The sequence below is a fragment of the Pinus tabuliformis genome, chromosome 8 (assembly GCF_031772625.1).
Source record: "Pinus tabuliformis cultivar Carrire ecotype Pingquan chromosome 8, CPIR1, whole genome shotgun sequence".
NCBI lineage: Eukaryota > Viridiplantae > Streptophyta > Pinopsida > Pinales > Pinaceae > Pinus > Pinus tabuliformis.
Genome location: NC_142294.1, coordinates 1367543982 through 1367616070, shown reverse-complemented (window position 1 = coordinate 1367616070; position 72089 = coordinate 1367543982). Strand labels below are relative to the sequence as shown.

Sequence of the window (72089 nt, the reverse complement as noted above, 5' to 3'; positions counted from 1 at the left end):
CAAATTTCATATTTTGGGGCCGAAATTTCAGAAATAAAATAGTTTCAATATCAAGCTTCAAAAAGCAAGAAAAAGAGAGTTCAGAGGAGAACTTAATGAGATCAAACTCCGAAGATGGCGGCTCTGAGGAAACTGGCGATCACCTACGCGCGGCTCTAAACCCTGACCGCTCCTGCGCCCCTGCGCCTGGCAGCGTCGCTGCTAGGCTCGCGCCCTCCCTCTGCTGACTTCCCCTCCTTCGTTCCTGGGCCTCCTGCCCTCCCCCAGCACCGGGGCCTTCCCCGGTTGTCCTCTTGCGTTTTAAGATCTCCCCCAATGCCTGAAATGGACCCCCCGTCTCAGGACCCTGAAGACCTTGAAAAATCGTTCGCCTCTCTCATTCCTGAGAACGCTGCGGGAAAAATCCGCCCTACAGCGTCCAAGTTCATTAAGAAGCTAGATGAAATACCGGAAGTATCGCTACCTCCTTCCCTCCCGAGGAGAGCAGCAGTCTCCTTAGCAGAAAGAGGCCTGGTCGGCCAGTTCACGGGACTGTGGCCCTCTCCCCGATCAGTTCAGAGATGGGTCGAGAGAAACTGGAACTCGATGGTGCAATGGAAAATAGCAATCAAGTTCTGTGGCAGAGGATTTTACACCTTTCTTTTTGAATCAATGGAGGACAGGAACCTCATCTTCAGGAACGGCCCTTATTTCATGGACTCTCGGGGACTTTACCTAAACAGATGGACTCCAGACTTCGACCCAGAAATGGACGTTCCCAACGCTGTCCCCGTCTGGGTTCGCCTGCCCCATTTGCCGCTTCATTGCTGGGGGGATGAGTCAGTCAAAGCCATAGGGAACGCAGTTGGTAAATATATTGACAGATCTGAACCGAAGGAGAACATGCATGCATGCGCGCGGATCTGTGTTGAAGTAGATCTGGGGAAAGGACTGCCGGAAGCAATTAAACTCAAAGTCGATCAGTGGACGCACATCCAGCAAGTGGACTACGAGCAGCTACCCTTCAAGTGCAAGGTATGTCACGAATATGGGCATTTCGCCAATAGATGTAGCAAATCTAAAACAAATGTATCTGAAGGCAATGTTGAAACCCCCAAGGAAGCTTGGGAGCATGTCAAAAAGAAAAAATCAAACCCCCCTCCAGGCCCAATCTCAAAGGCTCTCCATGAAAACCCCCCCCCCCTTCCCCTCGAGGTCCCATTGTAACACCCTCCCCTATCTCCCACCCCCAGCCCTCACCTCCTCCAACAGTGGAGAGAATCTTAACCAGGAATAAATCAAAGGAAAACAACCTCTCCACCGACCCTCCCAGAAAAGTTGGAAGGAAGTCTAACAAAGAGATTAGGGACGAAAACGCTACAAAAGAAATGGCTACCGGAATGCAACAACCAATGGACACATTTCTAGACAAATCCAAAGGAAGCGGAGAAAAAATGAAAGAGAAAAGCGGGGAAAACAACAAACAAGGTAAATGATGATTTTGGTCTCCTGGAACTGTAGGGGGATGGGCTCCTCCCTAAAAGCAAATGCAGTCCGAGACCTCCTCAAATCTGAACATCCAGACCTTCTCCTTCTCCTAGAGACCAGAATTACGGAACAAGAATTTCAAAACCACATTAAAAAAAGCAAAAGCTACGCAGGTATAGCAATAAGTGCAGCTGACGCCTCAGGAGGCATAGGGACAATATGGGACAAAAGCAAATGGGAACTTAAAGATCAAAAGTCTTACAGATGGTGGGTAAGAACAGACATGCAGAACATAGCCTCGAAAGAGGATTACTCTATATACAACATCTACGCTCCTATTCATTACAGGGACAAAGCTTCATGTTGGGAATCAATAACATCAGATCTCATGACAGTACAGGGAAGGAACATTTTCCTTGGAGGGGACCTAAACCTTATAAGGAATGCTGATGAGAAGTTGGGAGTAAACTTCTACGCTGACCGTTCAAGAGACTCATTAGAAGAAATAATTCAAACCCATAATCTAGTGGACATACCTCCGCAAAATGGGCGATTTACATGGAGCAATAAAAGAACGGGAAACAACAACATAAAAGAGAGATTAGACCGAATCCTCACTCAAGAAAGAACAGTGGCAAGATTTTCAAATATCCAAAGCAAAATCATACAAGGATACATCTCAGAGCATAAACCAGTGGCTCTGACATTAGATAAAGGGAAAAACATGGGACCTCTTCCCTTTAAATATAACAAGGCTTGGGACAACAAAGAAGAATTCAGAAACATGATCAAGGAGCAATGGGCAAAAGAAATAATTGGCTCATCTCACTACATTTGGGAAGCCAAGCTCAAATCTCTCAGGACTGTTATAAAGCAATGGGCAAGAAACCACGCTGCAGAGGAAAGCAAAAAAAGAATTGACCTCCAAGCTCAGCTGGAACAATGGAGTCAGGAAAAAGAGAGAACACAGTACACAGAGGAAGACCAGGCCAAAGAGAACGAAATGTACAAAGAATTGTACAAGCAGAACAGAAGGGAGGAAGAAGAGCAGAGACAAAAGTCTCGCTGCCTTTGGCTCAAAGCCGGAGACAAAAACACTTCCTTTTTTCACAACAACCTAAAGCTCAGGTGGGCAGGGAATCATATAGAGAGAATAATGATGGACGGAAGCGAGCTCAGAGACCAAGAGGAAATAAAGGAGGCAGCGTCCAGACACTTCTACGCTCTCCTATCTGCAGACCCTCAACCCATCGATAATGCGGATTTTCTTAGCCTAATTGAAAACAAAATATCAGCAACTCAAAACATCGAGCTGGACCAAGAGGTCACGTCAGAGGAAATTGAGTGGTCAATCTTCAGCATGGCTCAGGATAAGGCACCGGGCCCAGATGGGTTCACTGTGGCATTTTATAGAAACCATTGGGAAATCATCAAAAAGGACTTCATAAGAATGGTTAAGAATTTCTTTTCAAAATGCAAAATGGGAAACAGCATCAGATCTTCTCACTTAGCCCTCATCCCCAAGGATCCCAATCCCCAATCCTTTGATAGATTTCGCCCAATCTCCCTATGCAATGTCTCCTATAAAATTATCACCAAAATCTTAGCTAACGGGTTGAAAAAGCTCCTCCCCTCCCTCATCTCTGAGAATCAAGGAAGCTTCGTGCCTAGAAGACAAATGACGGACAACGTTATTCTTATTCAGGAGGCAATACACAGCAGTATAAATAGAAAGGAAAAGGGCATGATTATCAAACTAGACATGGCGAACGCCTTTGATAGAGTCAATCATCAATTCCTTAAGGCAGTCCTCGGGAAATTTGGGATATCCGACACCTTCATCAGCAGGATCATGGAGTGTATCTCATTCCCCTGGACAGCCCCTCTGATTAATGGCAGGCCAAGTAACTTCTTCATAAGCTCAAGGGGATTGAGACAAGGCTGCCCGCTCTCCCCATTCCTCTACATCATCATGGCCGAAACGCTAAGTGTTCACCTGGAAAATCTTCGCAGGCAAAAAGAAATCACAGGTATCAGCATAGTGCGTGGAACGAAGGGGATAAACCACTCTCTCTTCGCTGATGACACCCTCCTAATCGGAGGAGCTTCCAGTCTCATGGCAAGAAGGTTCAAGAAAACGTTAGAGCTCTTCCTTCAAGTGTCGGGAGGTAAGCTCAATAATAATAAGTGCATGATATACACCTGGAACGTCCCAGGCAGATTATCCAGAGAATCTCCACAATCTTGGACATCCCTGCTCAAAGGAACTGGAGCCATTTCATGTATCTGGGATTACCATTAGCTAAGGAGTCGGTCAAAACCAAAATCTGGGTAAAATTAATAGAGAAACTGAGAGGGAAGCTTCAGAGCTGGGGGGTGTCCTGGCTCAACCTGGCTGGAAGAACAATTCTCATTAAAGCCATTCTCTCAGCCCTCCCAATCTATCAGTTTGCAACCACTCTCGCCCCGACCAGTATACATAAGCATATGGAATTAATCATTAGGAGCTTCTTGTGGCAGGGAGGAAGACAGGACTCCAAAAAGTTCAGTCTTGTAAAGTGGGATCAGGTCATCTTACCTTTCGAAAAAGGAGGGCTTGGAATACGAATTCCAAGATTAGCCAACATGGCCATGGGCTTCAAGTTGATATGGAGAATTCTCAACGGCAAAGGAGCCTGGTGGACAGAGGTAATCAAAAGAGAATATTTGAATGGGGCCAACTCCAATATCCTATCAGAACCCATTGTCGACAGGCAGTGCACCCCAGTCTGGAAACTTATAAAAAAAACTCTCCCTCATTTCAAAGTCTGTATCTCAAGAGCCCCGGGCTGTGGAAGAGACATCAACATCTGGACTGATCGTATAATGGGCTCAGAAGCAAGGGAAGCTCTCCCAAACCTCAGCCCCCTGCAATTGTGGATGGAAGGGAAAAATCTTAAGACCCTTTATGACATCTCCTCTTGGGACCAAAACAGATGGCTAGGCTGGAAGCACCTTCCCCTCCCAAACAACCTAAGGGATCTGTGGTCTGACCTCAAGATATCTCTCTCAGGCTCAGCTCCCCTAAACAGTTTGTTCGAGGATAAGTATGTTTGGGACCCCAATGGTGGCAACTACACAGTCAAAGAAGGATACAAAATCCTCCAAAATGCCTCAGCCACAAACAACTGGCCTCTTCACAAAGCGGCTTGGAATCCGGAATGCCTCCCAAAGGTCAAATTCTTCAATTGGACCCTCCTCAAAAGTAAAATCCTCACTACGGAAAATCTAAGGAAGAAAGGCATCCTCGGCCCTTCAATCTACTGCCTGTGTAGAGCAGTGGAGGAAAGCAGCAATCATCTCTTCCTAGAGTGCTCCTTCGCTCGAAATTGCTGGAAGCTCATCACCAGTCCGCTAACGATTGGTGACCTACCCAATCAGATTACCCTCCTCCAAAAAAATTGGGGGAACAGCTATCCTCATCCAAAAAAAAACAAGACCCTGGCCAAAAGACTGTGGAACAGCATCCCTCCAAACCTTTGTTGGCAAATTTGGAACACCAGAAATAAAAGCATTTTTAACAACAAAAGACCCAACATCTCCAGCACCCTTGCAAAAACAATTGCCCTCATCTTCGAGACCATTGGAGCGAACGGAATAGCCCAATCAGATCTAGAATCTGGGGACCCAAGAGAAATTGAATGGATGGGTAAATTCTGCCACGATGCAAGGATCCACAAAACAGCAAGAACAGGTAAAAAAACACTGATTGGAAGCTGAGAGGCTCTAAGGAGGAAGTCAGAGAATGGATTCAAAATCAAAACAGGCCCTCCCTCTAGTTCGACGGGGCCTCAAAAAATAACCCGGGTCAGGCAGGCGCAGGAGTCATCAAAGACCTTCAAGGGAAAACTATCGTGACATACGAGTGGGGATTGGGTACAATGTCCAATAACAGGGCTGAGGCATATAGCCTTCTCCTGGGAACCTCCATAGTGAGAAAACTCGGCCTTCAGAATCCGCTAATAATGGGTGATTCAGCTATCATTATAGCTGCTATGGTCTCGGGGAGGGATTTCAATCAAATTGCTCTGAACAACATCAAATCCAGGATTATGGACAACATCAGAGAGATAAACGGGGTCACCTTCAAACACGTCCTAAGGAGCAGCAACACAGAGGCTGACAAACAAGCCAACAAGGCAACCAACAGACAGGTAGGCCAAGTCAGAGAAAATGACTCTTTTATGACAAAGCAATCCCCTAAAGAATCCCATCCCACCCTCTCTTCTCAGAATCTGAGTCACCTCAGTCATCAGTCTCCTCGAAATCTGTCCGCCCCCGAATCCCCTCACTCTCTGCCAAATCTCCTCGACTGCGCAACCTTGTCCCTCTCATATCAAATCCTCCCCCCTGCAATTGAATATAACACCTCTACCAGCCTCGACATGGTGTTTCACTCGTCCTCAGCCGTCATTTCCAGGCTCTGTGCAAATGGTCATCATTCCTTTATCTTCATCGCTCGCAGCAAGATCTCTCCCTGGGCTCACAGTCACCTCAGGAATCGATTCATTCAGCAATGGTTCACGCACCTGAGATGCCCCCTTCCCCCTATTTATAGCAGCTTGGGCCTCTCTGCCTTCTCATCCTTCAGAGCTGCAAAGGTTTTGGACTGCGCCCCCTCTCAGCACAGGCACTCTTATGAAGCTGGGTTCAGTCAACGGGAGCTCGGATCTTGCACTTCGACAGCGGTAATCTCAGGCCTTTTAATTTCTGATTTAAATTTCTTTCTAACTGGTGGTTTTATTGGCCGTGGCAGCGCCTCCCCTCACATCTTTTTGCTCCCCCGTCATATTGTCCCTTCCCCCCCTCCCTGCGCAGCTCCGCTCCCCTCCTCACTGATTATTCTTTTCCCTTATATCGCCCTCATCCCCGGAATTCGTCCCTCTCCACATCTTCAGCTCGTCGACCTCCTTCCCCAGCTTGGTGAAATGGCGGACCAGCAGGATCAGCAAGGAGCTCAGGTGCCTGTCAACAATCCTCTTGAAAATATCATCACCAACAGTGAATGCACACTCTGCAAAGCGCATACTTTCATGATCAACAGATTCATCAAACATTTCAACGACCTCAAAGATGATTACCAGGCAGACAGCAGATCAAAACGGAAGAAGCTTGAGAAACAAAAAGCAGAAATCGAGGCCTTGAAGGACAGGTGCACTCATCTTGAGGAAGCTATAGCGCATATCAGAACTCTCGCCCAAAGTATGCAAGCGGAAGCTTCAACTAGAGCCAGTGCAAGGAAGGAATCCCTCCCTAATGACTCAGTCAATCAGAAACTCCCCTAGGAATTATGAACTGTAAATTTTGTTGGCTTGCAGGCTCTTTTATCCGGCAATATAGCCGTTACCTCTTTAATTTCAGTTACCGTTTATGTAGCAATGAGGAACAAGGGTCTGCGAACCCGTTTTTGATCCTCAATACCTTGATCTATCATATCTATGTACTAAGACTCAGTCCCTGAAGTTTTTATAATATACAAGTAACCGATTTTGTCAAAAAAAAAAAGCAAGAAGAAGAAAAAATGTTATCACAAGACCAAATTTCATATCTTGGGAGGCCGAAATTTCAGAGATAGAATAGTTTCATTATCAAGCTCCAAAAAGAAAGAAAAAAAAAGTTTGTATTTTTTAAATTTTCATAAGTTTTATTTGAAAACTCAGTCTGAAGTAATTCAAAGGGCATAGTAAAGCATAGATATCATTATTTGGTTCCAATATGCCTAGAAACAAAAAAAATGGATACTCCCAGTAAACAACCAAAAATCTCTACTATGACACACGAAGAAGAGAAAGAAATGCAACATGATGTATCAGAATTACAAGACCAACTGAAACAAATTTCGCTCTCACAGAGAGTAACCAAAAATGAATTAGAAACAATAATTAATGTTAATATAGATGGTTTAGAAGTAAAAATAAAAAGGGACATGGAAGGTTTGAAGAATAGTTTAGAAGCAAAGGTGGAAGCAATGATGAATGTCAAAATGGAAGGGTTGAAGGAAGAGTTGATAAAGTTGTTGCAAGAAAGGATTTCTAGTAGTATCAAGGTAATTCATGAAAATAATGATGAGGGAAAAAAGAATATGAAATATGATTTTAGAGACTTCAATGTTGGGTTTAAGACCCACCACATTCCAAATATCGATATGAGGAAGTTTGATGGCAAGGATCTGGTAACATGGATACTACAAATGGAGCAATATTTTGATCTTCGTGATGTGCAACACACACAAAAAGTATGCATTACATCTTTATATTTAGAACTCAATCAGTTTGTAAGATATCAATGGTTTTGTTCTCGTAAACCACTTGTCACTTGGTTAATTTTTACGAAGAAAATGATAGCACATTATGAGGATACAAAGAGCAACACCTTCTTTAGCCAATTGATAAATCTCAAACAAAAGGGTTCAATCACAGAGCACATTGAGGACTTCCAATTGATGTCTTCATAGGGACTTTAAAAATTAGTATCCAACATGAGGTTCACCTTGGGGAACCTGATTCATTGGAAAATGCATTCGGGGTGGAAAAAAAAAAGTTGAAAGCAAAATTATGGCAACAAGTAAGTCTATCACTCACACCTATAAAGATGGAAGTGATGTTTCTCTTAGCCTTCCACAACCTACAAGGTTGACACCACAAAAATTGGAGGAAAAAATAGCAGAAGGGCTTTGTTGCAGTTGTGATAACAAATACACTAAAGGTCATAAATGTCGTGAGAAGAATTATTTTACATAGATTGTGAAAAGGGGGAAGAAAAAGAACAACATCAAAAAAGAGGATATACACTAAGAACCGACCCCAAAGAAATAAGAAATGAATCTGACCATAACTTGTAATGCATTGGCGGGAATTACCATTCTTGAAACTCTCAAGATAGAAGGATATATCAAGAAGAAAAAGGTAATAGTGTTGATTGATTCGGGTAATACCTATAATTTTATTCATTGTAAGATAGCCAAGGAATTGAAATGCTTTCTATATCCAGCACGATAGTGTCAAGTGATGGTTGCAAATGAAGAAACTATAAATTGCTCTAGAAAGTGCCATAATATCAAGCTAACTATCGGGGAATATGTATTGAATAGTCTAATGTTTTCCATTCCAATGGGTGGTGTTGATGTTGTACTAGGAGTCCAATGGTTACAATCTTTGGGGACGATAGTTTTTAATTTTCAAAAATTTCTTGAAATTTTTTTGGGAAGGAAAAGAAATTGAATTAAAGGGTATCGCAAAGAAATCAGGGAAAATAATCAACTCTAATGGCATGACAAAGCTTCTGAAGAAATAACAATGAAGTGTAATTGCACAATTATGCTCACTAGATGTTCAAACATCAAAATCATCTATTTCTCCATATCTCCAAAAAGTCTTGAACAATCATTCCAAGGTTTTTGAAACTCCCAAAGTCCTCCCACCTATTCGTGATTATGATCATGCTATTCATTTGATTCTAGAAGTGTTCCTCCAAACATCAAGCCTTACAGATATCTCTATGCCCACAAAAGTTAAATTGAATGTATCGCTGGCAAAATGCAAGAGGTCAGTGTAATTCAACCTAGTCAAAGTTCTTTCTATGTTCCAGTAATATTGGTGCACAAGAAGGATGAATCATGGTGTATGTCTCCAAATTATAGAGAGCTCAACAAGCTCACTATTAAAGATAAATTTCTCATTCCTGTCAATAATGAATTGATGAATGAATTACATGGAGCAATTTACTTCACCAAGATGCATCTTCATTCAAGATATCTTCAAATTAGAATGAAAAGTGAAGACATTCTGAAAACAACATTCAGAACTCGTGAAGGTCATCATGAATTTTTGGTCATGCCTTTTGGCCTTACTAATGCACCGTCCACATTTCAAAATTTGATGAATTCCATTTTCAAACCCACCCTTAGAAAATTTGTGTAAGTATTTTTTATGATATACTAATCTACAACAAGTCTTGGAAGAATCATGTTCAACATGTTGACCAGGTGCTCAAACTATTGGAAGATAAACAATTATATGCAAAAACATCCAAATGTTTCCTTGGAGTACAAAAGTTGGATTATTTGGGTCATATTGTATCTCATGAGGATGTTAAGGTAAACCCTAACAAAATTAAAGCCATTAAAGAATGGAAAATCCCCACAACCAGAAAGCATCTTCAAGAATTTCTCGGGTTGACATGGTATTATTGCAAGTTTGTTAAGAAATATGGGAAAATAGCAACACCCCTAACAACATTACCAAAGAAGATGCATTTTCTTGGACTCCATAAGAAACTAAGGTCTTTGAACATCTTAAAAAGGCAATGTGCCAAGCACTAGTCTTAGTTACACCAAACTTCACAAAAACCTTTATTGTGGAATGTGATGCCTCCGAAAATGGAATTGATGTTGTTTTGATGCAAAAAGAAAGACTCGTTGCTTTTAAAAGTTGTTCTATCAAGGGAAAGTATTTACACAAACATATTTATGAGAAAGAAATGTATTTGCTTGGAAAGATATTTGCAAGGTTGTTTTGAGGAGACTCTTGGGTAGATTTGGAGAGTTAATTGAAGGATTGAGTTGGAAAGCTTTTGGGTTGAATTTGTTAGGAAAATTTGGAGTTGCATCAAGGGTTTCTTTCCCAAAGATCTAAACTGTGAAGCCAAAGCTTCACCTGTTGCTCCTCTTAAGGTCTTGTTTCTTTCCTTGTTGTGTCGACACTTCATGGCACAGTGCCCAAATTCATGGAAATGGAAGCATTTAATTTTTGACAAATCTTTCTTCTTTTCCCCTTCATTGGATTCTGGTTTCGATTGGGATTTCTTCCCTTTTCCCTTCTTTTCCTTTCCATCCAATTCAAAGTTTTCTTCATCCTCACCCTTGGATGAAGTCCCATCTCTGGTTTTTGCCTTATTTCCTCTTGTACCAAATCAAACCATAAGCGCTCCCAACTCGGTAGTTTTAAGCTATCTTTGGAAGCGATTTAAGGGGTCATTTTGGATTCTTGAGGATTGTTAGAAATTTGTTGAGTTACTTTTCTTTTCAACAATTTGAAAGCTTCTTAAGGCATGTCATGACATCTAATTTTCTTGTATTTTGTCTTAAAATTTGTTGGTGTTTTTCCTACAAATTTAGAATTGCTAAGGTTTTTTACGCAGACTTTTATTTGTTGTTGTAAACGTTGTCATGGCACCTAAAAGCAAGAATAATCCAACATGATTACATTGTCATTTGGGGGGAAAGTGGGTAATAAAAGTATGCAACCGTTGTGGGAAGAAGTTAAAGCGCTAGGGGATAATCCATATGATTAAAGAACACTTAACACATTGGAAGAAGCAAGTAAAATCTTGTGATAGTATCTCTAATGACCTAAAAGTGTTGAGTCTAATTAAATCCATCCTAATAGAAAAGCAATACCAAGAAAGTTTAAAAAGATATAGGCAAAAATAAAAAGGATGATGTTGTTTTCATGGACCTTGAACATGAAGGGCATAGCCCTAGTTTTGAATAATCATCCAATTTCCTATCAAAATTGGAGATGAATATGTTTCTACTTCTACTTCTAGTTCATCCAATTTGAAGAGCACACATAAAGGGTTGGAGATGAATATGTTTCTACTTCTACCTCTAGTTCATCCAATTTGAAGAGCACATATAAAGGGATTGACTCATTCTTTGTACCTCACACCACTTGTAGCACTCAACCTGCCATTAATGATAAATGAAAAATATAGACGACATTATTTGGGAATGCATTGTTAAATGGTGATACAATGCAAACATACCTTTCAACACTACTAACTCTACATATTAACTTACGATCGATGTTATGGTTGCATGGGGTCCAAGTTTCAAAGGTCCTAGCTTTCACAATATCAATGGGTCAATTCTACAAAATGAAGTCCAAATATTAGATGAGTACCTCACAAAGTTCAAGCAGTCATAGACCAAAACAAAACAAAATGCACAAATATGTTTGATGGAAGGACTAATGGAAGATCTCGCATTATTTTAAATTTCGTAATTGCCTACCCAAAAGATACCATGTTTCTCAAATTTGTGAATGTTCTTTATTAGGTGAAGCATGCACAATCGTTATTTCATCTCTTGGATGAACTTGTGGAAGTAAGGGTAGAAAATGTGGTGCAAGTGATAACAGAGAATGCTTCCAACTATGTTGCAACTCAAAGGATTTTGGAAGAAAAACACCCCACCATTTCATGAACTCCATGTGTAGCTCATTGTTTGGACTGCATGCTTGAGAATATTGGCAAAATTGAGTGGATAAAGGTGTCTGTGGAAATACACGATCCATAACTAAGTACATCTAGGACCACTCATGGATTTTGAACTTCATGAAGAAACACATTGAAAATAGAGAGCTTGTTTGATCAACCATCACACAATTTGCAACAAACTTTCTTTCATTGCAATCAGTTGTTCAACAAAAACCCAACTTGCAGAAGAAGTTTTTTTACGACGAATGGAGTGCACCTCAATGGAGTGAAACAACTAAAGGATGAGGTTGTTGACTATTTGAAAATTATTTTTGAAGAAAGGCAAAAATATTGTCATTTAGGGAGCCTCTTGTAAGACTGCAGATAATGTATGGTGATAATCCCACCATAGGTTTTGTTTATGAGGCCATGAATCCATCCAGAAAGACAATAAAAATGGCATATGGGAATAAAAGACAAGTATCTTCCTATATGGAGAATAAACTCCATATGCCTTTACATGTAGTTGGTTATTACTTAAACCCAATGCATGTGATTTTACTTTTCAAAGTTTATAATTTCTAATATTCATTAAAAAAAACTTTGTCAAACATTGAAAATCAATCGATTCATATTTTGTCTTTGAAAAGTATCATTACAACAAAAAAAAATGAAGTAGATGGAGAGGTGAAAGAGGAATTGTACAAATGCATTAAGCGCATAGTCTCAGATCCCAAGATTCAAAGGAAGCCCTTCAATTTCAAGGAGTATTGTTACCTTTGCATGTCTATAACTATAAAAAAACATAACAAAGAATACACCAAATGAGAAATGTCTTTTCAAATTATATCACTCATTGCAAGAGTTGAATCCAAGTTTCAAAGTCATTCACTATTACTTATTTTCCTTCAACCTTTATTGCAATCTATTGGGGGCAACAATTTGGTAGCCAATGCTTTAATTTGAAATCTTTGTAATTTAGATATTAAACCAAACATGCAATGTCTCAAGATGTGAATGGAATTGGAATGTATTTTAGCATATGTACCAAAAAGAGAAACTATTTGGAGCAAGAAAACTTGAACACGTTTTACGTTCAATTCAACCTTAGGTTGAGATGTAACCCATTGAACATATGCCTAAATCAAGCAACCATTTTAAGTGACTTTGATCCATCATCGGAGTGGATTGTGGAGAGTTAGACACCAACATTTAACAAAAAAGACCTTCGTTGGATGAACTTGGACCCACTAATACGAGGAAATTTAGTACCATAATTATTTTTGGACTCTAAAGACCATTTAGAGTTTGTTTCTTGATGTATTTTAGTTCGGACATATGTTGCACTAAATGTTATTTTGATTAAAAGTATTCTTTCCATATAAATGAGAACTTTTGCATATTTGTATATAAATAGTTTGAATTCATACGATGCACCTGAATAATATCTTTTTCTTTAAAATTAAAATATTTTATTTTATTTTTTGGTCAACCGGTTTGTTTGTCCAATTTCTTTTTCTGATTCACATTTTTGGGCTCTATTGGTTTGATAAACAATCCACTTTTGATAGCATTGCTCCTCTCAAGGTAGCTGTCAATTGTCAGGGTTGACCAATATCAAGCTAAGTATTTGATGTTCTGAAAGTGGAGGTTTAATTGAAAAAGGTATGTTGTATTAGAAACTTAAATTGTTAGTTTGCATGTTACTCAAGGGGATGACTCCCCAAATGGAAGTAATGGTGAGCATTATTCACCCCTCATAAACTCCCATGATTGGGGTGTATGGAGTGCCGCAACAGTGAGATGGTTGACATGAAATCCTAGAATCATGATGAGCAAGCATTCCATATATAGTCCGTTTCATGGTTCCGAGCAGTTCATATAACACCATCTTGGCATAAGGCATTATGGCATTTTTGACGGGTGGTGGATAATGCTCACGTAGAAGTGATCCTCTATGCACATATGCATCTGCAATGCTCGGAGATTTTGACACTGATGATTATGGAATTTTTGAGTGGTGGATAATGCTCACGTAGAAGTGATCCTCTATGCACATATGCATCTGCAATGCCTGAGATGTTGACACTGGAATACTTTATTTTCGGCCCAAAACATTGGCCATAAATGTTGTCATATGCACATTTTCCTGCACTCAAATACGTAATTCTTGAAATTTCTTACAAAATATTAACGGGCTATTATTACATCGAGTAACTTTTAATCACTAAACATTTTCAAATAAAAAAGAAAGCATCTCTTACATGTTCTGTACCTGGTATTGATAATTTAAATTTAATGAAATCGTGTATAGCTACTGCATTGAACCTGTATAACACATTGCAGATTGAAGAAGTTAATTTTGTGATGTTTGATGATTTTATCTTCAAATACAGTGTGGTCCATTCCTCCGTAGCATTCTCTAATTTGCACTGTAGTGAGATCAACAGAAGTACGTTGACTGTTACCTGAACTCCATGTCTTGCCAGCCCTCCTGTATCTGCCACTGCCACTGCCACTGCCACTTATTGGTGGCTTTTGGGATTTTTTTTATTTTTAAAGAAAGAAATATATGCTTCCAGCAGGTGCCTGGTTCAAATCCTTTTGAGACACACTAGTCTACACTGACAGGTTTACTGGGATGATATACCAATGTTACCAGACTCGGAATCGGCAATAAATCGGCGAGGCAAAAGAGCGAAGAGTTTTAATCGGATCGGGAAAAAATCGGCAAAAAATCGAGAATACTTATGAAAAATAGTTCCAGCAATTTCTCTGAGATCTTATGAAAAATACTTATGATAGTATTGGCCTATAGTATTCTAACAAAATATATTTACACATTAAAAATCTCTATAATAAAGTAAAACTGAAACTCCATGATTAAAAATTTTGTTGTAATTTTTTAATTTTAATCCATATAGATATATAATAAAATAAGTTAGAGTTATCCTAGATTAATGGTTCAACGTAAGTCGGAATCTGTGTGGTCGAGGTTCAAAGGGCGTTTAAAACAGAAAAACGAAAACCAGTCTTCCAAGCCAGTCGCTTTTTCAAATTACGCGGTCCAGATTTCTCCTGTTTGCCTTATCAGCGGGAAATCGAATGCTTTGGTGACTATTGTGTCGATTTTTCGAGACGGAGAATTCGTTCCTGTAATTCTGTCACCAGTTGGGAAAGCAATGTCCAATGAGAGGCAGCCCACCAAGCAGAAGACTCAATTGAGATTCGATGTAGCAGAGATTGAGGCCAAGTCACGGGATCCCAATATTTCAGTGAAATCAAGCAATGGACCGAAGGTTTCACAAGACCCTCTCCAAAGAAGTCATACAAAAGATACCAAAATGCCGGTAATCGAGCAGACGAAAGCACAAGATCGGATCCTGCAGAAAAAGGAAGTAGCAGACTCGATTCCGGAATCTCGCGGCTTCTACGATGGGTTTCCAATTTCGTTACAGTTATACAGATGATGAGCAATGGTAAAGAGCAGCCGCTACCTCAATCTGCTCCTGCTGCTTTCCACGACCATTGCAACCTGGAGAAAAAAGAAAACGCGGAATCGGCAAAATCAAAATAATCGCCGTACTCGCGAGTACGCGGATTTGACTCGCCGAGATTCGACTCGGATCTTTTCACCGCCGACCCGAGTATGACTCGCGATTAATCGCCAAAATCGGCGATCCCTGTTTCACTGTGATATACACTAATGTGGGGAAGCATCCCTTAGGTTTCCCTGGGAGGTTATATATATAATTTAAGAATAAAATTCATCATAAAACACCCATTATGCTTCACTTGCAATTTCAATGTCAACACTTTAGCACTTTCTGGAATTCCGTTGGCATAATCTTCTGAACTGATCTCCGAAAATGTGAAATCAACAAGGGGGCACAAAGAATTTCTGTTTTTCTAGTTTTGTTATCTTGAAGCATAAATCATACAAAGATATGCTTAGGGCTGAAAAACTTGAATCGAAGCATTCCAAAGAAAACAAGTACACATTAATTGATCACAGAGGATCAAACAAACTGCTAACAATTAAAACCACTCACAACGCCTCCTAAATGAAAGAAGCGTGGTCTCTATAATGAGTTTTTACATTCCTGCTTAAGCCACCACTGCCTCTTGTACAAATGATATTGAGAGCAGTAATATGAAGTATTCACAACAATCATGAAGTTACTCGCATTCTGGATTTTGATATATCTAGCAACTTGCAGTCCAACTGAAATATTTCACCCCTTCATAAAAGCCACTTCCTACCAGAAGGCCTAGAAGAAACAGGAGCTGAACCTTTTCTACTAGACTCCAATCCTTTAGCCTCCTGAGCTTCTTGCCTGGCAACCTTTGGGTCTGTTACCAATGTTTTTTGAAAAGTTTGAGAAAATCCTGTAGCAATGATAGTTACATGTATTTCTCCTGCATACCTATCATCAATGACAGCTCCAAATATGATATTGGCTGATGGATCTGCTAAGCTAGTAACAACCTGCAAATAAGTTCACGAGAGAAAACAGTGTCACAAACCAAACTGACCACTTCATAAACACATTTAGTGGTGATAACCTTTTAGATCAAGAACTTTCTTGAGGGCAAACTTTGCACTTATAAGATGAGATAATTCTATCGATGTCCAACAAATAAGCACAATAAGTTGGGTCAATGGAACTCAATCGTACATGAAGATACAGAGGGAAAGCAAAAGGAGCTCTTATTGCTACTCTTATCAACAGCAGAAAAGAATAAAATACATAGCTAAAAGAACTACAATTTAAGTGCAGAAACAAAAACAATCACAAGTTTAAGGGATCACTGTAAATAGCACTCCAGATATCAATGATCTCAGGTAAATATTAAGGCAACATAAAGTTTGAACTTGCCAATCATAAAATGCACCAGTGTTGATAATATCGGTATCGGGAAAATATCGGCGAGGGTCCAGAAAATATCTTATCGGCGAAAATATCGGCAAAATATCGGCAAATATCGGCAAGCATAAAAAATGCATAATATATTCATTTTTTCAGATTTTTAAACATATAAAGCAATAACAACATGAAATAACATTGGCACATAAATATGAAGAAAACACTGATATATATGATGTCAAATAGAAATGATACATCAAAGGCGATACCAAATCCTGCTGATCCCTGATAATTGTCCATTCAAGGACTCAAATGTGCAGAACCAATACAAAATAACATCACATATATAAAAGTATCTCATCATCATAAGTTATATGTAGCACAACAAGTAAAACTAGCAGCTATCTATCTGAAATCACTGCCCTCTCCGCCTTTTACAGGAAAACATGATGGCCTGTTTGCCAGGCCTGCCCCTAGTAGTAGGAGGCCCTAACCCTGCCTCTGCACCTAATGTCAAATAATGAGAGCTAGGTATGGGGCTATGCTCTCCTATATCTATAGCAGATGGTGTTGACGCTGATGCTCCCGCAGTGTCCTCCTCCTCTGAGTGTTGCTGCTCCTCTGACTCCGAGTCCTCCTCTTGCTGCCCCTGCTCTAATGGATCATCTGCCACTGGCTCTAACCATGAAGGTGACTCCTCCAAGAGGGGCTCCTCAGACTCCACCCTCCACGGAGACAATACATCAATATTGTCTAAGCTAAGTCACATGACACGAGGACACGAGACACGGAGGATACGTAAATACGAGTATTCAATATGAAACGAGACACGGAGGATACGTAAATACGAGTATTCAATATGAAACACAATGACCTGGAAACAAGACACGAGGGACACGTTTTATATATATATATATATACCAAAATATAGTTTTTTATCCATATTAAATTGCAGGTTGCAGCTTATCTAATCAAATTAAAATATAATTACTTCTCAAAGTTCATAGTTCACTTTAAAAAGATAAATAGAATCAAAATTTACTATTTAAAAATTAGAATGTGATATGCTTGGTCTTGATTCTTGAATATTCAATGTTCATTGTTCATGTACAACTTACAAGCACATAAGAAAATAACTAAAGTCTAATCCTATTGATTTCCTCTGCCCCTCTTGCCAGAAAATGCCACAGCTTTCCCTTTCCCTCTAGATGTAGATGCTGGTGCTGGTGGAGTTGGCAGTGGAGTTTGCTATGCTCTAGAAGCTGAAGAACTAGAAGTAGGAGCTATAGGAGGTAGACCACGTCCTCTACTGGTGGCAGGGGTAGCCCGGGCAGGTGGTTTCACCTGGAAACATTACAATCTCCCAATCCTGAAATCCTAAAAAACTAATAAGTCTGCTGCATTTTGAATGAAATCTAAAATTCTACTTTATCCATATGAAATCCAATGAGGCCGGAACCACTCTCAAACATCCTGAGTCATTTCATGGCAATGTTAAAAATTTAAGTAAAAGGATGAAAATGAAGATTAAGGAGAATGTCACTTTTACTTTAAGAATTTAACATTACCATATCAATACTAGGGCCTAGAACGCTCAAACCATCCTTGGCAGCAACCACATAGCTCTCCCCTTCCTTCTCCAGCAATCAAAAATGAAAATGATATGAAAAAAAACCAAAATCGGATTTTTATAGGCTGTGCAGAAATTTTTTACAGTCACCGGGCGATATTTTCAATTGTCGCGCGATATTTTCCAAAATATCGGCGATATTTCGGAAATCGCGCGATATTTTCAAAAGCCGAAAATATCACGATATTTTGTCGGCGATATATCGGCTCGCCGAAAATATCGCGATATTTCCGAACACTGAAATGCACCATGTATGAAGAGGATAAGCAACTAAGTTATAGGACACGTCCTTAGGGGTCTTGTGTCCCGTATTTCGCATGTCAGACAAAACACGACCCATAAAACGTGTCTGACACATATTTCGATGTATCCTAAAATCAAAACACGTGTTTGGGCTGTGTTGGACACGTGCCCTAACAGGTCCTGATTTTAGGACACGAGTCCCACTAAAATCCCAAAGTAAAAAGCATCGCGTCATTATTTTTTTTCCATTTTTTCTGCCAATTTCATGTTTGTTCGTGAGGCATTATCCAGTGTGGATCTTAATGACCCAATGATAGAGCCAGTCACTTTTGATGATGAGCCTCCTGAGGGGTCATCTTCCACAACAAATGCAGCAGGAGATCTTGGTATGGGCATAGAGGAGGATGGTGCAGAGTCAGACGAAAGTGATAGTGATGGTGATTATGACATGGAGGAATCCTGGACTATTGATAGAGTCATGACCAGTACCACTGACGAGCTATGATATTCCTACCTATTTTGTATCTACTCTAATTTGTATTTTCCATTGCACCCTCAGCATCTATGTAATACATTTTGATTTTTTATGACCAAATGAAAAATCTGCAATTTATGGTTTTAATATCTAAGTTCTACTTCTAAATTTTTAGTTTCCTATATGCTTGAACAATTGTTAATAACATGAACAATGAACATTGAACTGTGAACATCATTGATGTAGTAAATTAATAAACTAACTACTTCTAAAATTGTAAATACTAAATTAGTAAATTACTAAATAGATATCATCACGATTCATATTTGTAGATGTTCTAATTTCTAAAAAATATGGATCAGGCACTATGTATTTTTTAAATATATATATCTATATAACATGTCCCCCCTGTCCTGTTTCCAAGGGCATTGTGTCTCGTGCCGAATACTTGTATTTACGTGTCCTCTGTGTTCCGTGTCCTCATGTCATGTGACTTAGAATTACTGTAATATGCAAGAAAACAAATCAAATGATGAGAATAACCAATTGCAGATGCATGTACAATGGAAATATTAAACTATACCAACAATCTAACACAACAGAAGATGGATCCAAAATGCACGCAATTCTTGGGTCTTAATTGTGAGGGAAGAATCAAGGGCATGATATAAAGACATCTAAAAACAAGAACCAATTACGGCAACAAAGATGAGATTAGCAAAGATTTCTATTTTATTTTACAGCTTAGGTCAATAATTTATTGTGAAAAGGATGCCAAAATGTGCATACCAGATACAGAAAATCTGAAGAAAATAAAAATAAGGGGGCTATGTGTTAGTACAGAGTTAACATCACACTGAAAAAGTAGATTTCAACAAACTGCCTACAATCTAATCCAATCTCAATATTTTTTGCCACATACAACAGGTTGTTGAGTTTCTAGGGTGTACCTGCTAAAATTAAGTTTTTCTTCACCTGGTAACTACTTCAATGATCAATGCATTAAATTCAATATCATTTAGGCAGTTATACACAAGTAAAAACATCAACTAATAAACATGAAAGAGCAATAGAGTAACCATGAAACAAAGAGACGAGAGACACAAAAAATTAGGCACACAGCCAAGGCAAAACCCACAAGGGAGACCCAGTAAAGGTTTTTCCTTATGAGAGAGAAAGAGTTTCCAGATTTATCAATACATCATAAATAAAATAACAAATAGCAAAATAATAGCCAAACCAGTAACCAAAATCATGATCATGTGCCTTGTCAAAATCAAAGTCCTTGAAAGTTTGGCCCTCCCTAGAATTTCAGCCTCATCCTGAAATTTCGGCCTCCTAAACTTTCGGCCCTCCTATAATTTCGTTGGATAGGAGATGCATAAGACCAAGTTGATGTGTCCAAATGAGAAGAAATGATCTCCTTTATATAGCCTTCAAGTGGGGGTTGAATGGGTGCCTCTTAAGGGCCTAGTCGACCTAATAAATTTGGAGGCAGATTTAAAAATTCAAATTTCCATTTCTTTTTCAAGATGAAAATACTAACCATGGCTGCTATATTTTCCAACACTCCCTCTTAGCCAAGAAGGTACTTTCATTCTTTCTCTCAAGATCAATCTTCCTGACCAATCATAGGTCACACAGCCCATGGTCCAAGGAAGAGATCACAAATACAAATCTCTCTCTCTATCACGATCAATCTCCCCGACCAATCATAGGTCTCACAGCCCACATCCTAAGGGAAAGATCACCAATCTCATCATAAGGAAAGATACATGGCATCCATCTCAAATCATCTCACCGACCATGAGGTCTCACAACACACAGCGTAAGGGAGGAACCAACAATACCTCTCTCGGACCATAAGGTATCATAGCACACAGCCTATAGGAGGAATCAATAATACATCTCTCGGACTACAAGTCTTACGGCACAGCCTACAAGAGGAATCAACAATACATCTCCCGGACCACAAGGCCCCACAGCACACAGCGTACAAGAGGAATCAACAACACATCTCCCAGACCACAAGGTCTCACGGCACACAACCTATAGGAAATGGTCCATAATATGATGTTATGTAATTAGTGCTCCCTATTCAAGGGGATTCTCATTCATTCCAATTTCGTCACATAAACATCAGCAACCAGTTCATCTTCATAAATGTAGTCATGGTGGACCTCAAATATTTCAGTAAACAACAACATTCAGTGGTTCGTCCAACATCAGTTGTGGCTTCTCTTAGAAGCAAACATCAGCAGCTATCAACAAACAATAATAGATTTCAGTAGTGACTTCTCACATAAGCAATCATCGACAACCATTGAAGTGAATATCAATATCCATAGTCGAATCCAGCAGATAATAAATGGCTTCTCCCAAGAGCAAGCATCAACAACCATAGTAGAATCTAGCAGACCACAATTGAATCAAACAGATAACAAGCATCTTCTCACAGAAGCAAGCATCAACAACTAGAGTAGAATTCAGCAAACCATAATTGAATCTAGCAGATAACAATAGACTTCATCGGAAATAAACATCATCAGATAGATCAACGAACCAATCAGAGAATCAACCAAGTCATTATCAGAGTCTTGCAGCATCTTCAGATCGTTTATTGGGGAGATGTCGATGGGCCTGCAGTCCATTGTGCCAAAGATATCACCAGGCTCGTGCCTTTACAAAAGCAACTCCCTCTTACACAGAAGTCCTCTACATAGCAGAGAAATCGTGGGCTCATGTTTAGCATATCTAGATCAACATCAGTCTTCGAAATTTCTAGTCATCTTCATAGAAACGTGCTTCAATCAAGTTAATCTTATCTACTCCCTTCGAGTACAAGGCCTATCACGAGTCTTTTTGTCACATTGTTTTTCCATCATTTCCAATTATTTGCCACACTTTGGCAGTCTTCATTATGTACCTGCAATCCTCATGGGGACATAATGGAAGAACAAGAACAACCAAGAAAGCCAAGAGACTCATAATGAAACAATCAATAGAAATAATCAAGATAATACTTATCTTTTGAGAGTGTGTCAGCTTTCTCAGATCGAGTCAATTTCATCACATCATCAAGGAGTTCATACCATCATCAAAGAGTTCACATCATTAAAAAGTTTGCATCATCAAGGAGTCCATGTCAGCAAGGAATCCACATCATCATCAAAGGGTTCACATCATCATTAAGGAGATTTTCATCATCAACAAAGAGTTCATGGAGTCCAATTCATCAAGGAGTCTACTTTATCGATGAGTCCTCATCATCATCATCATCATCAAGGAATCTACATTATCAACGAGTCCACATCATCATCATCATCATCATCATCAAAGAGTCTACATTATCAATGAGTCCTCATCATCATCAACATCATCAAGGAGTCTACATTATCAATGAGTCCAAATCATCATCATCATCAAAGAGTATACATTATCAACAAGCCCACATCATCATCATCAATGAGTCTACATTATCAATGAGTCCTCATCATCATCATCATCATCAAGGAGTCTGCATTATCAACGAGTCCACATCATCATCATCATCAAGAGTCTACATTATCAACGATTCCACAACATCATCATCATCAAAGAGTCTACATTATCAACGAGTCCACATCATCAAAGAGTCTACATTATCAACAATCCACATCATCATCATCGTCAAAGAGTCTACATTATCAATGAGTCGTCGTCATCATTAAGGAGTCTACATTATCAAAGAGTCCACATCATCATCATCATCATCATCATCAAGGAGTTTACATTATCAACAAGTCCACATCATCATCATCATCATCAAGGAGTTTACATTATCAACAAGTCCACATCATCATCATCATCATCAAGGAGTTTACATTATCAACAAGTCCACATCATCATCATCATCAAGGAGTCTACATTATCAACTAGTCCACATCATCATCAACATCAAAGAGTATACATTATTAATGAGTCTCATCATCATCATCATCATCAAGGAGTCTACATTATCAACTAGTCCACATCATCATCAACATCAAAGAGTATACATTATTAATGAATCCATATCTTCATTATCATCAAGTAGTCCACATCATTAAGGAATCATCATAATCATCATATCATCAGAGAGTCCATGTCATCATCAAGAAGTTGATCTCGTCCATATCATCATTGATAAATTCATTCAAGGAGTTCAATCCTCATCATCATCAAGGAGTCCACTTCATCATCATCATCAAGGAGTTCAAATCACCATCAAGGAGTCCAATCACCATCCACGTCATCAATCACTGTCAGCAAGGAGTATCTATCATCAACAACAAGGAGTACACATTGTGAACATCATAGAGTACGCATCATTCATCATTAAGGAGTCCACATCAACATCCTCAAGGAGTCCATATTATCATCCGCATCATCGAAAAGTCCATATCAGCATCAAAGAGTTCACATCATCAAGGAGTTCATCATCCACATCTTCAAGGAGTTTACATCAACATCAATAAAGAGTTCACATCCACATCATTAAGAAGTCTATATCATTAACGAGTCCACATCATCAACAAAACCACATCATTATCAATGAGTCCATATTATCAACAAGGAATTAGGGTTAGGTTCATTAGACTTAGATTTTCTTCTCCAAACCCAACCTAGGGTTTTACAAATCATAGATAGTCCAATGTCAGTATTAATTGAAACAACAAGAGAAACACAAGATACTTATCTTTTGAGATCAAGACAACTCCCTCTTGGTCTTGAGTCCTTTTAGAATCCAACCTGCAAATCAACCTCAACATCAAAATGTCAGATCTTTTAGCAATCAATTCATAAGCCCAACATTTTCTCAACCTTTTATATCGAGGTAGGGTTAACAGTTATTGGCAAGGGTTTTGGAATTTTCTTTCAAGAGCTTCTACGCAAAATTTATGCTATATACTCAAATCAATTGTGGTTACTTTCTCACTGTTACATGGATCATTGATTTATTGTCAGCCAAGATCACTATTTTCCTACCAACAATGTCATAGTTTCACGATGTCAACAAAGTCATTGTTATCACAGTTATGTAAATCTCCAACATTCCACCAAATCCAGATCAAATAGATGCAAGTTACATGAGCGAGCCATACAACGAGTCATTGAACCTCAGAGAAATGTCGACACAAGCTCTGTAGAAAGCTAACATAGCAATTCTTATTGCTTCGTCAAATATCATTGGTAGCTCGGCTTCATTTCATGGTTGCTACACATACTGTCATATATTTATAATTTTAAGAGTCCTTTAGACTGTTACTTTGTCTCAATGGTCACACCATCCAAATGCCATAATTCAGTATCTCACTGTTATGTAAATCACGATTTTGCTCTAACTATGTTCTCAACACCAATGTCACATGGTTCAAGTTCGAGTTCGGGTTCGGCAATGATTAGATTCGGTTAGGTTCGAATTTTTTTATGAGGTTCACCATTAGGTTCGTCTATATATATAATGAATTATAGGATAAAATAGTAATAAATCAACATCAGTAAACATCAAAAATGCTCACAGACATGGAAGCTGCAAGGATAAATTACAAGCTTGAGTTGTGACATGAGGTTATGAGTTTTGATCTATGGACTTGGTCAATGGCTATGAGGTTTGATGAGGTTCACCAAACCTCAAAAAAAAATTAAGGTTCGCCAAAATTCGAACCTCAAGGTTAAAGTTCGATAAACCTTGTGACATAGCTCAACACTATAATACCACTCATATCCATATCATAAAAGTCTTTGTCATACGTTACTTTCTAGTCAAAGGTCAGTGATGAAATCCAATGCAGTCAACACCATATCTTATACGTCACAGTCAATGTCCGTCAAACGCGAAGGTATGTTGCCCACAGTGAGTCGCAGAGATGATCAATAGAGACAAGCCATAGAGGATTATAGAGAAAAGGGTGTGAGTGAGTCATAGTGTGTAAAGCGCATGAATTATTGTTTATAGGTACGAGCGTACTGATGATCCAAGCCTCAAGATAAGAGTGCAAGCTACAAGTCATTGCGAGCCACCTTACTGTAGATTCGAACTTCAAAACCACAAGATTTATGTGAGTTTCATTTACCGCACATTGATAAGCGATGCCTCTATCACGTTATGCAATGTCAATGTGAGTAGTATGAGTGCCTCTCTGTGTATAGTGAATCAAGAATCATGATGCCTTTGTGGTGATGCGATCACAATAGAGACGAGTCATAGTGATATATCATATGCCACAGAAAGATGTTACATGCCACCAATCTCTAATGCAAGCCCATACTTGCACTTTCAACAATTTTTTGCTTACCATGACGGGACGTACCACCGGAAAAATGGATTAATTTTCTTGGTCATACCTTAGAGAACAAGCTCGTACTTTGCATCATTCTATTGTGCCATAGGTTTGTATAGATTTCACAAAGCTCGCATGCCATAGATCTGAGCCACAGAGTTTGCATAAGGAAAAGAACAAGTGAGGTTAGATGAAATTTGAACTTATCATAGCTTCAGATCTTCACTCCTTAAGAGATATTACTCGCACCATTTCACAGTGACAGAATTAGAGGCTCCCATAATTACAAAGACAGGGACCTCCTTGGATCCATTTGGCAATCATTTTGGGGGTTTGGACTTCAACTTAAGTTACTTCGCATCTTCAAGCCTTCAACTGTTAGAATTTTTTAAGCCTTTCTTACATGGTTCACAATTTTAGAGACCTTCAACACAATGTTTTCAAATTCAGATCACAGTACAGGAACTTGACTTTCCCACAGGGATAGAATTACACCATCAAGGGAGCTCGATCAAGCCACGGAAGGAGAACAAAGACCTTAGAAAATGCTCCAGATTTTCTCAACTGCTCATCGAACCTTGCTATGATACCATGTTGAGTTTCCAGGGCACCTGCTAGAATTAAGTTTTTCTTCACCTAATAACTACTTCAATGATCAATTAAACATTAGTTTCATATAGCATTAAATTCAATATCATTTAGGCAATTATACACAAGAAAAAACATCAACTAACAAACATGAAAGAGCAGTAAAGTAACCATGAAACAAAGAGACAAGGGACAAAAAATTAGGCACACAGCCAGGTCAAAACCCACAGGGGAAAAATCCAATAAAATTTATTCCTTATGAGAGAGTTTTCAGATTTGTGAATACATCATAAATAACAAATAGCATAATAATAGCCAAACCAGTAACCAAAATCATGATCAAGTGCCATGTCAAAATCCAAGTCCTTGAAATTTCGGCCCTCCCTAGAATTTCAACCTCCTCCTAAAATTTCACCCCCCCTGTAATTTCGTTGGATCAGAGATGCATGAGACCAAATTTATGTGTACAAATGAAGAGAAATGATCTCCTTGATATAGCCTTCAAGTGGGGGTCGAACAAGTGCCTCTTAGGGGCCCAACCGACCTAATAAATTTGGAGGCAAATTTAAAAATGCAAATTTCCATTCTTTTTCAAGATGAAAATACTGACCATGGCTACCATATTTTCCTATGTTGCTAGGAAACGTGTGTTCGGGGACAGGTACATCATTTTTTGAAACAGGGTGCATCGGTTCGTTGGGGGTATATTATAATTTATATATATAATATAAAAATATTATATTTTATAAATTATAATATATATGAATTTGTATATTTTTCAACTTTAAAAAAGAAAACTAAATATTTATGATTTAAACTTTATATAGTTAAACATACACATCACTGAACATTCAACATTCATTATGAAATTTCAAAATTTCTAGTTTGATATCAAGTGCAAATTGGAGTTTACATATTAATAAGAATCATGATATATGTTCATTGTCATACTACAATCAAAATTTGCCTTCAGGCATCTCCAAACAAGAAGTAGGAAAATTTAAAATTTTAAAATAAAAATAGCTAATAAGGAACCATGGCTTCCTCAAGCCATGTCATCAACATCCATGTCATCAGCATTACTCAGATCTTCAGTTAGCATGCTCTCCAGGTAGGAATCACTCTCATCTTGAGGCTCCTGCTCATCCATAGCAACTGGAGGTAGCTCAATAAGGCCATCTTGTTGAATCTCCTCATCCACACACATAGCATTATCTATGTATTGGTCTCATCTCTTGAAAGGACCCTCCTTGTACCTAGGGTCTTTTCGAGATATGAGACGAAGTGTGTTATGAATCTACACTAAGTTCTCTGCCTTCTTTGAGCCCAACCTATTTCTCTTTACTGAATGGATAAAGGAATAAGTACTCCAATTTCTCTTTTCTCTAGAGACTTCCGGAAAAGTCACTTGATGGAGTCAAGATGATCTTAGCCATCAATTGTGATTAGATCATGGTCGTTGATTGCTCAACAAGAAATTATAAGAGCAAATCGATGGGGTTGGAGAGACACACTTGAGCAGTTCGACTCACCCAGTTGCAAAGATAGCAAGGGCACAGTTGAAGCAGAGGGAGACATCAACAACAAGGGTTTCAACAGAGATTTGGGAGGAGATTTCCAGAGAAGATTTCCATAGATTTTCCAATGTTCTAGTGATAGGAAAGGAGGTCGATTTATCTGCAAATGAGGAGGTCGATTCAACTAATGCGAGTTAGTCGGTTTACCCAATGCACATAGCTGGAGCAATATTTCCATTTCTTGTACCCGGAAGAATTGCCAGAGGAGGTACGAGTAGCTTCAGGAGCCAGAGGGAGGTAGTTTTACTTGCGGGGAGAGATTCTTGCAGGTTGTGTGAATTTTCCAGAGCAAGCAGTTCACATTTCTGGACAATAGTGCGAGTGCCAGGGAGGAGTGCAAGTTTGTTGGAAGAGGCCAAATCGATTTACAGAGGGGAATTTGTCTCTAGATTATTTTACTAGTGGAGATTATTAATTGTCGGAGCTTTGCCATCACCAAGCAAGCAGTTGAAATTTCTCAAATTGCTAAAGAATTAATAATATAGACCCTCATCCGATGCACTAGTTTTCCCCAAGTTGGGGTTTTCTAGGGACATTTGTCCAAAAATATTGGTGTCATCTATCTTGTGTGTGAATATATTTCTCAGTTCATGTATTGAAATTTGTGAACATTGCGATAGTGAGTTTATCGTTATTTGTTGTAATTTTTTATTCAAATAAACTGCATAAGTTAGGAGATTAAATTCCAGTTATTGCAATCAATGTAAATTTCACACTAATTGTTTCTTTGAGAATCTTGTTCTCCCCAAGGATTGGGGAGGAATTTCTCATATCCCCTACATCCAAGGATGAGGTAGCAAGCAATGGACATCCCATGTCACCCCCAAAACATAGGGGAACCACTTGCCAAGTTGTCTCCTATCTAATAGGGGCATCCTCGGGAAGCCCCCAATCATATGAAAAATCAGGATGTCTTTTGACCCCACAGAATGTTGGAGAATGTAACTAGATTTGGTCTTCAGAATGACTTTTGTAATCATGACATTGTATATTTTATATAAAAAGAAAAATAATTTTATTTAAGCATGGGTTTCATGCTCAAGTCTAGGTCAAAGCATGTTCTTCATGATTCTAGGGCTTGGTCAATCAAAGAATAATATTTGTTATAGTCCCATTTGGACTCTTTGTAACAAAAGAAAATTATTATTTTTGAGTCAAGAAGAGTCATTTTGTCCTCCATGACCAAGTCAACCCTACCAAGAAAAGTCGACCTAGGAGAGGCCTCTTCGACCTCTTGAGAAGGGTATATATAGGAAGATACTTGGACACATTTGCACACACAACACATAAGTTCAATTTGTGCCAAGACAAGAAGAAATTCAAAATCGAAAGTCAAGGAGAAAAGGAGAAGTCAAAAGCACAGGAACAAGACTTGAAGTTTGCCCTTCTTTTGCCCACATGTGTGAAGAATTAGATTTTATGTGCAAGTTGCAAGACCAAGAATTGCGGGTACAAATCGCAAACATGAAGTAGAGGGCTGAGACTCTGACTGGAGCAAATTTTGGAGAGTTTGACCTTCATTGACTGTGATGGACTTTGACTTGTTTGAAAGATGTCTTGTTGAAGGGTTGACTTGGTGCTTGGAGGAAGTCTTAGTTTTGGTTTTTGGGTCTTGGAGATCTCACTTTGATTTGATTCTATAAGAAGAGAAGTATTATTTCTAGGTTTTCCCCTTGGAGGGGTTTTGCCCTGGCTTAGAGCCTATATTTTGTGTTCTTTGTGTTCTTGTGATCTTCATGTTTGCTAATTGCTTGACGAAGAAGAAATAAAAAGTAATAAAAAGGCAACTAATATCACAAGTAATTATCAAGTAAGAAAAAGCAACTCTAATTTACAAATACCTTGATTTTCCAACATGGTATTAGAGCTAAGGTTGGCAGAAGGAGGCCAAAGATCACAAATTGTTGGCAATTTGGAAAAGAAGAAAGACTACAACACTCTCTTAGTCACTACTACAAGAATCCAAAGTCTAATACAAGTCCGAATGTGGGCTGATTTGAGCTTCATACAAACTCATCCCTCTGATTTTAGCACATATAAAAGATTTTTCTTTGGGCATAACAAGTAATCTGAGTTCCCCCTGAAATAAAGACGATTGTCCATTGCAAGTTTATCTTTTGCCTATCTGAGATCTTTATGATAGAGATCCGAGAATTCTCTAATACAAGTCTAATGAACATGTTGCTTTGAATGACTACTATACGAGTTCTCTTTTGATGAATTGATGCAATTGTAATATGATTTCCAAAAAAGGCATAGTACTGGATACGAAATACCTTTTTGTTTGTGGATCCGAGATCAAAGCATGTGACCCAAGGTGCTTCAGTATGATAAAAATTGATACAAGTAACAGTGGTATGAGTGATCCAAGTTTCTTGGTGTTGAGAAATCCAAGGAGGTGACAACTTCTTTGATTTCTCTTATTATGACGTTATCTTGTGATGGTTTATTATTATTATTCTTTCATTCAATTTATCTTCTCATTATCATCAAGACTAATGTCAATCAACAAATAGAAGAGGAGACAAGATGTAGGCATGCAGCCAGGGAAAACCCCACTCGAGGGGAAAACCCCACTCTAGGAAGCTAGACAAAAAGATGTTAGTAATAAAAATTTCGAAATAAGATGAACTTACTTTTTATATTAAGAGAATTTAATAGTCAAGACATACCTGGAGATGTTCCTTGACAAACCTTGTAAGGATTCTTTGAAGTGTTCTCTTTGCATTAAGCCATGATCATTTGTACCTATAATACATACTTTCCAACAAAACATGTGATACCAAGAACATGATTTAATTTCTCAAGTTAGATCTTCTACGTAACCATGGAGGATGGAATACTATGATATCGAAGATCAAGTTATTCATTCTTTCAATTAGAATTCTTACTTGACATTCTAGACTACTTGTAAACCCTAGAAGATAAGGATTAAGGTTTTAATATGAGATTTTCATATGTTATCAAGGGATTACAATCTTTACCCTAGACTAGCTATAAACTAGGATTTGTAAGAACCATTTAAGATTAGATATATTGAAAATCTAAAAGCTTATGAGCATACGTACTTTGTGTTTACATACCTCTGATTTGATAGCTCATTAGACTTGTTGCATGTGCATCTTATTAAGGGACAATACTTCTTGATTTCCTTGAGTAGGTACCTCGTACTCAGATATTAATTCAGATCCTCAAGGCTTGAGTTCCTTTCTCCATAGGACAGACTTCGGATTCCTCGGTTATGTGGAGATGGCCTCATCCTTGTCTGCAGTAGCCCTTATCATATTTTTTGTAGTCATAGATCTTCGAGTTCCTTTTTGTTGTAGGCCTTCTTTATTGCACTTGTGATAACTTGGTATTCAAAACATATCAATGTTTTAACTTGAATACTTCTACGTTGTCCTGTAATCACAATGAAATATATTCACCAAACTTTATCACTCTGAAATTGATCTGAACAGTTCACTAAGATACACAGAAATGCATCACTGTTCTATCTGAACTGCTTCGATCTACTCTTGACAATGGATTCAATCTCATACAGTGACTCTTCTTCATTACCAAAACCTTCTTGCCAATAAGGTGATTTTTCAACCTTTCCACCATAGTTCTGATACCATGTAGAGAAATCCAAGGAGGTGGCAAGTTATTTGATTTCTCTTATTATGACATTATCTTGTGATGGTTTATTATTATTATCTTTGCATTCAATTTATCTTCTCATTATCATCAAGACTAATGCCAATCAACAAATAGAAGAGGACACAAGATGTAGGCACACGGCCAGGGGAAAACCCCACTCTAAGGGAAAACCCGGTCAAGAATTCTTCCTTCAGTAGATTCAAAACAAGATGAGATAACCATTACCCTCACAACCTAGGCTAGAGACTTCCTCCATCAAGTCATCCTTGTTTGATCTTCTTCAGTTTATCATTCATGTCACTGTGTGAGCACTAAGTCCTTGTCGCTGTGATAGTATCGAATTCTTATTACTGTGATAGCATCGAGACCTTGTCGTTATTGAGACCTTGTCACTGTGGTACCACTAAAATCATCTCTGCAAGTTATAGCAAAGTTATATCTTCATTATATTGTGCCTTCATCGAGATTCTATGAACCCATCTTCTGGAAAAGATCTGAACTGTCTCACTGTACTAGTACCGAAAAAGCTTCTCTCTGAAATCCAAACTTGTCATTTTAGATCACCGAAATTCTGTTTCTCTGAGATTACCGAAAAACTATCTCTGAGATCACCGAAATTTGTCTTTGAGATCACTGAAATTCTTCTCTCTGAGATAACCGAAAAACTTCTCTGAAATCCGAGGTCTTCACAGTGCTTGATGTGAAGTCCTTAGGCTTGTATATATAGTTGTTTGTCCATCATAAATGAGTCGACATGAGTTCATGAAGAGAAGTGTCTTTATAAGGTTAGGCCGACATGAGTTCATTGAGGGAAGTCGACTTGATGATGATTCTTTTTGAGGCCGACAGCAAGGAGACTTTGATGGAGGAGTCTTTGACCAAACAAAAATTGATTTTGACAACAACCTAAAGCCTACAATGGAGGCTTGACCTAAGACAATTGACCCAAGCATGAAACCCATGCTTTAACAAGTCAATTCAATTAATAATAAAATTCTTTTTGCTTTCTTTTGACAAATATATTACATTTTGACTCAAGTACAATTTATGAAGACTGAACCTAGTTACAGTTTTCAACGCTTGGCACATATGCGAGCTTTAGTGCAATTTTATGAAAGGTATTGTTATGTGAGTTTAAGGATCCTAATCTGAAATTCTGAGCAACCTATCTATGATTCGAAGAACTGTGATGCGTTGACAAACAGTGAAGGACTATGAGATCTCTTGACACCTCTTCTAAGAACTGACAATAATATGAGCAATATGATATCTGAGCTGCAACAGAGTACAAATGTAGTATGTCAAACAAATCACAACAAGTGTTATGATGCCATGCAATATTGATTTCTATGGTGCAAGTTGCAACAGTCCAAGTTGCTACAAACAAGGCGAGTTCGTTTTGAGCTACTAGACCAAGATCGAATTATTCTCTCTGCCTTGCAAATTTGAGAACCCATCTACAAAGCGTTTCTTGGAGAAATGCAAGTGACAAGAGTCTAATATGGGTATAACATTGACACGAATTACTACAAGAATAAGAAACCTTGACATGATAATTGGATAGTGATATGGGAACAGCAAAGCTAATTGGATCTAAAGAAGAACCAGATCTTCAAGGTAAAGTGGCAGAGGTATGTATAATTTTTATGTACATTTCATGTTATGCGTCAAGGTTATGATGATGATCATGAAAAAGGATAGTAGCATGAAAGAATTTAATAATATGCTAGGTCCTGTAATCTAATGATTTCATTAGGGTTTTACAACATGATAGTAATGCATGAACGATAACTTTGAAGTTTCTAGGGTTTGTATAGAATCTAAATGATAGATCTTGAAGACCTTAAAATTGAGAGTTTTGCAACTAACCTTATGTGTGGTTGTAGAACTTTACAATTTGTAAGTGACAAGTATGGGCATCTAGGGATTGTAAACCCTAACAAAGTATGGAATAAAAGGAGAAACCCTAGAGATAGAAACCCTAACTAATTGGTTCTGTTGTGAAAAGAAAAAGAGACATAGTTCTTAAGCATGGTAGGTACTACATCATGCTCACATGAAGACCAAGTTTGCTAAAAATGGTCCAGGTATTGAGTTGAATGTGAAGATTAGATCCTAAGATCTTGAAATGAATTGCATTGAGGTTTTTTGTAGCATACTTGTAGAAGTTTTGCATATTAGACCTTGATGACTGAAAAGAATCTAGGGTTTGTAAGATTGTATAGCTTTTTATATCTAGAGTTTTAAACCCTAGATGAGAATTGAATTGGAAAGCCCTAGAAAAGGAAACCCTATCCAATTGTTCCCTCTAAGGAATCCCTAGCTCTTGGGGAATGGTATCTAGGGTTTGCAGGCTAAGTATTCTTTGATATCTCAAAACCCTAGTATAAAAGAATTTTGAGAAAGAGTCTACGGTATGTATTAAACCCTAGCAAAAGTTGGATTAAGAAAAATCCTAGGGCTTGAAGACAAAACCCTAGGACTAGATGTTTCCACTAAAGTAAACCCCTAATAAGGGATGGATCAAGGAATGTCTAGGCTTTATAGCTAGAACCCTAGAATTCATAGAAACCCTAGATTGACTAGATTGACATTATGCTCTTGTCTTTGTATATCTGTCTGGGTTGTACTTTAATGAGAATTACATGCACATAATGAAGGCTGTCAAAATTATGAAAGCAAGATGAGAAGGATGGAAAAAGCTAGACTTATGCTTGGTGATGACTTCCTAATAATGATGAGCATGATGGAAAGATGGACCTATAAGGACCTTGATGATATTGAAGCTTCCAATTGATGATTTCATTCCAAGAACACATTGATATTTGAAAGTGAAGCAGAACCTTGTTGCAATGTGAAGATAGAACATGCAAAAGAATGTTGACTTCAGAAGGAGCAAGTAACAGAATTTGACATGATGACTTGACTAAGAGGTTATTATGTTCTGGTAACTCTGGTATTGATGATCTGCTTGAATATGACTTGGCTCCCTGGTCGAACATATTGCAAAAGCATGTGAAGAGGTTGGAAGAAAAGTGTGCTTGATAATATAGTACTGACAAATGTCTGATTTGAAAGCAAATGGATTGGATAAACATTGATTTTTAGAGCAGTTGATGTGACTCATTAATGAATATGAGGCAAAACTTTGGCATGTGCTGGTAGTTGTGAGTAGTTTGGCTCCTTAAAGAAAAATGGATGATCCAATTGATGACAATGTTGCATAAAATATAATTGGGATCCAGGAAACTCACGGTTTGACATGATGTGATAATGGTAGGAGCCAAAAAACTTGTCAAGAAGTATGAGGGAATATTTGACATCCTAGAACGATGATGCAAAGGAAAGGAGGAGCCCTACAACTACTATTGAAAATCTCCACAACAGAAGAAGTAGCTAATGCATTGAAACAAACTTAGACTTTTGTTTGTGTCTCCCTAGTTGAGAGGGAGCAAGGATCTATTCCCTTATCAAGAGGGAATGAGGATTATCCGGCTGGTTAAGAGGGAGGGATGATAGACACCATATTCTCCAAGTGTCATGCACTAGACCAAGACTAACAATTGTATGTCTAGTGAAGGCAATGGGAAGGAGAATGGAGGATTGGATAAGCACCTAGGACTGGTACTCCTTGAGGATTAGGAAGTAGTCCCATAGACCGACACTCTTTGAGGATTGGACAGGGTATCCAAAACAAGAGTGGTCAAAGAGGATTGATATTCTTTGAGGATTGGTAATCCAAAATAAGAATAGTCCTAGAAGGACATACCCGGTGAACATCCGGATGGGATATGTGCCTTTGAGAGGTAGTGTGGCATCTTACGTAAAGCCACCCAACATTGTGCTCTAATCTTGTGGAGAGTTAGAGCTTGTTAGTCAAGGCCTTGCTATGTTTGACAATGTTGGTTATGATGTTGATGTTTAAAGATGGCTTATCAATCCGACTCTTATTATGAAAATACTTCAATTTGGGAATCCTTGTACCTTATGATGGGATTATGAATACCTCCCTAGTTAAGAGGGAGTGTTCGAGAATGTAACTAGATTCGGCCTTCATAATGACTTTTGTAATCATGACATCATATATTTTATATAAAAAGAAAAAGAATTTTATTTAAGCATTGGTTTCATGCTCAAGTATAGGTCAAAGCATGTTCTTCATGCTTCTAGGGGCTTGTTGAGACAAAGAAGAATATTTGTCATAGTCAAATTTAGACTCTTTGTAACAAAAGAAAATTATCATCTTTGAGTCAAGAAGAGTCATTTTCTCCTCCAAAGCCAAGTCGGCCCTGCCAGGAAAAGTAGGCCTAGGAGAGGCCTATTCGACCCCTTGAAAAAGGTATATATAGGAAGAGACTTCGACTCATTTGAACACACAATACATAAGTTCGATCTACACCAAGACAAGAAGAAATTCAAAAGCGAAAGTCAAGGAGAAAAGGAGAAGTTAAAAGCGAAGGAAGAAGACTTGAAGTTTGACCTTTTTCTGCCCACACTTGCAAAGAATTAGGTTTTCTATGCGAGTTGCAAGACCGAGAATTGTAGGTCCGAATAGCAAACCTGAAGTAGAGCGCCAAGACTTTGACTGGAGCAGGTTTTGGAGAGTTTGACCTTCGTTGACTTTGATGGAATTTGACTTGTTTGAAAGATGTCTTGTTGAAGGGCTGACTTGGTCATTGGAGGAAGTCTTGTTTTTGGTCTTTGGGTCTTGGAGATCTCACTTTCATTTGATTCTATAAGAAGAGAAGTATCATTTCTGGGTTTTCCCCTTGGAGGGGTTTTGCCCTAGCTTGGAGCCTATATTTTATGTTCATTGTGTTCTTGTGATCTCCATGTTTGGTAATTGCTTGATGAAGAAGAAATAAAAGTAATAAAAGGGAAACTAATATCACAAGTAATTATCAAGTAAGGAAAATCAACTCTATTCTACAAATACCTTGATTTTCCAACACAGGGGACGTCCAACCATGCCCTACAAAGGTGGTAGTTTATAAAAGAAAACAGTCAAAAAAGAATATTTTTCTTCTTTTTGTTTTTAGGGGAGGGCCCAACTAGTCATCTTAAAGCCACCGGGTCATTTTAAAGGACTCCACTAATTATTTTAAGACTATTCATACAAAATTGTCATTTAAATTTTTATATGCTGTCAGAATGTGATATGTGTATGTATAATGTAAGACGTGTGGATTATGGATTCACCTAATTGAGTTTCAAATTGGATAACTGGGTGTAGCATGTGTTCTAAAGTCTACTTTGATCAATTATAATGCATTGGTAAAACTACTAATTTTTCCATGTTTTCTATATCTTTTCTATATTTTGTGGGCATGGATGGGAGTGAGGTTTTTTTTGTGTACCAGCCCTGAAATTTGTAGGGCCTTTGCAGTTGTTCCTGAAACTTGTCCCTCCATACCCTAACAGCTTTAAACAATCGCAATGTAAATGAGATATACAAAATACATTTGCAAACAACTAGGCTCCTACAGTACAAAATGCATAGCCCATACTGTAACTAGTTTCAGCATAGGCATTTAGGAATGTAGTCAACATTTACAAAATGCATTCCCAAACAACTAGCTCAGTGTACAAAATGCACAGCCTATACAATAAGTGGAATTGCTTTGTGCAGAACCTACTGGATAGCAATCGTTATAGAAAAACAAAAAAAATTATAAACACTTGGGGTACCAACCTCTACAGTAGCAAACATGACAGCTTAAAGATTCATCACACATTTTTAAAGAGGGCAATGCCAACTTAAATATTATCGTCATTAATATAATACACAATCTTTCCAATGAACCCTTTGATTCGTTTGTGAAGTCAACAGAGTATTAATTCGTCCACCATGGTTCCAATTCTCACTGTAACCTGCCCTATCTGAGCGGTACGTCTCAAAAAGGGGTGAAGCCAGCTGCAAGTCCTGGGTGATTTTGCTGGACATGGCACCTAAGCTTATGTATATGTTATCGCACACAGCCACTGATAGCTTGAAGCAATATCAACCAAAAACAGTACACAATTCTCAAACATTTCAATTCCATCCAAAACAACAACATAAAAGTTCAACATTGTCTTTCATAAAAAGGCTATATACCATACCTGGGATACTTTGTTTACTTCTTGAAGTGTAAGGTCTTTTCCCCCAGTAATATTGTACACAACACCAGTAGCACGCTCTATTGATCTTTCGATGAGGGGAGCTGAAGTAGCCTGCTGTGCAGCTTCCTCTGCTCGGTTTTTTCCAGATGACACACCCACTCCAAGCATTGCAGTTCCTGAATTACTCATAACAGCCTTCACATCTGCAAAGTCCACGTTCACTAAGCCTGGAATCTGCATTTTTATATGCATCATATCAACAAACTTAATGCATGCACACTGCAAATCTCATTTATTTTAAATATGTTTTACCAAATATCATAGTAGAAAGTCAAAATGAAAAACATGAGCATACAATTAAGTTTGCATTCCACTTACTGTTATTATATCAGAAATTCCTTGTACACCTTGACGTAGAACATCATCAGCAAGGAGGAAAGCCTCTTCAAGAGGTGTCTGCTCTTCAACAACATCTAGTAACCTATCATTTGGAATGACAATAAGAGTATCCACGCATTTCTGTAGTCTCTCAATTGCCTCCAAGGCCTGCATACAATTTAATCACTGAGTCAGTTTCTACCAGTAATGGCTTAAGTGTTACGGACATCATCAATGCATATCAATACAGTAAAAGTTAAAGGATTGTAAGGAATTTCCTTTTAAATATTCTAATGCCATCAATCTTTGGACAGAATCATTACAAGTTAATCAAAACAGTTTTTAGTTGAAAGTTGAAACATGATGCTCAAAAGTTACAGAATTTTATTTCAGCCAATAGTTTAACATTGAAACAGTAGTTCAGCCTCTAGACAACCCTTGCATCACAAAAAATTAAATGCTGACAAGAAAAGCACCACAATAGGCACAATTTAGTTGCTATGGTAAATAAAAGCCAAAGCATGCCCACCTGTACAGATCTCCTACGACCTTCAAAACTGAAAGGATAAGTAACTACACCTACAGTCAGATTGCCTGCTTCTTTTGATAATCGTGCAACAACAGGAGCTGCACCAGACCCCGTTCCCCCACCCATTCCAGCTGTAATAAATACAAGGTCTGATTCCTTAAGAGATTCAACTATAGCTACCTTTGACTCTTCTGCAGCTTGTTCCCCGAGTTCAGGATTTCCACCAGTACCTGCATTTCTGAACCAAAAACAATCATTATGTTGCCACTGCAAGAATGATGAAGAAAAGTGTAATTTTACTTCCTTAATTGCCACCACAATGGCAAAAATGTCATTTTTTAGACAATAATTACACGGATGCATCCCCAGCATTCCCCATCATCTTGGGGTGAGCACCTGGGAATGTCCCAACTGGCATCAAATATTCTCAAGCAACGGGGACACCAGATGATGTACCCAGCATGGTCAATGTATGCCCCTAATGTAACGGAGATGTTTAGTGTCCACAATGCTATTACTTTTCTAGATTCCTTGACTTATGAAAGGGATCAAGAGAAACTAACCATAAAAAGAAAGAAACTAACACACTAAGCTGGACAGCCTTTATGAAAGGGATCAAGCACATGCCCTATGAATGATATATATTGCACTTTTTACTTGCATATTTTGTGTTACTAATACTGCTTCAATTTCATATAGATATCTGATATTAGAATTTACTAGTTATCTATTAAGTACTCCATATGAACCGAATTTTAGCATTGATGTGCAAGGCCAAAACATTTAGGCAAATTCTCTAGTAATGCAAAGAAGACGAAAGTGGTCTAGAGCAAGCCACAGATCTTTGCAGCCAATTGTTGCAAGTTCCCCTTTCTTGAAAGGATATTCTATTGGGTAATAAAGAATTTGAACTATTAATCATGATGCAAATTGGTAAGTGCTCGAAGTAGAAATTTTTTTATTGTGTGGTTCATGGACACCAGAGATCGGTGGACACTATGTCCACGGAAACTATCCAGGTAGATCCTCCCGAAGGGATCACTTCCCGTCGGCTCATTAACAGAGCATAACCCCAGGAGCGTCAAGGAGAATTGACCCCATGACCTCCCATTAGCAAGAAGCTTTAACGACAGGAACTCGATCAATTGAGCTAACCCTTGGGGCTTAGTAGAGATCTTATTTCATCTATCTAATAGCCATAATAATATTAAAATCATAGTACATAGATTGATTGAAATAGTGGCAATCATGATTAATTTGTCACTACAAATTCAAACTCAACTTGATAATGTCACGCTCAGCTTACAGTTCTTGCAGAAACTATTGGGATATCAAAGTAAAGCACCATGTACAATGAGTAGGGTCCCATTTAGCCCCTCCCAAGTTAGGTCACCAACTCCATCTCAGAATTGAGGATTAGGCTAGCATTGGCCACATCATCAAGCAAGCGTAGATTCATCAACAATGTAAATAATGCCAATGTAGACCACAACACCAATGCATGGAGACCCATGACATGCTCTGAACAAGAATTTCCTCTAGGGCATACATCCCTCTGGATATTTCTAAAGTGGTGAAACATCAAGAAAAGGCTAATGATGATGTGACCCCTTTGTGCTTGATAAGCATTTCTCAACTCTTGGCTTGAGAAGCCTAATGATGACGAATACCCAATAGCTTTGCAGACTTAACATCTATGAATCTTGAACATAATTTTGTCTTGCCCTTTAAGACCTTTATTACAGACTTAAAATTCATTAAGTATTATTATTTTGGGGAGGCTAAGGCTGTCAATGTTTTGATAAAAGCTAGATTTAGCTAGTTGCTTTAAGGGGAATCTTTGTAACTAGTAATTATCCCTTTCATGAATCTATGGTAATGACCTACATGTTACCCACTTCTCCGCAATAAATGTTTTTTACGTACAAGATGGTTTATTAATAGAATTTTGTAAGCATTCAAAAAACAATTATGGAATGCATACTCTTTTTAGATTAAATAACTTGTGATTTGTAGACCAAATCATGGTTTTGTCTAAATGAGGATATAACTTGCTGGATTTTCATACATGATATTAGGACATCATATATATGAATTTTTAGGAGTAGAAAATACTGGATCATATCTTCATATATCTGATTCATAGGAGTCAAAAAGTTTGGATTAAGACTTCATATATCTGAAATTATATGAGTAAAAAAATTTGGATTACCCTTTACTGATCCTATGAGAGATCTTAAGACTACAGTAACAGATTACTCGATGCCCAAACCCTACTCTCCAACTAAATGGTTGACAGATTCAAATTTTAAGAATTGTTGATTCTTTCTAGCAATATAAACGTTTTCAGTTTCAGCATGTCAATAAGAGATGATATCTTCTTTTCAAATGACAAGGCAAAAGTATCCTACCCAGTCCACGCGTCAATTGTTCTCCAATTTGAACAGGATTATCTGCAGCTGATTGTAGCAGAGCTTGAGCATCTGTATTTATGGCATAAAATTCAACGCCCTGAAATACAACAAGCAACAATGTAGCATCATTAAAGTCAAGTCAATAATTTGAGAAACAATTTGACCCTTCCACTGCTATTAGAGGAATGCAAATGATAACAAGAATTCCAATTGATAGTTTGTTATATGCAATGAGATACAGTACACCTTGCAAGGAAATGAAAAGAGAGCACATGTCTACATATTCAACTAAATATACAAGGAACATACAGATTCTGAGAAGTGAAGCTAAGCCAAAGATTCAATAACCACGTTTAGAAGGAATATATATATATATATATATATATATATATATATGTCACCTGACACAATGACATGGGACTGCATTTTTTTTGGGAGTCTTTGGACCAGGTTTAGGGAGCTGACGTGGACAGTCACTAGCCCTAACCAGAGGGCCAAAACTTCAGAGTTAGATGCACAGGCCGAGTTGATTTGGGGACAGAATTAATCATCCAGACCCAAGGTTTGTTTGTGTTCTTTCAAGTATGGTATTGATGTTAGGTTGGTGTAGGTTGGTGAGAGTCCAAGATTGGGAGAGAGTAGGTGGCAGCTTAAGAGCAGATTGGAGGACTATAGTAGTTGTCACATTGTGCCCTAAGTTTAGTTCTTGTGAAGGACTACAAGAGTGATAGGAGAGGCATAATTATTTGAGCCTTAAGTACAACTTCTTGTGAAGGATTACAAGGTTGTTAGTGGGTAAGTGTTGGAGATATCTCTGGGGAAGCAGGATGGTGTACCAAGGATTGAGAGCAAATCACTGTTTAGAGGGAGCATCGAACTTCATCTCTTGGAAAGGGAGGATCACGATTGTGTTGGAGGATAATTGGGTGGGAGTGTTTATCAAGCAGGCGATAGCAACTCCCCAAGATCCCCAACAATTGGCCCAGCATACTAAGAATGATGTCAAGGCTAGGAGGATTATTCTAGAAGGGGTCAAAGATCATATAGTTCCTCATATCCATGAGAATAAGACAACATTTGAGATGTTTGATGCCATCTTAAAGTTATATCAGAGTACTAGTGATACCAGGAAGCTTTCTCTTAAGGAGAAGCTAAGGAGTATCCAGATGAAACAAGGTGAGCCCATTATCACATATCTTACTAGGTTCACTCAGGTTCGAGATGAACTAGGTGGTGTGGGTGAAGTTGTATCTGATCATGACCTTGTGAGTCTTGCCTTACTTGGACTTCACAAGTCTTGGAAAGGGTTCCAAAATGTTGTTAGTGGGAGAGAAAAAGTTCCTGATTGGGACAGGTTTTGGAACTGCATACAGGAAGAGATCCAAAGAGGAACCGTAGAAGGAAGATCAGTCAAGACCAAGGACAAGGAGAATTTTGCCCTTGTAGGTAAATCCAAGGGCAAGATGGGCCAAGGAGAGGTCGAGTCCAGTCAAAAGGGCAAGAAGAAGGATCTAAGCAAGATCAAGTGCTTCCATTGCCATGAGTTTGGACACTATGCCACTAAGTGTCCTAAGTGGAAGAAGGAATCCAATAAGGATCATGTAGCTGCATCAGCGGAGGTCGATGCATTTTCTACCCAATTTGGGAAATATTTCTCATTGATTGCTTGCATTGTAGGTTTTAACCCCGTACAGAAATTACCTGCATACGAATTCTAAGAATAGAAAATAAACAATGCGAGAGCATAACACATAAAACACATATACACAAAGATTTTCCCCTGGATTCCAAAACCAGGACTACTAGCTTGATTTTTCATTATGTTCCTTTCAATGTTATAATACATATTTATACATGCCAAAGCATCCAATACCATGGACCGAAAACCATCGCGTCCAAAACCATGTACCAAAAACCATGCACAAAACCATAGGTAGGTTCGCCCCACATAATATAGAGTCCAAAAAGAATTTCCCCGGGGCACTGCCCCAAACCCTGTAGAGGGGAGCTACCTACCCCCCTCAAACCCCCTGTGAACCCCCCTATAACCCCCCGATTAACTATGTGGGCTAGTCGTGGAAAGACTATAACACAACCCAACATGCGTGGCAAGCTCAGCGGACAACAGTATATGATATATTTATTCAAGAGCATCCTTCCACATGACTGGGAACAAGAAGAGTTTCAACCACCTAAAAGAGAAGGACATGCATTTTCAGATCGAGGTAGGAGATGATGGTCAGTATGCAACTAGAGGAGTTCGTATTGTCAGTTTTCAAAGGGAGTAAGGTAATCCTCTTCATCTCAGAGATGTTCTCTATATTCCAGGATTGAGGCAAAATCTTGTTTCGGTAACTACCCTTGAGGACAAGGGTTATGATGTCATCTTCTACAGAGGTAAGGCTTACCTCCAGCACTTAGCTTATGGATGTAAGAAGCAAATAGATGTGAGGGTGAAGAATCTCTACAAGTTGCAAGTAGAGGCAGGTGCAGCCTTGAGCAACGAGGCAAGGAGAGCTCAGAGTAGAGAAGTGTTGGTTCAGCGAGAACGGGATAGAGCTCTCAAGATGGAGCCTCAACCAGTATCTCAATTTGAGTCTACGTTAATTGGCAGATGGGCTGACCAGTGGAATGAGGAGGAGCATAGCCCAAGGTGAGTGGAGGAAGCCACTCAGTCAAAGATTCCCAGTATAGGGAGAGTTTGAGCCAAGTGGGCAAAGGATTTGCTTAAGGGATATCAGAAGAGAGTTGGATCTTCCAGTGTCACCTTTAGCCAGAGGAAGGTGCCACATAGGTACATAGGGTACATGGCACTTATCACTGAAGTGATAGACTCACAGAACATGGTGGGAAGGAATAGGTCTTCAGATCAAGTTCCACAAAAGAAAGCAGGGAATTCAAACAATTCAGAGAGAGCAGCTATAGCAGTTGAGAACGTGTTAGTATTGGAGACAAATCCGAGACGACAAGGTTCTTCCATAAACACCTTCCTCGCTAAGAGGGAGTGTTGAAAATAGTAGCAAGAAAGGTCTTTCTTTGACTTGTGCCTTAGTCAAAGAGACCAAGAAGCAGATTTCCTTAGCATGCACAAGTTCCTAAAAGTTAGGACGAGTTCCTAAAATTTAGGACAAATTCCTAAAAATTAGGGCGAGTTCCTATAAGTTAGGACAGTTCATGAAGAAGTTTGACTAATATGCAAGAGTGGAAGGCTCAACTTGTCTTCTAGTGCGAGCTATCTTTGGAAAAAGACATGTGAGTGAGTCTCGAGTTCTAAATTGAGGAAGGACGAGTTGCATGAGTCAGTTAGACTCAATTAACTCATCAGTCGGTAGTTTGACTTCCAAAAATATAACTTGCCAGATTTAGCCTATTCGAAAAGCTTATAAGGAGGACCAAGGCACAAAATTATTCATTGTTTTGTGAGCACGAGTTGGTGAGATAAAGCAATAGCGAACGCAAGTTTGTGTGTGTTTGAACTTGTGATAGGATGAGTGTGCAAAGGAACTTGTGCACAGATTGGTAGAGGCTATTTTTCCCTTTGGAATTGCGCTAGCAATTAGGAGGTATTTCCTAGTTAATAGGAGCAGCCTATGCTCATAGACTGTGGATGAATGTGCTAGGAAATAGGGCTCCAAGAGTGTGCAAAGGATAAGGGAAGCAGATTAGGGGTCTTGCAGGTGTTTCAAGCTTAGGATAAGCAAAGAAAACCAGATTGGTTTAGACAGTTTTCCTATTTGGGTTCCCCAGAAATTTTTGTGTCTTGATTATTGTGTGACTGTATTTATTTATATTCCTATTCCGCTGCAAAATAAGTGGAGAAAAATTTGTGTCTTGGGTTACAAGTTGGGTTCAGATTTGTTCATTCAAGCAGAGCAAAAATTTGTGGAATTTCTACACGTACAAGTACGTCCACCTTGTTATTTCAGTCAACACCTAAAACAAGGTGAAAACCTTAACATGCCTAAATCAATGGTTTTGTGAAAGGTGTATTTTTATTGTAGCTATGACAAATGAGTTCAACAATGAACACCCCTAACATTGGGGTACATAAAGAGTTTGGTGCTCTTGATTAAATGCCATACCCTCACACATGATATAATTTAATCCTAAAATGTTGCATTCTTACCACCCTTGAGATGTTAAAATCTTAAAAATTGTCAAGCCTACAAAATCATGAATGGGATATAAAATTATACTCTCCTAATATAAAGTCTAATGAGGTTAGAAAAACTCTCGAACATCCCAAAACTACCGATGGTAATGTTCAAAATTTAAGTAAAAGGATAGAAAAGGAAAGATAAAGGAGAACATCAACATTAACTTTAGGAATTTAATATTATTAGTTATGGTTTCCAACAACAAATAATGTCTTCATATGTAGCAAATAAAAAAATCGTTTTTGAGCATTCCTGTGCTAGGCACTTCCCATCCTATAGGATATGTTTCCAACGATGGATCCTAGTCATCTCCAAATGTAGGAGCAAATCCTTCCAGAGCCAAGATCAAGAATCAATGGTCCTTCACAAAGTCCAAAAGCATCCTCTTAGCCCTAGCAACATTCCTCGTATTGAGTTAACTATTGAGGATTTGGTAGGAATAGTGTCATTACCTTGGACCATGTATCGTAGATCAAGTTATTCCACGGGCATTTGCAACCTAGACTCCCAAGAGGTGCAATTAGAGGTTACTTCTAATTGGTCATATTCAATAAGGCATGAAATCCACAACTTTCTATGGATTTAATCTACCATTCACAAGCACAATCAGCAAGTGAGGGGGGGGTCTTATTAGGTCCCAAGGGAAACCTTGAAATATCTTTTTCTTTGGGTCTGCGAAAGTCTACAAACAATCAAGCAGAAGCCTATGCTCTTTATTAGAGTATCCTCCTCCCTTACTAATATTGGAGAACCAAGTACACTTATCAATCAAATGATCTCAAAATTCACCCACTCCAAAAGCAAACTTGCTTCGATTATAGCTTGAATCCAGAAGAAGATTGGAAAACTACATAAGGTCTCATTTTATCAAGTTTTACAAGAAAAAGCAGCAGGCTTTTTCTCTAGCCAATGAAGTTGTTACTCTCAAATTAGGTGTCCTTCGAAAAAATGTGAGGTGGCTTTTTCACCCACCTCCTTGACACTCTACGGTTTTGGAGACGAGGACATGTAACATCACAATTAATCACTAGTTTTCACATAAAAACCACCAACAAATTGGAAGCGAGGGTCTCGAATTTGAAAGGACAAGCCAACCCTTCTTTCGCATGCATGAAATTAAATACGCTTAGACTCTTTAAGTCCTTGGCAAAGGTCTTCACTGGCAAGGTGGGATAATGAAACACTACGCAAGAAAAGCTTGCTACATTGAAATTAGGAAGATCATTTAGCCAAAAATCAACCTGGTAAGAACCTCTATCAATCTCCAACTAATTTACTTGAATTTTTGCCTATTACATTTTGTCTCATTGTTTGCACAAACTGCAATCACTTCTTGGTCTTGGCCCCTTTGCAACAACCTACCTGACACAAGCAATCCTAGTTCTCTAGGTTTTTCTTACTTCTTGGCCTTTCTCCATTGAGGAATTTTTCTCTAGTTTAATTGGGCCCTAGCTACTAAGATATCCTTCAACTCAATGTTGGAAATCTTTGGTCAACTGGCACTTTGTTTTGTTGTTGTAATTTGTGTAATTTTGTGGCAAGTGTTCCTTTATGTGTTATAAACAAGGCATTCTTTGTTGATTTTTCTGAACCTAGCACCTAACACTTTATTAACCTAGCAGATTATCAATCTACTGAATAAATGCACAAATAGATTCTCAACACAATTAGTGGAAGCAAAATTACACCAATCTCAATGACAAGTGACATAAACAAATTTTGCCCAATCAACAATTATTCATTAATAACTCAGAACCTACTTGGGCTCTCGTCCTAGGATAATGGCCCAACTGAGGAGAGTACAATTACAACATACCCTAGATTTGATCCAACAGATCAGGCCAATGTTGCACGAAGCGGGAGCGAAGCGGAAGCGCGGAGCGCGGAAGCGTCATTTTCCAAAAATCTAGGGAGCGAAGCGTCCGCGGAAGCGTCTGCTATATATATATATTTTTTTATATTTTTTTGCATTTATACTCAAAACAAACATCCCAAATACCAAATTAATTGTAGAAGACATGAAAACATGCATATTTTTGCATAAATCAAGATAGATATGGCATCCATGATTCCATTGTAGTTACTAGTATGTACAACAATCATCTATATTCTAGCTATTACAAACATACATCAAATTTTGAAGCATATTATAAAACATAAAACATTTAAGCATATTATAAAACATAAAACATAGAGCATATTATGATTTATCTAGCAAGTGAGCAACTGTCAACATTTGTCATGTCCAAAATTCAAATAATAATGTTTACAAAATATGTCACTTGGTCACCGCCAAGCCAAAAAGGTTCAAAATTCAAATTCACAAGTCTACAAGTCTAATGAGTAATCTATGACAAAAAGAAGTAGATTGTGAATATATCTACTAATCTCTCCTCCTTCCACCACGAATAGAACGTGATGGCGGGCCTCCACGTGGTGGCAATGAAGAAGATGGTCCCTGTGTAAGTCGTGGCACTGGAACTGATGAAGAAGAACCTCCTCTAGTAGAAACCAAGGGACCAGATGGGGGTGGGGGTGGTGGCATATCAACACCCGTGTCATCATCCTAGAATCGCTCAAAAAATTCATGCAAAAAAAAAACACTAGTTAACAAAAAAATTAAAAACATGAATTCTTTATAAGGGAAAATTGGAAAATTCATACCACAATGGACATACCTGGATAAGAGAATCCTCTAATTGCTCTAGTCGCAACACTCCATCCTCCAAATTGGGCTCCTCTGGATTCTTGTCCCAAGTCAACAAGTCTTTATTAGACTTTGCATCTTCACAGTAATGGGACAACAATCGCAAGTTGTAATGAACATAAACCAAGCTCTCTGCCCGGTCTAAATTCAACCTGTTCCTTTTAACACTGTGGATGAAAGAATAAGAGCTCCAACACCTCTCTGCAGAAGAAGTGTTTACCACCTGTGATAGCACCCGCAATGCCAAACTCTGTAGAAGTGGAGTAGGCCCTCCATGCATGTTCCACCACTCAAGAGCAGAAAAATTCTCTCGATCTTGAATTGCATGCATGCTCGAAAATGGACCAGTGCTGCTCGTATAGTTGCTCACGTGTCTCCGTACCAATGCAGCCTCCTCCTCATCAGGGATTAATCTACTCAATGCAGCCATATATTTTTCGTGAACCTCTTTATCTTGGTGTGGTCTTCTCCTGACTCCCCCCCCAGGTGCTGGTTTTGAAAGCCATGATGGATGATAGTATTTAGGTGTCAAAACATATGCTAATGCATGCAATGGAACATTTAGGCTATCCCATCGTTTTACCACCTCTTCACGAATATAATTGTACAAGGTGGTATCTCTAGGCTCAACAATGTCTTTAATCTGCCCCAACATGCTATCCATTTGCTCATACACCTCCCCAATTACTGGTCGATCTGAATCTGCAAACTTGATCATGTAATAAATTGGTTTGGTGAATTGCAAAACATATTTAACCTGTGACCAAAAGTAACTGTCAAGAACAATGTCCTTGACTTCATTAGCACCATCTGTGTCATTGTTAATTTCATCCCATGTTTCAGCACACACCAGATTAGTTAAAGCTTGTCTCACCCTCACTAGCCGCCTAAAGGTGAGGTAATAACTAGCAAATCTTGTCTTTGCAATTTTAAGCAATTGCAACTTGGAGTAAGTGCCATAGAAGTAGTTTACCCTTGTATGCCCTGTGATGAATTTAATGAGCTGCTTCCCTTTCCTGTAAACCTCAGCAATCCACCCACAATCTTTGTGTTTCACAATATCATGCATCAAAAGGTTCAATGTGTGAACCAGGCACCCAGACCAAAAGATGTGTGGATGAGTACGCTCAATAATTTTTCCTGCTAACTTACAATTTGCTGCATTATCTGTGATCACTTGAATCACATTATTCGGACCAACATCTTTGATTGATTTCAATAGGAGATCTGCAATGTTTTGTGCAGTTGCACTGATGGAGGAGGAGTCATGAGATGCAATAAATACTGCACCACTAGAAGAAACACCAAGAACATTTATCAAATGTTGGTTTCTAATATTTGTCCACCCATCTGATACAATGGATACCCCATAATCCACCCACTCATGTGTAAAACGTGTCAAAGCTCTTTGAACCTTAGCTTTTTCTCTTTCTAATAACACTGTTCTAGCTTTCTCATAGTTGGGGGCCTTGTATCCTTTTGGGGCTTCATTGATGGCCTTTACCATGTCATGCCAATAGGGAGAGCGAAGCACATTGAATGGTACACCGCAAGCACAAAGAAAACGGACTATCTTTCCATCCACATCATCCCTCCCAGTAACATTAAGGAAATCCCCTATTGTTTTTCTACCTCCAGAGGTTGCAAAAGTACCATGAGGAGATGGGCAACTACCAAATTTAGAGGTTGCACTTGATTCAGAATGAGTTTTTTGTTTCTTGTTTTTTCCTTGTGCAGCCATCTCTAATTTGATGTATTTTTGTCTTTGTTCACTTGAAATGTTTGGGCAAATGGTTACCCCCACGGAACCCTTTCTTTCATCACTGTCTAGCACCCCACAAAGATGCCTCCTCAGACGGGTATATGAACCCGTATATGGTTTTCCTCCATGACAACCATGAGGGCACATCCATTTGTAAGATCCACCACCCTTTCCCCCTTCAAGTTTGGTCACAAAGGTCCACAAGGGATTTGATGTACCTTTCCCATCTTGTGCTTCAGTGTCCTCTTCAAGTTCATCCCCTTCCTCTTCAAACCCTTCCTCCTCATCATACATTGGGTCACTACTATTAGGACCAAGTTCATCCCCTTCCTCTTCCCCTCTATTCCTCAACCTTGCCATCATTAAAACCAAGAGTGGAATGATACATAGAAGCCAAAAGAACACCATCTTGGAATATGGATATAGGTGGTGGACAACCTGTAAATAAAGGAGCAAGTAGAAACAATGGGAAAGAGTAGGAGAGGGAGGAGAAAAATACAATTTTTTTTTCAAAAAAACAAGGGAGTTTGGGGTTTGAACTTACCTCTTTAGCTCTTGTAGATGAAGTCCTCCAAGCTCTTGCTCCAAGCTCCTCCTCCTTCTCCTAGCTCCTCCTTCTTCACTCCTCCAAGCTCTCCTCTCTTCTCCTCTCCTTTCCTCTCTTCTCTTCTCCTCTCCTCTCTTCTCTTCTCCAACTCTCATAAACTCAAAGTGAGAAAATGAGAAGAGAATGGGGGCTTTATTCTTTTCTAAAGTCACCCTAGACTCACCCTAAACCAACCTAACCCACCCCCTCATGCTAGTTAAGACTCAAGTTAAAACAAATTAAAAAAAAATCAAGTTAAAAAAATGATGCCGCGGGTTGCTTCCGGAATCGCCTGGGAACCGTGCGGGTGGCGTGCGGTTCCGGGCCGGAAGCTTGGCGCCACCCCGTGCCCGAACCGCCCTCGGATCCGCGGTTCCGGGGTGGCCGCAACCTATATGGCAGGAACCGCGTATAAAAGACGGAACCGCGCCCCCTCCTCCTCAGAATCGCGATTCCCAAATGGATTCCGGGACGGTTCGCTCCGAACCGCGGTTCCGGGTTTGGATCCTCCGGGGGGGGGGCGATTCCTGCAACACTGGATCAGGCCCTAGATCTATCCTCGATATCCTTGACTAATTTGGATGTCCAATGCTGCACTTCTGCACTTCCTAGGACCTAGCACACTAGAATGGAAGTCCTTCTCCACTCGCCCTTGATATGCTTCTCTCAATGTCTTGTGTTGTTGTATGGTGTGTCTCTCCTCTCCTTTCCTTGCTTTTATAACATTACATTTAGCTAAATCCATGACCCCAATCTCCAAAGTGATTGACGGTCGAGATTAGATCTCACCTCACTTAAGATCAACGGCTAAGATTTAAGCATAATCACTAGAGTAAATTACTTAATTTTCCTAGGTTTCTTTAGTTCAATTAGCCTACATAACTAATTATGTGTTTTTCCTAAGATAGAGTTAGGATAAGTTACAATAGCAAGTGTCCTAAGGAAACTTTGGGCAACTTCTACACACCTAGACACTTAGGCCTATGCAAAAGTACCTATCCAAGCTACAAACATCAACATTCTTTGGGTTATCCCCTCTATGCACCAACTTGGGCCTTGAAATACCATTCCCAAAAGCTAGAATCTTAGCATTCTTTGGTGTCTTGCTCATATGTGTTACAAGGAAGCTTGGGAGTTTAAAAGGATTTTAAGAAGGCATGAAGAGTCCTTGTAATGCAATAGATCCTTTCTTTTTTCAATGACCTCTAAGGTGCATGAAAATGAACAGTAGTGCACTTCACGAAATGCTATAATCATGAATATACTAGTATAACAAAAGCATAAAATTGATGTATTGGAAGCATAATGTAATACGATGAGGAAAATGGTCATCAATCTAAGTAGAGACTCACACTCTACAACTTTTAATAATGTCAACAATTGTTAAGTTTAGGTATGTTCTATGCTTAGAGATATTTATTTCAATTTTCATAGTTAGCTCAATATCTTTTTCAGATTAGTAATCACATCAACATTAAAGTAAACTGCAGATAGAACATAAACATAAATAGCAAAAGACAAGCCAAGACAAGAGGACATAAGATGTGGCGCTAGCCAAGGACAAACCCCAATGTGGGGAAACCCTTGATCAATTCTTCTTATATGTTCTTCAATAGTTCAGCAGAGAGAGAGAGATAGTACATTTACAACAAAAGTCAACACTTTGACTTATCTAGATAAGAGCATAGATCATCTCTAACAAGATGATACATGAGATCAGAAGACATGCTGCTTCAACTGATTCTCCAAGGTGACTCCTTCACCTATCATTGTGTTGCATCTCGTCATCATGCTACACCTCATCGTGTTGCAACATGCTGCACGTGCTTGTTGTCCCATTGTGCCACTCTTGCACAATGTCATGGTTGTCTCGTTGTGCCACTGTTGCACTATGTCATGACTGTCCCATTGTGCCACTACTGCACAATGTCACGGTTGTCCCGTTGTGCTTTGCCATACAATAACAGCACCATGAATTTGTTGCACTAAATACTAGTTGTACCATTGTACCAATGTTGTCCCATTGTGCATTATATGCCATTGACCATTGTTGTACCATATGTTGCACCATACTGCACCAAGTTGCCTTTGTTGTCCCATTATTGTATCATTGCAGCACCATGTAGCATTGTTGTCCCACTGTTGCACCATTGTTGCACCATACATCTTGCAATCATATACATCTGCACCATTGCTGCACCATACATCATGTTGTCCATACATCTTGTTGTCCACACTGTTGCACAATTGCTGCACCATACATCTTGTTGTCATATACTATGTTGTCTATAATGTTACAACATTCATCATAAGACTTGGATCTATCATTCATGACTATGATTCAATCCAAACAACAGATAGAGCATCCTTATTTAGAATAGCGTTAAGGGTTGCTAAAGATGTGGCTTCTTTATCTCAGCGTTTACATGTGAGAGCATTCTTTCCATGATAGCAACGGTATTCCTTTCATGACTGCATATAGGATAAGGGCTTTTCCTTTCATGACAGCAAGGGCATTCCATGTGTAGAGCACTTCTTCTAGGACAGTGTTTAGGTGCCATCTCCATTAGGCAACGTAGCAACTAGGTTTAGGGCATCTCTTCTCCTTAGACCTGCGGCTAGGGTTTCTGCCTTCATTTCCATGGCTGCATATTGCTGCTTCTTCAAAGGGCAGCATTTAGGGCTTCTCCATAGGGCAGTGTTAGGGCTTCCTTCACCGTGCTAGCTCTCCCTTTCCTCTTGCGTCTAGGGCTTCTTCATTAGGGCAGTGTAGAGCCTAGGGCACTCCCTTTATATTAGGGCAGCATAGAGCCTAGGGCACTCCCTCTAGATTAGGGCAGCGTTATCCCTTAGAATATCTCCTCCTACTAAAACCCAAAGACAAGTAGAGAGGAAGAGATCCCAAGTGTGTGTTGAAATGACTTGAAGGCCACCTTTATCTATACTAAAACGTTGAGCACAAGTGGGGTTTATTTGGTTGTTGGTCGACCTTGACGAATTGTCCCATAACACTAATAAATTCATATCTCCATGAATACTTAACAGAATCGGATAATCTTTAAATCAATCCTACACCTCTCGATGAGAGGGATCCAAGAAAAATATCAACTGCCTTTAATAAGATGAACCACATGGAGTTTGGCCCTAGTTGCCAATTTTAACACTCCCTCTCAACTAGGGAGAACTCCATCAGCTGATCCATATGTCTGCTATACCGTCTCTGCCATCAGTGCCCTGCACTGCTCTGCTTTGCTGAACCATGAAGAAGAAGAATTGGTCGAGAATGTCTCATACTATTCTCTGCTGACCCGAAGTCAGTTTCATCTGAAGAGAGTGTGTCATATCACTCTTACTGACCCGAAGTCAGTTTTATTGATCCCAGATCAATATCAAAAGAGAGTGTCTCAAACCACTCATACTGATCCCAGATCAGTTGGAGGTCATCCTAGCATAGGGAGTACGGTAGATACAATGATGTGTCCATCGATAGTACTACTATGGTCCCTAACCCCATTTCCATGCTCATTGATCAAATGAGAGGTACTTCCCATGAGTCCCAAACTACATGGGTAGGATGCCTCAACAGGAGAACTAATCATCCTGTCCCACAAGAGAACTTATCATCCTGGCTCACAGGAGAACGAATCATCCTGTCCCAAAGTCGCCTCGAGGTATCACAAGGGAAGGCTAAGCTATTCACCCTGTACACAACGCACCATTAAGGGAGGGTGAGTCACCCTATGGTCGTGTGTTGCTCTAGTAAGTACCCCAAGCCCCCCAGAGCTCCCCGAGCAAAATGCATGCAACATGCAAGACCCTTATACGAAGGTCTCTCAACGACTCCAAGTTGTTTGGGAAAGTCACAGATTTGACCTTTCCCCGGGGCTTTGACAAAATGTTTGTGACCTGTACATCAATCTCAATGCGATGGAGCCTCCTCGCTCATTGACTTACCATGTCCCAGATAAGGTAGCATCTGATGTCTATCTATTAGAGCAATCATCGAATACAGGATTCCTCAACAATCGAACCCCCCTAGTTGTCACAGAGGATCACAATGGTATTCATCATGTGTACAAATAACTCACTAAAGAGCTTCCACAACCAAGCAACTTCACACGAGATCATACTCGTAGCTATGTATTCGGTCTCAGTGGTGCTTATAGCAACTGACTCCTGCTTCCTGCTCATCCATGATATCGAAGCAGAATCCAAAGAGAACCAGCACTAAGAAGTGCTCTAGTGATCCTCCATACTGCCTGCCAGTCAGCGTTCGAATAATCATGCAGTTTCATATTTCCAACAGTGTATCTCAATCCATGAGAGATTGTGCCCCGAAGATATCTCAGAAGATTCTTGGCACCAAATCCAGTGAGCCTCAACCAAATATGAGCTCACCATGCTAACTGCAAAACATATATACAGACGAAAGTTCACCAAGAACATCAATGCAAATGAGTTTATGAAACTCAAAGGCATTTTCCAAATCTGGTCCGGCATCATCACCATATAACTTCTAAAAGTTAAGATCCTCGAGGTAGTCACGGGCTTGCAGTTTACCATTCCACATCCGGAATCCAACTCCCTCTTACTTCTGCAAGTGAGAGGGTCTGCACCTATCAGAAATAGGTCGTTCTTAGAAGGTGCCGGTATGAGAGGTTTATCATCCACAATCTTCAAACCATGGTTTGGATCAGCTTCACGCTTAGTGAATCTCAGCTTCATCTGACAATTATCAATCCTCTCATATCAAACCCAGGGTGATTTACTTCCAGCCATAGAGGGTTTTCTTCCACCTGCATATATGAGATTCCCTATGAATCTCAAACCCCTCGGGTTGTTCCAAGCCTGTGAACCTGCTACATGAGGGGAATGGTCCCTTTGTAAGATTTTCCTTCGGTACATCTCAGACATGTACCTTCATGATCCTTTTGAATTCAGGATCCCAGTCACCATCTGACTCACATCGGATAAGGCCCCACAATAAGTAGACCTTCGGTGCTATAGATGAGATGTGTCAATTGACATGGTCCCCAATGGACCATCCTGCAACTTGGTACAAATTGCCAACCCTGAACCCATGAGTAAAAGCATCTTTGAAAATTCTATTTTCAAAGACGTATCTTTCCATCGATGAATACCACCCTGAAACCTTTGACTTCCATTGTCGAAATGGACACCAGGTTCTTCTTGCGATCAGGTACATAAAAGAGATTTTGTAAATGAATCGAGTTACCCTCATTCAATTGAGGGGTAACATTTCCTACACCCTTTCCGGGATAGGTGGCATCGGCTCCAAGTATAATCCCACGATTGTTTCTTACCAAATTCGAGAGAGCACCCTTCTATCCGATGAAGTGCCTTGAAGCACTATAATCAATAAGCCAGATTCCCACAAAATCTGAAGGAGAGGGCCAATACAAGATAACGCTTCTTTATCTTATTAGAAACAACATTTGATTCTTCATACCTGGGGTTCCTTGCTTTCCTTGAAGAGTCGGTCATTTCCTTGATGACCTGCATTATCTGTCATTCCTTCGATCATTGAAGATGTCCCTGGAATGATTGTTATCTTCATCAATAGATGTGTCCCTGCCATTTGGACACTCCTTCGCATAATGGCCGAACTTATTGTAAGCAAGGCATCTGCCTTTCCTTTCACCCTAAGATCCGGACTTCCCATTGAAGTGATCTGTAGCTAGGCCATCAGAAGCTTCTGCTGCGCCATTTTGATGATATACTCTGCTTCGATTATCCCTTGGTGAATTTGAAGAGGGATGAGGAATGCATTCATCCTTTTGTCCTTTCCCAGCTGTCTTCAGTGATTGCTCTTTCACTATTGCTTGGGCTTTGTCTTCACCTCAGCGCTGATACCATGTTAAGTTTAGGTATGTTCTATGCTTAGAGCAATTTATTTCAATTTTCATAGTTAGCTCAATATCTTTTTCAGATTAGCAATCACATCAGCATTAAAGTAAACTGCAGATAGAACATAAATATAAATCGCAAAAGACAAGCCAAGACAAGAGGACACAAGATGTGGCGCTAGCCAGGGACAAACCCCAATGTGGGGAAACCCTTGATCAATTCTTCTTATATGTTCTTCAATAGTTCAACAGAGAGAGAGAGAGAGAGAGATAGTACATTTACAACAGAGGTCAACAATTTGACTTATCTAGATAAAAGCATAGATCATCTCTAACAAGATGATAAATGAGATCAGAAAACATGTTGCTTCAACTGATTCTCCAAGGTGACTCCTTCACCTATCATTGTGCTGCATCTCGTCATCATGTTACACCTCATCGTGTTGCACATGCTTGTTGTCCCATTGTGCCACTATTGCACAATGTCATCATTGTCTCGTTGTGCCACTGTTGCACTATGTCATGACTGTCCCATTGTGCCACTATTGCACAATGTCATGGTTGTCCCGTTGTGGTTTGCCATACCATAACAACACCATGAATTTGTTGCACTAAATACTAGTTGTCCCATGTTGTACCATTGTACCATTGTTGTCCCATTGTGCACTGTATGCCATTGACCATTGTTGTTCCACTGTTGTACCATTGCTGTCCCATTGTGCACTGTATGCCATTGACCATTGTTGTTCCACTGTTGTACCATACGCTGCACCAGGTTGCCTTTGTTGTCCCATTGTTGTATCATTGCAGCACCATGTAACATTGTTGTCCCACTGCTGCACCATACATCTTGTTGTCCATACTGCTGCACCATTGTTCCACCATACATCTTGTCGTCATATACATCTGCACCATTGTTGCACCATACATCTTGTTGTCCATACTACTGCACCATTGCTGCACCATACATCTTGTTGTCATATACTATGCTATCTATAATGTTACAACATTCATCATAAGACTTGGATCTATCATTCATGACTGTGATTCAATCCAAACAACAGATAGAGCATCCTTATTTAGAACAGCGTTAAGGGTTGCTAAAGATGTGGCTTCTTTATCTCAGCGTTTACGTGTGAGAGCATTCCTTCCATGACAGCGATGGTATTCCTTTCATGACTGCATATAGGATAAGGGCTTTTCCTTTCATGACAGCAAGGGCATTCCATGTGTAGAGCACTTCTTCTAGGACAGCGTTTAGGTGCCATCTCCATTAGGCAACGTAGCAACTAGGTTTAGGGCATCTCTTCTCCTTAGACCTGCGGCTAGGGTTTCTGCCTTCATTTCCATGGCTGCATATTACTGCTTCTTCATAGGGCAGCATTTAGGGCTTCTCCATAGGGCAGTGTTAGGGCTTCCTTCACCATGCTAGATCTCCCTTTCCTCTTGCGTCTAAGGCTTCTTCATTAGGGCAATGTAGAGCCTAGGGCACTCCCTCTATATTAGGGCAGCATAGAGCCTAGGGCACTCCCTCTAGATTAGGGCAGCGTTATCCCTTAGGATATCTCCTCCTACTAAAACCCAAAGATAAGTAGAGAGGAAGAGATCCCAAGTGTGTGTTGAAATGACTTGAAGGCCACCTTTATTTATACTAAAACGTTGAGCACAAGTGGAGTTTATTTGGTTGTTGGTCGACCTTGACGAATTGTCCCATAACACTAATAAATTCATATCTCCATGAATACTTAACAGAATCGGATAATCTTTAGATCAATCCTACACCTCTCGATGAGAAGGATCCAAGAAAAATATCAACTGCCATTAATAAAATGAACCACATGGAGTTTGGCCCTAGTTGCCAATTTTAACAACAACTCTATCCAATCATATTTAAAAGAGGGCACACTTCATCAAAGGATAGCGGCTATGGAACTTGAAAACAAAAACTCCCTCCCTTCCAACCACAAACAAGAAGAAACCAATAGCCATCATGTTCTTCACTAATTTCTATGTTCGGTAAAGCACTTAGAATTTTGGGAGCCTTTTAGAGTTGTATACATGTAAGCATAGCTACAAGAAACTCGTAGATGTATTAATTGTGGACTTTTGCAAGTTATGTTTTGTGGCATTTGAGAGCTACCAAGCTTGCTTGAAACTTGTTAAATTTGGACAACTAGGTCCAAACTCCATGTTCTGATGCTCAGATTAAGAGGCTAATATTTTTGTTGGATTCCTCTTTCTGAGAGGTGTAAAATCCATATAAAAATAGTCTTAATCCGATGAGCAGAACTTATATTTTGAATTTATTATTCTTAATAAATTATATGTGCAAGGTCAGCCAGTTTTGTAATGTAGGCTCACATGCCCAACAGATGTGTCACACACCCTCATTGATGGATATATATACAGGAAAAGTTGGAGAGAATTTGATCACAACACAACTCACATCTTCCTCTCTCATCCTAAAAAGTACGAGCTACCTGGAGGACGAATTTCAGCCACACGTGGGAAGGACGAAGAGGATTTTTCTGCTGCTAGGGTTTCTGCTGCTAAGGTTTCGCAGAAGTTTGACCAGCGTTGACTTTGGTCAACGCTTGGTCCAAACAAGCTGAAAACTTGTGGGAGGTTCGATTTTTGAAGGCCGTACTACCTGGCACAAAAATCGAGGTCAAAGGGTTGACCGTTTTGCTACTGCGTTGACTTTTAGCTTGCTGCCCCTGCGTTGACTTTTCAGGACAGCGTTGACTTTTGTAGAACTGACTTGGGTTGACTCATCCACTGGTTGGAGGGTTGTTGTGACACATGCTGGGCTGGCTGACCAAAGGAGACTTTGCTGGTTGAAGCATCCTATTGACCGCCGAAACAAACACATACATTTTTCTTGTTTCTGATTTGTCTTCTGTAAGATCTGCTTATATGTTCTATCTGCATTTTGCTTATCTACTTGTATGATTGCTGTGAGAAAAGTAAAATTGCTCTTAGCATAGAACATCTACAAAACTTTACAAAACTCGAGCCAGTTGTTTTTATACTTTGTTGTTTAGCTTTCCTACAACATCTATAACACAAAGTTTCCCAATTTTGATTCCAAAGACGATATGATAAGGAGTTTTGTGCCCTCTCTAGTCAAGACCCAAAAGGGGTTTCCCAACCAAAATAACATAAAATGTACAATTTACATGATATCCCTAATATGGATAAAGAAGTTATATAGAACATTCCAACATGGACCTAACAACTATAGGTGGAGGGAAAATGGAATGCCCTATATTTTACATTCAATATGGGGAGGTGTCATGATCATGATAATAATATCCAAGGTAGATGTTGGTGAATAAATCAGAAAAGGTATCTTTGTTCATAACGAAGGCCACGGGTTAGCCAAGTTATAAATCCCATTAATTAAGATTAAAAACAGAAAATGCAATCCAATGGGACCCATTATGCTACCTCCAAACATGACAATCTGACAACCATTGACTTTGTTCCAACTTCTCTTTTAAGTAATGGTGTTCTTCCAAACTTCCAATCTAAAAAGTGAAAGATTGAGAACCAAATTGACAAAAGCCATAATAAATCAACCACTTCTCCATGTGATACCCAATTATGCTAGTGTTGAAGAAAGATGAGGCCTAAATTACATCAATGTTCATTGATTTCTATTTGCCTATAATACGCAATGTCAAACTCATATATAGATATCATACAAGATTGAAGAATTGCAATTAATGGATAATTGGAAGCCTAAAGAGACTTTTTTACATAGGGAACTACACCCTATAATGTATTTACTAGATGAGATGATAAGGGTATTGCAAAGTGAGGTACTAATAGTCAGTGTTCCACCAAGTTTTCGAGACATGGGGATGGGGGAGCAGGGATACGCAAGAGCAGCCTATGCAAAAGCTCCCCACCAATTTTTAGGAAACATGGGGGCACGTTGGGGTCTTTAACAAAAGGGACCTCGACAAAAATGGTAAAATAAAAATACTAAAAAATTATAAATATATCATTGAAATTTTATTATTTAATTGTCTTTATCATTATATAACACTTACATCATGAAGGATAAATTGATGAATCATATAACTTTAACAAATTTAAAACGAAAAGCATGATACAAACATACATATAACTATAACAATGTACAATGAAAATAAAAGTTCAAACCATATTGAAGTTCCAACTGTGAATACTAAATATTGAAATAAAAGTCACATTTGATACACCAAGATTCAAACTTTTATAGAGTCAAGTCTAATATATCATATATCAAGATTCAAAACAAAATGAAGTCTACAACTGAAGTCTAAAACAGAAAAGAAGATAACATAAGAACATATCAAATGACAAATGAGCATAATTGCTCAAAGTCATGCCTCGCTAGTCTCTGCATCCACCTGTTGCATGAATAAATCAGGATCAACCATGTCACCATCTGAATCAGAATCACTTTCATTCTCAAACATGCTAAGTGGCACACCAACCAACCCCATATGTGTCTCATCAAGTCCCTCCTCCATACTTACCTGTGCATCATCCTCTGGATCAACATCCCATCGTGTCGTTGGTCCCTTCAAATACTCAGGTGTCTTCCTATGCTCAAGACATAGGGCATTGTGCACAGCAACTAACTCTTCCGCTCTTCTAGAGGTAAGCTTGTTCCTCTTGATAGAGTGGATGAAGCTATATATGGACCAATTCCTCTCTGTTGCAAAGGAACTAGCAATCTGAGACAACAAACGCATAGCTAATGTTTGAGCTCTGGAGCACCATACGATTGCATCCTCCACCAACCAATCGGGTCATCTTGGGCTAGATCTAGGCAATCTACCCGAGCACCACGTGCGTTGAAGGGGCCACTAAGTGATGCAAACTAAACAAAATGTCTTTGAAGTTTTGTCCCCTCCTCATTGTAGATCTTTGCAATTGCATCTAGGAAGCCATTCTTTACCTCATGATCATCAATAGGAGGCACTCTCCCATAACATTTACTTTATTTAAATTATTTTTCCTCGAATTTTTGGGAAACAAAGGAAATGTTTCCATTTTTGGGAGGAAACGACGCCCTTTGGAGTTTCCGTGCGTTTCATTTTTTGGGAGGGTCGAGAAACGACCCCTAGACGTCCCCGGAGCGCAAGGGAGCAAGGAATCGTGATTCCCAAGTGGGGAGATGCATCCCTGTGGAACACTACTAATAGTCCATTTGTTTTCATCGGCTCAAACCAATTGTATCTTCATTCTACTAAAATTTCTATTAGAGCTAAAAGGTACAAATTTCAGCTCTCATTTCCTCCAAAATGTTGGGAGAAAACTGATCTACCTCTAGAAATTGAACATCTTCTTTATTTGCATTGTTGTAAATTACTCAAAAGATCAGCATCTACTATGTTCTTCTCAAGAATGCTTATGCTCAACGTGAATGAATGTCTCGCCACTAGTTCATTATAGGGTTTCCATCTTTGGATCACCTCCTAAGCCGCATTTTTATAACATTCAAGCATTCTGGAAGTCCATTCCGTAAGCCTCTCATAAGGTCTTCGTTTGGAGATTATCAAGAAGGGAAACCCTAGTTTAACTAATCAAGGCAAAAAGGCACAATCTTTAAACCAGCCTTGATACTACCTCCATAAAAGAACATTGCTATACAAGAATAAAACATACTGTTCAACAGGTTTAACGCTGCGATCATATTCAACAGCATATTGGAATACATATGATCTCACAATTATCCAACACCGTATATCTTTCACAATCAGGTTCCCATGAGAGTGCAACATGAGCTTTTTGAAATTATTAAATTATGCTTTCAATTATTATTAAAAAATTACTGAATTTACGCTTTCCAGCATTTCCCCAAAACTTCCTCCAGCAAAATTTAGTTGAAATCCCGCGTGAGTGTGGTCCGGTGGCAAGCGGTGAGGTGGCTCAAAGCCTCCCACATGGGAGCTGCTGAGGCAAGGTGCTACGCCAAGGTGATTATGGTGGCATGCATACACCTCTCGCTGTGCAGCAGCTTAGCCAAAGGGGCAGCTTAGTCTGGAAAGTTGTGTTTCCCAAAGCAACTTCCGAATTTTCCAAAAAAAAAAATGCTAAAGATCTGCTGTGAATGACATAATTGTCCGGCTGAAGAACCTAACACTAGAAGTGTGAATAATTGTTGATCCTCCAGCTTTTCAAGGGCGACCTAAAATTGCCCAAATAGACCTAGTAGCTTTTCTTTTTCGATGTGAAAGAACCATTAGCACAAATAACTACATGGGTTTTTTAAAACAGAAAAGAAAGCAACCTCTCTGAAGATTTAGAATGGAAATTTCATAGAGCAAAAGGAAAAGTACAAGTACATGAAGACCAGAGGCAATCATTCGATTTACAGCATTGTTCCCTCCACCGCCGATGCCCACGACCTTTATGCGAGCTGACTCCATCTGTCTGAACGGTGAATACGAGCTTCTGCACACTCTGCGTACCCTCAAACCACCTCCATTTCCAGCAACCCCGCTATGGAACAATTTCGCTCCGCCAAACTTTGAGCTCCAAGTATTTGCCGCCATGCCGCCAGAAAATGGAGCTAAACTCCAGCCGAATTGGAAAGAACTCGGAGAGGATCGAATATGATAAGAGTAAAGACTTTCTCCTCCCACGGAAAGGATACTCGGACAGTGAAAGCATTGCATTTTGAAGATCTGGAACGTTCCACAAGCTTTTTTAGAATATTCTATGGCTGCGAGTAAATGGCAGGAGAGTTAAATTGCTCGCATTCTACACAACTGTTGACGCCATTGCTGTTGAAGTTAAAAAGCTCCGAAATGCGAGTTTACAGAGCTGTGAAGTTCTAAAGCGGAGGAAATTTAAAGAGGGCCTTTTGACCGTGCGGTCCTGAGTTCGCATCCACTCGACTTCGATTGCAATTTCCTGCTTTCCGGTGTCGAAGTTTCAAAATGCACGGTTGTTTGGCCCTAGGGTTTCGATAGGAGCATCAAAAGCTTGTCATCGGATCCTGACAGCAACCAAAAGCAAAAACGACTTCAAGATAGCAAGGTTACGCTGCCTTCTTGTTTATTTTATTTTAATTGGCATTTTAAAAAATCAAAACATGATATCCGTTACTTTATCTTTCGTAAAAGAATTGTGAAATATTAGTGAATTGTTTTTTAAAACAATGTAAATAATCTTTAAAAGAAGGGATTTTATTTTCTGTATTGAGCGTTTGTGATTCATAATGAATTAAGAAAAGGTTTTTGATTTAGTTTTTTTGATAGAAATCACATAGAAGAAATTTTTGGCCGACGGTTTCGAACCAACAAGTGTGATTCATTATCACACCAAGATAGACTATAATTTTGTCATATAATTAGTTATTTTTTAATCAATTTAAATAATTCTTAACAAAAATATATTTATGTAGTGAATGTAATTTTAATATGAACTAGAGCTATACCTAGAATGCAATCTCTAGGAATATTAAGAAGGGTTACTAGATCTAGGAAAATGTCAATGAATCATAAATGCTAATAAGGGTTAGTAACTCACAAAAAGATTACAGTGTATATCTCAAATATCTACGTTTTTTATCTACGCACTTTTGCATTGTCTACTAAATATTGGAATCTAGTTAATTGGTAACATTATTTGATCTCATGAGAGGAATAACAATTGATGTCCTCTCCTTTATTCCCCAAGGACTAAAAGGAAAGAAAATAGCTATGGATACAGAGAAGGATTTCTGGCAACCTCCACCAAAGAGCTATCTGAAATTCAACATTGATGGTGCCTCAAAAGGCAACCCGAGAACAGCTGGTTTTGGAGGAGTTTTAAGAGATGAAAAGGGTTGTATCATCTTAATCTTCCACGGCCATTTAGGTAGAGCCACCAACAATATGGTTGAATTAATGGCTCTGGAGCAATGTCTAGAGATTCTGAGTCAGAACCATAGCTCAAATGTCATTATAGAAGCGGACTCAGAAATAACCATTAACTCTGTGAAAAGAATCAGTTGTGGTTCTAGACCGGAGAAAGTCTCAAACCACTGGAGACTAATTCAGGTTTACCAAAGAATTCAAATTCACCTCCAGAAGCTTAGAACAGTTAGTTTCAACCATGTTCGTCGAGATGCCAATAAGCTAGCGGACATTCTGGCTAACCAAGGTGTGAATAATACAGATTGCAGGATGGTGGAAAAATGGCAGGAGATGCCCCAAAGCCGGTTAAAGGCTCTCTGTGATGATCAAGCTATAGAGGACAGAGAGATTGCTCGATATCGAGAAAGGGTAACATGCTCGAATTGATTTTCCCCAGCTTTTGCTTCCACTCCCTTTCTGAGTTTTCATGGTTGGTGGACAAGCAAAGTTCGGCAGCTTTTCTCCCTGATGCAAGTTATCAGGAGTCCCTAGTTTTTTGGACTGCTACACACTGTATCATTTTCCATTTCAGCGCAGTCTCAGTTTCAGGGTCCGCAGAAAGTATTGGCGAGATGGGAGGTTAGTTTTTCCGGCTGCCGGAATCTACACCCTTTACGTTTTCGGGACGGAATACCTTGCCCCAGGTGGTTTCCCGGCGATCGCTCGGCGCTTAAGTGGTTAGCGGTTTCACTTTTTTGGAAGCGATTCCATAGAGTCTTCAACACGTGGCAGGGGGTAGTTTTGAAAACCACCCTCCATCGCACACTATCGTTCGGTAGTGTTGGGTGGAGTGATTTGTTTCCTGACCATTGGATCCAGCCGCCTAGATCAACGATTTAGATGTATCGGGTTGTTTTGTGGGGCCAAGTGGGCTAGCCCACTCTTTGGCATGGTTTGTGTGGTCGGGGGTGACCGATGTTGACTTCTGAGTTTGTTTCCCGTGGGTTGGTTGTTGTCTGGCGTTTGGAGGGGGTTTTTGCTATTTGTAAGGAATTCTCTTTATGGAGTTCTTGTAAATGGACTGATTTTTGTACATTATGTAACTTTCTTTTGAATTAATGAAATTGAAGGATCGGCTCTTGCTTCAGCAAAAAAAACAATTGATGTCCTCTCCCACACCCTTGATGTAATGCCTTAAGCATTCAGCACAAAGAAATCTATCTATTTTGAATATAATTATGACAGAATGGTGTTGTGTCTATCATATAATAGATATGGTTGTTGTTGGATAATGAGACCTAGTTGTCGCATATTCTCCTAAATAATGAGTCCTAATAGTCACATATTCCTCCAAGCATTTCACACATAAAAGGAAGTTAACATTAAATAAGTGACTTTCATCAAATGTATATTGATTCAACTATGAATAGAAGGGATTAATGCTTCATTTAAGAATGGAGATCACTACCTATGTGCCTATCACACAAAAAATATAATTTATACATGTCATTTGCTTATATGACTAAGCACTTTAAAAGTGAAAAAGATGACAAACGAGGGAAGAGTGAACCATTATGTGGTGATATAGCAAACTCTTTAGATTGTGAGAATAAATTATTTGAATGGTCCATAGCTTACAAATGGTATTTTGAACTACGCCAAGAGGTCAAGCTTACTAAAAAAGTGTGGGCATCTGAAATAGCCAAAGTTGGTTACATGCTCAAAGCATTTGATTCCAATGAGTTGGTATCATGTTATGTCGAGAGATGTGATTCCAAGCACATATTGGTCGAGGTTGAGAAAAGTGGACAAACTTCTACCATGTCGACTCTAAATGTTTTCATAAGAATATTGTGACTTCCAAAACCGAGTAGAGTGCTTAGGTTGTTTGATGCAAATTCTTTTTATATGCTTAAGGTGGGGGAGCAAATCTTCTTAGGGATTTTCAGGTTCAACCAATTATTGCACCAGTTAATCCTAACCAAATTTATATATCCACGTTGGTTGATCCATATAAGGATTTTGTGTGGTTGTTTGTGTGCCTTGTTGTTCATGTTTTGACTACCCATGTCCCCGTTTATGTCTTGTATATTCTTTATTTCTCAATACAAATGGTGTTATTTTTTACTTAGGCCTAAATTATCTCTAATGAGATTGCTCACCAACTTTTAAACTTCACCCAAACCAAGAGGTTCTTTATGACCTCTTATCTTGTGTTTGGTATAGTTTATTGTAATTTATTTAAAGGTTTGTCGTTGAGTGGCAATGTTAATTTTGATGAAGAGCCAATTCATGTTGAGCATGTGTTATATTCTTTTTACGGCTATCTACACATGTTGTGTGTTGCGTCATGCGCAACGGGGGCCGGGGGTTCATAAGGAGGGTGAAACCCCCTATGCTCAAGGGATTTGCAGGGGGGTTTAGAGACAACACCCCTGCCAAAAAAAATAAATAAAAAAATAATAATTAATTAATTAAAAAATAATAATAATTAATAAATAAAATAATAATTAATAAATAAATAATAATAATAATAAATAAATAATAATAATAATATAAGTATGATAATGATGATGATGATGATAGTAATACAAATTAAAAACAAAATAAATAATGATAATTATAATAATAAATTAGGCATTTTTTGTGTGTTCGTTTTCAACAATTTTGGGAACACATTTTTTGCCTTTAACAATTTTGTGGCACGTGTTAGTTATGGCCATGATTTTGTAGTTTCGTTTAAGGAACTATTGTTGTATTCTAATCCATGGTAAATAGGCTAGGGGTTTATGGATGCCATGTGATATATACTGTATTGCAATCTTAAACAGAATAATATATATTGAAAAATCTCATTGGTTTTCCCGGTTTTGGTTTCTAGGATAAAATCTATGTGTTAATGTGTGTGTTTTCTATTATATCTTTTCTATTTTATTAAGAGTTTGTTTGCAACAATTAATTCTACAAGATTAAAACCCACATTTGGTATCAAAACAATTTTAGCTTCAAGAGGATGTTTTGTGGCTAAGGGGCTTGGCTCAGGCTATTGTAGACTTTGTTACAGTGGGAGATCTATGGAAGTGATTGTTGTGGTGAAAAAAATGGCGAGCAATTCAAAGATAGAGATCGAGAAATTTTCTAAGAATTTTTTTTAGCTATGGAAGTTAAAAATGGAAGATTTGTTGGTGGACAAATATCGATGGATCGATGTGGATCTGAGTTTTATATCGATGGGGATGTCAACAAAATATTGGAGCAAATTGGATCGAAAAGTGAAGAGCACAATACAATTATGTTTCTCATATTCAATGTTATTGAATGTTTCGAGGGAAGCTACAACAAAGGCTTTGTTGAACAAGCTAGGGGCTTTGTACCAAGTGAAAGTCCTTGGTGAACAAATGGTTTTTACAAAAAAAGTTGTATAACTTGAGGGTGAAGGATGGAGACTCGATGACACTTTAATATTGTGGTGGGATAACTATTATATGTTGATATTGTGATTTCAGATGAAGATAAGTGTATCAGATTATTGTGTTCTTTACTAGACTTGTGGGATAGTCTGGTTGTTTCCATAGGTAGTAATGTAATTACCTTAAGTTTCAATCAAATAGTCCCTTCCTTCTTATCAAAGGAGATGAGATGGAAAAGCATGGAAAATCATAGCACATATGTCTTGTATATAAGAGAACACTCCATAATAGATAAAAATAAGTCCTTTAGTGGGAGATTTAAATCTAGAGAAAGATCTAAATCTCTACGAAAAATTGTTAAGGTGTGTTAGAGATGTGGAAAAGAATGACATTACAAGAATGATTGTACATCTAAAATCCCTGAGAAAGGGAAGGGATCTAAGGATGCTCCTTCTGCAGAAGAAAAAACATCCTCAAATGAAGAAGGGGATAGATACTTGGTTTCTTCAAGTTTACCTGTATATCACAAGTCATGGTTGGCTGACTAAGGTGCACCCTTTCATATGACTCCTCATGGGAAGTGGTTTTGCAAGTATGATCAGGTGCTTAGTATTTAGCTCAAAAATCAAAGTACCCATAATTGCTCGAAACCTGAAAGATTGCGTCTGTCTCCACGAAACGATCCCAACGCAACTCATTTCACTCAAAACCGAGTTCGTATGAGGAAGATATCGCATTTTGTCCGCTTTGCCAAACAGAGAAATTTTTGAAGAAAAAAAAGGTATAGTCATTGCACAGTCAGTAGTCCATACTGCTGACGTGGTAGGTGAATGGGCAAGTCAACGAGATGGTCAACATTCAATCAGTACTTGCTAAGTGGTGCAATTCTATTGGTTTGCAGGTGTGGTGACATGCCTCGATTTTATTGGTTTATGGTGGACCAATGAGGAGGGAACAAGTGGCAAGCCCGGAGGCCGCCACGTGTCCCTCCCCAAAGGACGGTGGAAATTGGCATGCAATGTAAAATTTTGGGTAGGTCGGCAGAGTCGAACCCGCGACCTCGCCCCAACAAACTCCACAACATATTGTTATACCACCGCATTGGATCTTAACCTACAACGGTCACCGAGTATATTTGTTATGTTAATAGTTTATGGTTGGGGGTTAGGAGGGAGCCAACCCCCTCCCATGTGAACACTCCATCCAGCGGCTACGATTAACGGTTAACCACAAACCGCAACATAAAACCATAACCACGACATTTTATGCCACCATGTGACCTACCACGAAAACCGTCGGCTAACAGTTAGCCTAAAACGCACCATAAAACGTGCTTAAAGTGCTAATACAGATTAACGTTAATTAATCCAAGTTTATCCATTTAATTAATGTGGGATTAGTTCGGCGATATTTTTGGCGGTCTGATAAATTCGAAGATTCCTCCGATTTTGGCGGAACTAACTGGATTTCCTCTAATTTTAGTGGAGGTTTACTAGGAGAAACAATTTTGGTCATAACTTTTGCAAAATTTGACCAAATTGGGATCAAGAAAAGGTGTTCCTTGGTGATTTTGATGTTATGAGCACATTGAAGCAGGTTTCAGGAGCAGTACTTCCAAAAATGCTCTTGTAAATGTTAATGTAAAAACAATGTTTTAAAAGGATACATATAGGATGGTTCATTGAGCAATGGTATTGATAAGGGAAGTTGAGATTGGAACTTTCTATAATCTATTGGGAAACATTATTAGTGATGGGTGCAACAATTCCATTGTCCCTTGAGGTGGAGTAAAAGAAGGAAAAACTCTTACAGCCTTTGAAGAAAGAACTATGTTGTGGCATCAAAGACTAGGACATATCAAAGAAAAGTATGTTCGAGTATTGTAAAGTAATGGTATGGTAGAAGGTTTGTCTAATTGCTCTTTAGATTTTTATTTCCATGAACATTATTTATATGGAAACCAGAATCAGGTAAGATTATCCTTTGGTGCTATGAGGTTATAGGGAATATTACAGTTGGTGCACATTGATGTGTTTAGACCTATGTTGGTTCCATCACTAAGAAAATCTATGTATTATGTCTCATATATAGATGACTTCTCAAGGAATACATGGACTTATTTCCTTGGGAAGAAATCTAAAGTCTTTGACAAATTCAAAGAATATTATAGTTGGTGCACATTGATGTGTTTGGACCTATGTTGGTTCCATCACTAAGAAAATCTATGTATTATGTCTCATATATAGATGACTTCTCAAGGAATACATGGACTTATTTCCTTGGGAAGAAATCTAAAGTCTTTGACAAATTCAAAGAGTTTAAGTGCCTTAGGAAAATCAAATAGAGAAGAAAATTAAGGTGTTGAGGAAAAATAATCTTAGATGATTTTTTGGAAATTAATTCTAAGATTTATGTAGAAGTCCAGTATAGCAAGGAAAAAGATTACTTCATACACTTCATAGCAAAATGGGGTTACATAAAGGATGAACGAGATATTGATGGAGAAATCAAGGAGCATGCTGAGTTGTGCCAAGTTAGTATAGGAATTATGGGCAAAGGTAGTGGACACTACATGTTATATGTTAAATAAATCACACTCATTAGTGTTGGATGACAGGAGTCCACATGAGGTATGGAGTCGTAAGAAACCCTCTCTTAAACATCTCAGGGTATTTGGTTGTGATGCCTGTGTGCAGGTTCGAAAGAAGAATAGGAGTAAGCTTGATAAGAAAGTTGAAAAGTGTAACTTTATTGGATATAAAGATGGTTTGGAAAGTTATAAGCTTTGGAACCCATAAACTAAGAAGGTTGTGTATAGGAGATATGTGGCATTTAGAGAAATCAAAGATGTTGTCAAATGTGAAGTCCTAACTAGGGAGAAAGAACTAGAGAAGATAAAGTTTGAATTGAAGGATAATGAATTAGACTCTATTGAAGAATGGGAATAAGATGAAGAAGAACCACAAACTCCACCACAGAGGAGATCAGTTTGGAATAGAAGGCAGCTTGAAAGGTTCGAATTGTAATTGTCCTAGTCAAAATTCCATGTTTTAAAAGTTAATAAAGGAAAAATAATAACCAAGATCATGGGACACGTATTCCAAGCTGAGTGTTGGGCAAAACATCCTAGTGTGGGTGTTCATTTGGTTTATTATGGCTAAGGAAAATGGCAAAGGCAATGGTAAAGGCTTTGGGAAGGCATGAGGCATTAATTGGCATTTTATTTATGAAAATAATGGAAATTAGGAGAAAAGGAAGGTGAAAGGTTACAGGTTGCGTGTGAGGAGGGAAATGAAGGAAAATAATGGAAAATTGAAGAAAATAGAGGCTTCATTAATAAAAAGGATTTTGAAGATTAGTTGGTACCTTTTGTCAGTTTAGTTTTGGAACTCTCTCTATTCTCTCTCTCTCACTCACTCTTGGACACTTAGAGCATTATTGGAGCATTCTAGCATTGGATCAAGAAAAAACAAAGGAAGGACAAAGAAGGCAAAGGGAAGCAAAGATCAATCAAGAAAGAGCAGGATCAAGCAACTACAACATGATTACTTGCAGGTATTGATTTGCATGTGTGATTTCCTTGCTAGATTCGCATGCATGGTACATGCATGTGAGTATATAGTTCTCTTGTTGCCAATGGCATGGGTTTTGCCAGGTGTGACAATGATTTTCAACCTTACCTTGTCATTTCCGGATAACCATGGTGTGATGGGTTCTCTTTTATTTGGTTAAGTTGGATTGTCGAATGATTTCGAAACTGAGTGAGGTGATCTCTGAACAAGAACACAAGGCCTAGGAATCCTTAGATCGAAGAAGTTGGGAATGCAGTAAAGTTAGATTTTGTGTACCTTTATGGGCCTAGGAATCGTCGATTAGTGAATGGCAGAATATACGATAAATCCTAGAGGTGTGTGCCCTCGATCAGACCTAGGAATCCTCGACCGATGAATGGAGGGATATACAGTAAATCCTAGAGGGTGGAGTCTCGATTAGGCCTAGGAATCCTCGACCGGTGAATGGTGGGATATACGGTAAATCCTAGAGACTAGGAGGTAGACAAATTTTTCACAGTGTAGGTGGAGAAATCCAGTGGCATCCATGCTTGTTTAGGGCCCAGTAATCCGATGAGGATTGCGATAAAGCCTAAGGAAACTTGGATTGGTTTTGTTGTGAGTCCCACATTCATGCTTGGAATATGACATGGGGGTGATTAGTGAAAGAAATATTTGGTTCAGCCAATTTATGGTCGAGTGGTTCGTGCAAGTCCCGGACCTGGTTGGCTTATGCATTCATTAATAAGAGCTCTTTCTCCTTGGTATTTCATGAGTACATATACTGGTTCATATGTGATTCTTATGGTTGTTATATCCTTGTTATTTTTGTTGCTTATATGTTGGTTATGAGTATGTTTATGACAGACTTGATGTGTGCCTCTCATCATGTTTCGATTTGCAAATGAATGTGCAAGGAATGTATGACCTAATAAATGGTAATGCAACTACTGTAATAGAGCAACAATGCTTCCTTATGAATCTTAGATAAGTATGAGACCCCTATGTTCAAATCTGTAATTATGACCTGTACATTACATATTTGTGACATGTTTGATGAAATTTTTGTCATGGCTAGTAGGGGTCAGATCTAGTACTTGTACCAATGATTGCATTAGTACCCTTATTCCGTTGTTATTTATCATTTCTGAATTTGCATGAAGTTTTGGGTAGTGGCATGAGTCCTAGCCCTAAAAAAGTGGCACATAATCCGTGGTTGTTGGCTCAGAATTGGCTGAAAAAGTCCATAGCCACTGGCATGCCTTGTTGTGGGAGTGATTGGAAGGCCTCAATCGCATGCATGGCTTGTCATGGGAGCGGTTGAGGGTCCAGATCAGTGAAATGTCAATTTGTCTTAGGGATTGGTCACCTAGAAAGGTTGGTTGGATCCTGAAGGTTTTGTAGCATGCGTGGAAGGTCAAAATGGTTTTTCTTTGTCGGTTTCACTTCCTTAACTGTGCATGGGGAGTTGAATCACATCATAGTAGCCTCTCGTCACATGTTTACCCCAACAGACCGGTTAACTTGGGTAAATGTGGAAGGAGGGTGTTACACAGTGGTATCACAGCATGGTTCAACCCTCAGACTAGATGGGAAATATGTTGGTCATGCATACATGTCAGTTGCATATTTTCTCTTTATACTTTTGGTCTATGTGCTTATGGTGTATGCATGGTGTTGGTCATGGTTGTAGTTGTGTCACCATGTGAAAGTGGATGCTATTGTTGTTAGATGAGTTTATCATGATTGTATGTCGG

At 38.9% G+C, this 72089-nt stretch overlaps 1 protein-coding gene across 2 annotated transcripts; it reads right to left on the bottom strand.

Moving 5' to 3' along the window:
* Nucleotides 1-15676: 15676 nt before the first annotated feature.
* On the bottom strand, nt 15677-62549 carry LOC149240585 (cell division protein FtsZ homolog 1, chloroplastic-like). 2 transcript variants are annotated; one of them, XM_089373760.1, is made up of 6 exons: nt 61869-62549; nt 40449-40548; nt 38038-38267; nt 37509-37676; nt 37131-37364; nt 15677-16192 (listed from the first exon to the last, which is right to left on the bottom strand). In XM_089373760.1, exons 1-6 carry the CDS (start codon nt 62205-62207, stop codon nt 15947-15949), a joined length of 1317 nt encoding a protein of 438 aa, XP_089229886.1. In that variant the 5' UTR covers nt 62208-62549; the 3' UTR covers nt 15677-15946. The 2 variants fall into 2 exon arrangements, with proteins under 2 accessions (XP_089229886.1, XP_089229887.1); XM_089373761.1 differs by having other exon boundaries at nt 61875-62548.
* Between the last annotated feature and the right edge of the window lie 9540 nt (nt 62550-72089).

Coding starts and splice junctions, on each gene's coding strand:
- LOC149240585 (XM_089373760.1), bottom strand. CDS start 62,207: ATGCAATGCTTTCACTGTCCGAGTATCCTTTCCGTGGGAGGAGAAAGT. Junction 40,549..61,868: donor CCTCTGGTCTTCATGTACTT/GTACTTTTCCTT, acceptor GTTGTATTTCAG/GGCGTTGAATTTTATGCCAT. Junction 37,677..38,037: donor GTCGTAGGAGATCTGTACAG/GTGGGCATGCTT, acceptor AATTGTATGCAG/GCCTTGGAGGCAATTGAGAG.